At 45.8% G+C, this 72,089-nt stretch overlaps 2 protein-coding genes and 2 pseudogenes across 2 annotated transcripts; 3 read left to right on the top strand and 1 right to left on the bottom strand.

The window, feature by feature from the left end:
- Positions 1-5,494: 5,494 nt before the first annotated feature.
- Positions 5,495-13,574, top strand: LOC135886159 (olfactory receptor 6C4-like; annotated as a pseudogene).
- A 20,717-nt stretch (positions 13,575-34,291) lies between these two features.
- LOC135886158 (olfactory receptor 6B1-like) lies at positions 34,292-35,256 on the top strand (annotated as a pseudogene).
- A 16,821-nt stretch (positions 35,257-52,077) lies between these two features.
- LOC135886157 (olfactory receptor 6B1-like) lies at positions 52,078-53,055 on the top strand. The gene has a single exon (XM_065414018.1). The coding sequence runs from the start codon at positions 52,078-52,080 to the stop codon at positions 53,053-53,055; it is 978 nt and encodes a 325-aa protein (XP_065270090.1).
- A 16,624-nt stretch (positions 53,056-69,679) lies between these two features.
- LOC135886156 (olfactory receptor 5P55-like) lies at positions 69,680-70,261 on the bottom strand. Its single transcript, XM_065414017.1, has one exon. It carries the CDS (start codon positions 70,259-70,261, stop codon positions 69,680-69,682), a length of 582 nt encoding a protein of 193 aa, XP_065270089.1.
- Between the last annotated feature and the right edge of the window lie 1,828 nt (positions 70,262-72,089).

Raw genomic sequence — 72,089 nt, 5'->3', positions numbered from 1 at the left:
AGGTCCGGGGCAGAGCCGCAAACATGCCGCTTCTACGCGGAGCTGCATGCCATTCTAGGGGGTGCAGCCACCACTACCCCAACCGTGTGCTATGACTCCTTCACTGGAGAAACACACAGGGAAGCGGGTTCGGGGTACGAGGAAGATGAGGATGGAGAAAATGTAGATAGCTCACAGCCGCAAGGAAGCGGAGAAACTGGTTTCCCCAACAGCCAGGATATGTTTATCACCCTGGACCTGGAACCAGTAACCCCCGAACTCACCCAAGGCGTGCTCCCAGACCCTGAGGGCACACAGGGGACCTCTGGTGAGTGTACCTTTGTAAATATTACACATGGTTTAAAAGCAAGCGTGTTTAATGATTAATGATTAATTTGCCCTGGCAATCGCGGCCAGTACAGCTACTGGAAAAGTCTGTTAACGTGTATGGGGATGGATCGGAAATCCTCCAGGGACATCTCCAGAAAACTCTCCTGGATGTACTCCCAAAGCCTTTGCAAAAGGTTTCTGGGGAGGGCTGCCTTATCCCGTCCGCCATGGTAGGACACTTTACCACGCCAGGCCAGTAGCACGTAGTCTGGAATCATTGCATAACAAAGCATGGCAGCGTATGGTCCCGGTGTTTGCTGGCATGCAGACAACATCCATTCCTTATCGCTCTTTGTTATCCTCAGGAGAGTGATATCATTCACGGTCACCTGGTTGAAATGGGGCAATTTTATTAAGGGGACATTCAGAGGTGCCCATTCCTGCTCTGCTGAACAGAAATATTCCCCGCTGTTAGCCACGCGGTGGGGGGGAGGGGTGAAGTGATCATCCCAGAGAATTGGGTGTGTGGGGGAGGGGACTTAGTTGGGTTTGTGCTGCATGTTAACCCTGAAACCGCAGCCCCTCCTTTTACATTGCAAACCCATTTTAAATGGCCAACCCAACGGGTGCTTGGTATGGGAAATGAGAGCACTACTGTTTGAAACCATTCCCACATGTTAAGAAGGTTAAAAAAGCCAAAAGACTGTGTCTTACCATGGCTGCCTGCAAGCTGAAATCTGTGGCCTGGCACTGCGTGAGTGATCTCTCACACCAAACCGGCAGGCCATCAATATAAGAGGAAAAATGCGACCTTGTAACGAAACCACATGTGCTGTGTAATGTGAACAGCAAAATTTAACGTGAAAGAGTGTACCCATTGTTCTCTAAAATGTGTCTTTTTTAACCACCTCTCCCTTCTCCTCCACCAGCTGTAAATGTTTCTCCTTCACAGAGGCTAGTGAAGATTAGAAAGAGAAAACGTAGGACGCGTGAAGACATGTTTACAGAGCTCCAGATGTCCTCCCACACTGACAGAGCACAGCAGAATGCGTGGAGGCAGTCAATGACTGATTACAGAAAAGCACAATATGAACGAGAGGAGAGGTGGCGTGCTGAATCGCGGGCTGAAAATGATAGGTGGCGTCAGCTTGCAGACAGAAGGCAAGAGTCGATGCTCCGGCTGCTGGAGCATCAAACTGATATGTTCCAGCGTATGGTTGAGCTGCAGGAAAGGCAGCAGGAGCAGAGACCACCACTACAGCCCCTGTGTAACCAACAGCCCTCCTCCCCAAGTTCCATAGCCTCCTCACCCAGACGCCCAAGAACACAGTGGGGGGGCCTCCGGCCACCCAGTCACTCCACCCCAGATGATTGCCCTAGCATCAGAAGGCTGGCCTTCAATAAGAGTTAAAGTTTTAAACTGCAGTGTGTCCTTTTCCTTCCCTCCTCCCCCACCCATCCCGGGCTACCTTGGCAATTATCCCCCTAGTTGTGTGATGAATTAATAAAGAATGCATGAATGTGAAGTAACAATGACTTTATTGCCTCTGCAAGCGGTGCTCGAAGGGGGAAGGGGAGGGTGGGGTGGTTGGCTTACAGGGAAGTAGAGTGAACCGGGTGGTGGGGGGGGGCGGAGGGTTCATCAAGGAGAAACAAACAGAAGTTTCACACCGTAGCCTGGCCAGTCACAAAACTCGTTTTCAAAGCTTCTCTGATGCGCACCGCGCCATGCTGTGCTCCTCTAACCGCCCTGGTGTCTGGCTGCGCGTAATCAGCGGCCAGGCGATTTGCCTCAACCTCCCACCCTGCCATAAATGTCTCCGCCTTACTCTCACAGATATTGTGGAGCACACAGCAAGCAGCAATAACAATGGGGATATTCTTTTCGCTAAGGTCTGAGCGAGTCAGTAAGCTGCGCCAGCACGCTTTTAAATGGCCAAATGCACATTCCACCACCATTCGGCACTTGCTCAGCCTGTAGTTGAATAGGTCCTGACTCCTGTCCAGGCTGCCTGTGTACGGCTTCATGAGCCATGGCATTAAGGGGTAGGCTGGGTCCCCAAGGATCACGATAGGCATTTCAACATCCCCAATGGTTATTTTCTGGTCCAGGAAGAAAGTCCCTTCCTCCAGCTTTCGAAACAGACCAGAGTGCCTGAAGACGCGAGCATCATGTACCTTTCCCGGCCATCCCACGTTGATGTTGGTGAAACGTCCCTTGTGATCCACCAGGGCTTGCAGCAGCATTGAAAAGTACCCCTTGCGGTTTATGTACTCGGTGGCTTGGTGCTCCAGTGAAAAGATAGGGATATGGGTTCCGTCTATCGCCCCACCAGTTTGGGAATCCCATTGCAGCAAAGCCATCCACTATGGCCTGCACGTTTCCCAGAGTCACTACCCTTGATATCATCACGTCTTTCATTGCCCTGGCAACTTGGATCACAGCAGCCCCCACAGTAGATTTGCCCACTCCAAATTGATTCCCGACTGACCGGTAGCTGTCTGGCGTTGCAAGCTTCCACAGGGCTATCGCCACTCACTTCTCAACTGTGAGGGCTGCTCTCATCCTGGTATTCTGGCGCTTCAGGGCAGGGGAAAGCAAGTCACAAAGTTCCATGAAAGTGCCCTTACGCATGCGAAAGTTTCGCAGCCACTGGGAATCGTCCCACACCTGCAGCACGATGCGGTCCCACCAGTCTGTGCTTGTTTCCCGGGCCCAGAATCGGCATTCCACGGCATGAACCTGCCCTAGTAACACCATGATTTCCACATTGCTGGGGCCTGTGCCTTGTGAAAGGTCTATGTCCATGTCAATTTCCTCATCACTCTCGTCGCCGCGCTGCAATCGATTCCTCGGCTGGTCCTGGTTTTGCTTTGGCATGTTCTGGCTCTGCATATACTCCAGGACAATGCGCGTGCTGTTCATAGTGCTCATAATTGCCGCGGTGATCTGAGCGGGCTCCATGATCCCAGTGCTAGCTATGGCGTCTGGTCTGAAAAAAGGCGCGAAACTAGTATCTGACGGACCAGGGGAGGGAGGGAGGGAGGGGCGAGTGACGACATGGCGTACAGGTACAGGGAATTAAAATCAAGAAAGGTGGCTGTGCATCAGGGAGAAACACAAACAACTGTCACACAGAATGTCCTCCCCCAAAGATTGAACTCAAAACCCTGGGTTTAGCAGGCCGTTTATTTGACGGAGGGAGGGGGAAGCAAATGAATACAGAACAAATCTATTTTTTACATCTTAAGACGACGGTGCAGCATGACTGATAGCCCTCGGCATCTTCTGGGTGCTTGGCAGCAAATACTGGGCGCTTGGCAGTTAGTGTACTATGACTGATAGCCACATTTTTCCTGTATCATGACGATGGCCTTCAGGCCTATTGCACGATCTGCTCCTCAGGGAAGACTCTGCTAACGTGCGATGATCCAACTTGTAATAGGAAAAGACTACGGTTACCAGTCGAAATACACCATCTACTGCCAAAAGGCAAAAGGCTGGTGCAATGCAGCCCTACGGCTGCCAGCCCCACGGCTGCCAGCACCCAGATCACCGATGAAGGCTACCAGTCATGCTGCACCGTCTACCGCCAAAAGGCAGTTAGCTGCTGCTGCTGTGTAGCAATGCAGTCCCACGTCTGCCGGCACCCAGATGACATATGGTGACGGTGAGCTGAGCTGAGCGGGCTCCATGCTTGCCGTGGTATGTTGTCAGCACAGGTAACCCAGGTAAAAAGGCGCGAATCTATTGTCTGCCATTGCTCTGATGGAGGGGGAGGGGCCTGACGACATGTACCCAGAACCCCCCGTGACACTGTTTTGCATCATTCGGGCATTGGGATCTCAACCCAGAATTCCAATGGGCGGCGGAGACTGCGGGAACTGTGGGATAGCTACCCATAGTGCAATGCTCCGGAAGTCAACTCTAGCCTCGGTACTGTGGACGCGGTCCGCCGACTAGAGCACTTAGAGCATTTTATGTGGGGACACACACAATCGGCTGTATACAACCGATTTCTATAAAACCGGCTTCTATTAATTCGACCTAATTTCGTAGTGTAGACATACCCAAAGACATATTCCCCAAACTGTCACAGCAACCTTAGACAAGGAAGCATTAGCAGTGATCCTTAATCTCTGTCTCCAGACATTCTCTATAACATATTTAAAATGTCCAAAGGGCCAATCCACAAGTTTAGGTGCATGAATACTTTTCAAAATCTGGTCTGTAGGCAATTTTGAAAATGTTACCCGTTGATTTTAGGTGTTGCACGGCAGTTAAAAATAAGGGTGTGTATTCTTGCAGAGAAATGAACATACTATGTACTTTGCTTCAGAACAGACTTAAGAGAGAGCTCTCTGTGATATGATGGGAAAACAACAAATAGCTAAAATGATGTGTGTTGTTCAACAAATGATTGATGCCTTTTCTGCAGAAATGAGGCAGAAATACAAAGGGTTGATGTGAATGTGAGGCATGTATAATTTCTTTTCCTAGCGCATAGTTATGAATAGTCTCATAGCAGTATGATAACACTGAGCACCCATTAGTATAGATGTTAAAGAACTTTGTAAAGTGTCTAAGCATCATTATCTCCATTTTAGACAACAGAAAATGAGCATACATAGAGAGTTCTTATTTCATAAATTTCAAATCACATTAAGAAAAGGTAAGTAGTATTATCACCAACAATTTCATAGAGTAAAGGGTCACGGAGAGAGAAGATGACAAACCCAAGTGTGTGGATGAGATAGCATTAAAACCCAACTCACTGAATCAAATTCTTGTGTCTGCTCCACTGGAATCTGCTGCATTCTGCAATGTAAATATGGGTAAATGTGGTATGAGCCCAGCAATGGGATATGACTGATATTTTCATGTGAGCTCAAGAAAGTGGCATTTAATTCCCTTGGTGTTCACTGATAATTTCAGACTTTGTGGCCAAAATAATATACAAGAATATTCCCGAGGGTGAAGGTGAGATACCAGACAATAGGAATGTTTCCTATGTGATGGAACTTAGGCACTTTAGAAAATGTTACCCAAAATACCTCCAACATCCCGGAGTCTTGACTCATCTGTTGGGATGGCAAACAGCAGGGGGAAGCCAGAATTCAAGTGTTGACTGGTTTTAAATGGAAGTTAGATTATAAATTGCAAAATTTGTTTATTTCCCCCTAGATGAAACCCACAGCAAACAAACACCAGGGAAATCAAACGACCATCACAGAATTCATCCTCCTGGGATTCGGGGATCTCCCTCAACTTCAGACCCTTCTTTTCCTGCTGTTTCTAGTGATCTACATTGTGACTGTGGCTGGGAATATCCTCATCATTGGGTTAATTGTGGCTGATCAGAATCTTCACACCCCCATGTACTTTTTCCTGGGGAACTTGTCCTTCTTGGAGATGTGCTACACTTCTACTCTCCTCCCCAGGATGCTGTCCAGTCTCCTGATTGGGGACAGAACCATTTCATTCAGTGGCTACCTCACACAATTCTATATCTTTGGTTCCTTGGCAGCTACGGAATGTCTTCTTTTATCTGTGATGTCTTATGATCGGTACTTAGCAATATGCAAACCACTACCTTATGCAACCCTTATGAATGGCAGGTTCTGCCTCCAGATTGTTGGTGTCACTAGGCATAGCTACCAGGTAACTCGGGGGAGTGAAAGGCCATAAGTGCCGATGAAACTTCCTTGCTCTGGGTCTAAGTGAGCCACAGTGACTTCATTTTGTAAACTTTTACCTACTTCTATGCTAACTGAACTTACATGCTGAAGCAGGCTGAAGCAGAAATGTAAGGGTTAGCTTTTCTAGCAGACAGCTGTAGTTTCACTCACAAACACAGTAGAGATAAGGAAGGGGGAGGGAAAAGCCTCTACGTCTTAGCCTACAAAGGCCACAAATAAACAAATGAACAAAAACTTTTCTCACATACCAATGTAGTGACTATTGTAACTGTTGTCTGAGAGGGAGGGGTAGGAGGAAAAGTAACAGAACAAAAGCTTACAGAAACTGCTTGGAATATAAAAGGGAAAACTTGCTTACATGTGCTGTGCTTGATTTCAGACATGCCTGTCTCCCTGCACCACTTTGAAATCTCAAATAAACTTGGTTTGCTTCTCCACACCTGGTGTGTCTATTAGTGCGGCGCACACCGGGCAATGAACCCCGCTGCTGCCTCCTCGGGCCCTTTAGGCCGGCAACAGTTTTGGCATCCCTGTGTGGGCTCGAGGCTGAAATTTAGCCTTGCCCGGATCCCTCCTGGCGGCCGACGGATTACAGCGACGCCCGACGCCCAGCGCACACCAGTGACTTCATCAGGGGCCTCGGCAGAGACGTAGTTTGCTCGACCCCAGAGGGCACAACGGTGCAACGCACTCGAGTACTGGAGAAGCAGTTGTGGGCGACGGTGCAGAACCAGACCCTTGGATAAGGTAGGAACAGTCCAGTGGGGACTTTACCTGTTTTGACCTGTGGACGCCCAGTGTCTCCCTAGAGTATGGGGCAGGGACAGAGTACAGCCGGCAGGGTACAGTGTACACCCTTAAAATGCATTTTGGTGAACTGGAAAGTGTTTGGATCGGACCAGTTGATTAAAAGTAAATTGAAAAGGTTCTGTACAGTTGATTGGCCTCAATATCAGCTAGAGTGCCAAGAAAGGTGGCCACCGGAAGGATCGCTTAATTACAATATGATCCTTCAGTTACTTTTGTTTTGTCAGAGAACAGGTAAATGGAATGAACATTTCTATTCATATGCATTTATGGTGTTAAGAAATAGGACTGATATTTTGCACAAGTGCCATTTGACTCTGACAGACTCGGTAGTACTTGCTGCTAAACCCCAGAACCCTCCGACAGTTGTAATGGCAGAATCGGTATCCCCTTAGGCTCCTCTACCCCCACAGGCTCCAGAAAGTACCCCCTTAGTGGGATTGTATCCGTTGATTACTGAGAATGTGGTAGCCAGTCCAGGAACACAGGAGCGTGCAGCCCAGATTGTGCCAGTGTATTCTCATGTGCCTTTTAACCCAGTACACCTAGCTGCCTTTAAGGCAGAGGCAGGGGAATTCTCCACGAATCCAAGCAAGTTTATTTCAATCTTTGAAGGGTGTCTAGCAAGTCATAAGCCTGACTGGGATGATTGCAATATACTTATAAGAACCTTGTTGTCTGAGGTGGAGCGGAATCAGGTTATAGCTAAGGCTAGGAAGGAGGCACAGAGAAGGCATTTAAGGTTTTAAAAAGGAAAGCTATTGGACACCAGAGGTTGTACCGAGTAAAATTCTCAAAAGTGGATGTGCTCGTCCTGGTTTGTTGCTTCAAAGCTCTGTATAGAAGTTATGTTACTGGAAGGGTGTATAATGGCAATGTGTATGTGTTCATTGTTGGGAAAAGGTGAATGAGTGAAAAGTGGAAGTTTCCTTTGGAGGTTAAAAGAAGCCAAGAAAGGGAAAAGGGAAAAGGAACAGAACGAGTTAACTGGAAAATATAGCTAGCAAGCTCAGTCATGCTGGCCCAATCCAAGGACATTGTTCACAGCTAAGACTTGGCTGACAACCAAGAGAAAGGGGGGCCTGAATGTGCCCAAGCAACTGTAAAATCTGCAAAATACTGCCAGGCATAAGGAGGACAACAAAAGGGTTAAAAAGCAGCTTTGCTGAACAGTATTGGCCCAGGGATTTAAAAATTCCCCCACTTTGTTCGGCCAGGCTCTGGCCAAAGTCTTGAAGGAGTGGGACAATGAAAACAAAGCCCTCCTTCTGCAATATGTAGATAATTTGCTAATTGCTGCTGTGGGTCTAATCCCTTGTCTTAAAGCTACTGTAAGTCTCCTAAATACAGGGTAGCTCGAAGCAAAGCTCAAATTGCACTCTCTGAAGTACAGTATCTGGGATTTCACATCAGGCAGGAAAAAAGAAGACTCTCAAATGACAGAAAGGAGGCTATCTGCCAAGTTCCTATCCCTAGCAACCGTAAACGGCTTAGAGCATTTTTGGGCATGGCAGGCTTTTGTAGAATATGAATCCCAAAGTTTGGACTGTGGGCTAAACCTCTGTATGAATGTGTTAAGGAAGCGAATCATGACCCCTTTCACTGGTCCCCAGAAGCGGACAGGGCATTTAAAATCTTGAAAAGAAAGCTGATGGAAGCCCCAGCCCTGGGTCTGCCAGATCTCTCTAAGCCATTCCAACTGTATGTGCATGAAAGGAAAGGAATAGCCCTGGGAGTGCTTACTCAGTTATTAGGTGCCTGGAAACGTCCCGTAGCCTACTTTTCTAAACAACTGGATCAAGTTTCAAAGGGTTGGCCAGCATGCTTGAGGGTGGTCGCAGCCACTGCCCTAGTGCTTGGGGAAGCTGAAAAACTGACACTGGGAGGAACTGTGCAAGTGTATATTCCCCATATGGTCCAAGCCCTGCTGGATACTAAGGGTGGTCTCTGGCTCACACAGGCTCGGGTTGCTCGGGACCAGGCAAAACTGTTAGAAAATCCTGAAGTTACCCTGCAAACCTGTCCCTCCCTTAATCCAGCTACCCTGCTACCAGAAACAGAAAAGCAGGAACATGACTGTCTAAAAATCATAAATGCCCACTACTCTAGCCGCCCAGATTTAAAAGATCAACCACTCCCAAATGCTGACTTAAAATGGTATACTAATGGCAGTAGTACTGTTGTAGATGGGCAAAGGAGGGCTGGTTATGCTGTTGTGTCTCTTCATGATACCATGAAAGCTAAAAGTTTACCTGCTGGGACATCTGCCCAACTTGCTAAACTAGTGGCCCTAACTCGTGCACTCGAGCTAGCAAAAAACAAATGGGTTAATATCTTTACTAATTCAAAGTATGCTTTTGGGGTATTGCATGCTCATGCTGGTTTGTGAAAGCAAAGGGGAATGCTAACAGCCCAAGGCTCTCTGGTTAAGTATGGGTCTCAAATTCTCCAGCTGTTAGAAGCAGTACAACTCCCTGCAGCAGTAGCAGTGGTACATTGCAAAGCCCATCAAAGGGAAAATCAAGATGTAACCAAGGGCAATGCCAGAGCAGACAGGGAAGCCAAGCGCGCTGCTACCCTAAAATCACCAACAGAGAAAAATGCCCAAATGCATGCCCTTATCCCATCAGTAGGTGAGCTTGCAGCTCCTCAGTACTCCCATGAGGACAGAAACCTGGTTGACAGGCTTGGTCTCCAGGAAAAGGAGGGATGGCTTTATTCCACAGAGGAAAAAATCCTCTTGCCCAAGGGCCTAATCCGACCGGTGTTGCAAAAACTGCATCAAACCACACACGCAGGCAGAGAGGCTCTTACCCAGCTTATGAATAAATATTTTCTAACCTCTGAACTTAAACCCCTAGCATCACAGGTAGAGGCTAAATGTTTAATCTGCCAAAAGAACAACCCTCGACCAGGAGTAGCAGTGTTGCCAGCCACTCTGGAACCTACCCCAGGCCCAGGATTGGTGTGGCAAATAGACTTTACTAAGTTTCCCAGGACCCAAGGATACAGGTACCTCCTCGTCTTGGTAAATCAATTCAGTGTTTGGCCTGAGGCCTTCCCATGTTGTAACAACACTGCCAAAACAGTGGCTCTTAAGTTTGTCAAGAAAATCATTCCTCGCTTCGGCCTCCCCCAGTGGATAAAATCTAATAACAAAACACACTTCACATCTCAAGTTGTTCAAAAAATATAAAGTGCTCTGCAAATCCCCTGGAAGCTCCACACACCATGGTGACCACAAGCCAGTGGAGTAGTGGAACGCACAAATCAAACACTCAAGCAACACCTCTCAAAGGTCTGTCAGAAGGCCTCTCTTAGGTGGCCTAATGCTTTGCCCCTTGTGTTACTCCGCATTCGTGCTCTCCCCAAGGGCAGGTTAGGGCTTAGTCCCTTCGAAATTATGTTTGAAAGGGCATGGCCTCTGAATGGTACACCGGTTCTGGCAGGGGAGTGGGAGATGGGGTGTGGTTTCTTGTCTTAGTACATGTGCTCTCTGTCTGCTGTTCTTTCTTCTCTTCACAAATACACCAAAGATTCACAGCCTCTTCTGCTGGATACCCCGGTCCACTCCTTGCAGCCTGGTAACTCCGTTCTCGTTCGGACCTGGAAGGACGAACCTCTCCAAGAGAAGTGGAAGGGACCCCACACCATCCTGCTTGTTTCCCACACAGCGGCAAAGGTCAAAGAACACAAGAACTGGATTCATCACTCTCGACTGAAAGCAGTACCCATTCCTGAACAGTGAACTGTCCAGCCTGCAAAAAAAACTGCCAGTGATGATCTGGGACTTAAGCTGTTATTCAAAAGACAGTAAGGGTCATTGGAAATGCTTTGTGATATCTCTGAACAGCCACAGCACACTCCCCGCAAAAACCCTGAGCATTGGTTTTATCTATTCACAGAAGGCCGACCTAACCTATGGTCCTGGTCCTTTTATTTTTTTAATTTGTTTGGTATCAATAATTCTTATCTTCTGGGCATTTGGGTTGTTGTAATCACAATATGGGTTCAGGTTTAGGGTCTCTCACAACATTCCTTTTTGTCACAAGCAACAGAGGGTCCTGTGGCACCTTTAAGACTAACAGTAGTATTGGGAGCATAAGCTTTCGTGGGTAAGAACCTCACTTCTTCAGATCCCAGGCCATTACTTGCATCTGAAGAAGTGAGGTTCTTACCCACGAAAGCTTATGCTCCCAATACTTCTGTTAGTCTTAAAGGTGCCACAGGACCCTCTGCTGCTTTTTACAGATTCAGACTAACACGGCTACCCCTCTGATACTTTTTGTCACAGAAGCACTCCTTCTGTTACCTACTGTTTCATCCACATCGCATGCAGAATGAAAAGCCATCCTTTCAGACATGGCTACCAATACCTATGAGGCCCTAAAAATTGCCTTTGCCCGTAAGTTTAATCTCTCCCACTGTTGAATATGTGCCCAGACTCCCCACCATTTGGCTGGATTGCCCTGGAAAGTAGTTCCCCAAAATTGGTCAGACTATTATCAAAGGTGGATGGTTACCAGCAGCAGCACCTCTGACAATTTAAGTTTGCAATCTAACTGTACTGTGAAAGCTCCTTATGGCCTACACAATGGCTCTTGAAATTCCCACTATAGTAGCACTCTTAAGCCCCAGCCTATTCGTTTATGCTCTCCTCCCACTGGTCTCATATGTTATCAGCAAGCCAGTACAAGTAATCATACCTGGTTTGCAGGCATTAGTAGGTGTAAATTTTATATTGGTCCTGGTATAAGTCTCACTGTTCCTCTACTAAATGCCACCAGTTGACAAACCGGCGCTGCATTCTTTGCCCTTTCCCCACAAGCCACGCTATGGAATCTACAAGGTAACAATAAAAAGGCTAGTTATGGTAAAGCATTCTGGGTTTGTGGTAATAGTGCCTACAAATGGCTCCCTCATGGTTGGCATGGTAGCTGTTACAAAGGCTATCTCGCTCCTCCCCTCCGTGTTCTCGCCCAGGCTCCCTCAGGTCACCCTAGGTACTATCGGTCCTTGAAAGCTACCATTAAACCCATCAAAAAAGAAAACAGGTTTGGAATAATATTCCTCCCTACCTATGGGGTGGGACGGTGTTTAAATTTCTCACTCAGTTTGCCAATAATACCCTGGCCATAAAAAAAAGCATAAGTTCTAAGCTGTACCAGCTTCGACTGCTGGCTTTGCAAAACCGCCAGGCCCTAAATTATGTATTAGCCTCACGGGGTGGGGTCTGTGCCCTTATTGGAGAAGAATGTTGTACCTATGTCCCAGAGTTTTCACAGGATATTAACAAGCATATCTTGTCAGCTGAACAAGCCTTAAACCAGTGGAAGGCCCAAAAAGGGGAACCCACTATTTTTGATTCCCTTTGGGGTTGGTTACCTGGTCTAAGGGGACTAGGGGGAGGCATTGTTCGCATCTTGCTCACAGGTGTTGTAATATGTTTTGTCCTTTTCCTTTTGCTCGCTTGCTGTAAAGTGCTCATATGTAAAATTTGTACCTCCCATTCCCCAGAGGTTCCTTTATACTCTCTCATTAATAATCCCAATTGCATGAAGCTTAATCGCATTTTGTCTTTAAAGTATAAGAAAACTCTGCCAAAGGTTTGTTGAGTGTTCTCAAAGGAGGGATTGTTGGTGTCACTAGGCATAGCTACCAGGTAACTCAGGGGTGTGGAAGGCCATAAGTGCCGATGAAACTCCCTTGCTCTGGGTCTAAGTGAGCCACAGTGACTCCATCTTGTAAACTTTCACCTACTTCTATGCTAACTGCTTACATGCTGAAGCAGGCTGAAGCAGAAATGTAAGGGTCAGCTTTTCTAGCAGACAGCTGTAGTTTCACTCACAAACACAGTAGAGATAAGGAAGAGGGAGGGAAAAGCCTCTACGTCTTAGCCTGCAAAGGCCACAAATAAACAAATGAACAAAAACTTTTCTCACATACCAATGTAGTGCCTATTGTAACTGTTGTCTGAGAGGGAGGGGTAGGGGAAAAAGTAACAGAACAAAAGCTTACAGAAACTGCTTGGAATATAAAAGGGAAAACTTGCTTACATGTGCTGTGCTTGATTTGAGATGTGCCTGTCTCCCTGCACCACTTTGAAATCTCAAATAAACTTGGTTTGCTTCTCCACACCTGGTGTGTCTATTAGTGTGGCGCACACCGGGCAACAAACCCCGCTGCTGCCTCCTTGGGCCCTCTAGGCCGGCAACAAGATGACTGCTTGCTCTTGGGTAAGTGGATTTCTGGCTTCTTTGCCAACAATAGTCTTGATATCACAATAAGCATTCTGTAGCCCCAGTGAAGTTAGCCATTTATTTTGTGATTTAAGCCCAATAATAAAACTGGCCTGCAGTGACACCCTCATGCTGGAAATTTCTACTTTCATACTCTGCTCCATTTTCACACTGCCTCCCTTTCTATTGACACTGGCATCTTATGTTTCCATCATCACCACCATCCTGAGCATCCCTTCCTCCACTGGGAGGCAAAAGGCATTTTCCACCTGCTCGTCTCACCTCATTGTGGTGACAATTTTCTATGGGACTCTAGTCACTGTCTACCTGTTACCAGATTCTGATGCCCTGAGGGACCTGAACAAAATGTTCTCTGTTTTCTATGGAGTCCTAACCCCACTGCTCAACCCCCTTATATACAGTCTGAGAAACCAGGAGGTAAAGCAAGCCTTGCGAAAAGCCGTCCTTAGATTTTTCAAGATAATACACACACAACATGGGCCAATCTTAGGGACCTGATCTTGCAAAGTGTGAATCATGTGAGTAGCCCCTACTCATCTTTGTGTGTCTTTCGAACTCCTAACTAACAGGTTTAAGATGTCCTTAATCCAAGGGTAGAGTCTTGCTGTTACCTACCTCTGGCCATGTGATAAAATGTGTGCGGGGCAGGGCCGGCTCTAGCTTTTTTGCCGCCCCAAGCAAAAAAATTTTTGGCTGCCCCCCAGCCCTGGGCTCTCTCTTCCCCCCACACCCACACCCCCTGCCACCCCAGCCCTGGGCTCTCTCTTCCCCCCCCACCCGCACCCCCTGCCGCCCCAGCCCTGGGCTCCCCCCCACCACTGCTGACTCTGCCCACTCCCCCCTCACCTCCAGTCGGTCCGGTGCTGGCAGGGTCGGGGTAAGCAGCGGGGCTCCCGGGCTGCGCCTCAGCCCAGGATCCCTCCATCCAGGGCTCCCGCCTCCAGGACCGGCCGGGACCCGGGAGGGCAGAGCTGGGGGACCGCCCCGGCAGGTGGCTGAGGAGCCAGGGCAGAATAGCCCCAGAGGCAGCGGAGCCCCGGGGAGCGGGACGCAGGCTCCGCACGGCAGGCCCCACCCTCTATGGCCCCACTGCTGCTGCTGCTTCTGGCCACCCTGCCACAGTCCCTGGGCGGCTTGGGCCGCTTTGCCCAGCCCCGGCTGCAGCGCTGGGGGGTGGCCGCCCTGCGGCACCTGCAGGCGGCTCCGTGTGCCCCGTGGGGTATCCCCCAGCCTGAGTGTCCCCCGCTTGAAGCCTGCCCGGCCCAGCCACAAAGTGTGGGTGCTGCTCCCCCGCGGTGTGAACCGCAGCGGCTACAGGGCGCCCCCCACGCACGACGCGCTGCTGCTGCCAGGGCCGGCTCTAGGCTTTTGCCACCGGAAGCACCAAAAAAAATGGCCAGAATGCTGCCCTTGAAAATGTGTTGCCCCAAGCACGTGCTTGGTTTGCTGGTCCCTAGCGCCGGCCCTGGTGGGGGGGAATTAGGACACCAAGCCAAATCCTGAGAAATAAACTGCAACCTGCCACTCTAATGTCCAAAGAATTCTGAGTATCCTCTCTGAACTTTTATTACTTATTCTTTGAGTGTGGTGACTTTGCGAGTAATCATCTTCATGAGTTCATGAGAATAAAATAATTCAGACAAATAAAAATGTGCTCTTCCATAAATTTAGCATTTGTCATTTCTCCTTGCTTTGACCCTATTGATCTCAAAACTGGAATAAAACATATTCTTCACACTTTCCATAATGTTAAAACACATTTTATAATATGGGTGTAGGCTACATTTGTAGCCATTGGGATTTAATGATGCTAAATTATTAACAGAAGTTGTGTCTAATCATTAGATTAGGAATAAATTATAAACTTGGCCAAATCAGTAGCTCAGATGACTCTTAAGTGGGGTCATGGTGACATGAGACATAATTCACCTAATCCTTATAATTCCTCTCCTGCTAATGTGCATGCTGTAGTTCCATTATCTGAAGCGACTCTATGAGGGAAGGGAAATGTACAGGTGGGCCAAGAGTTCTCATTGATGATTTGTTTCCCATCAGTGTTATTAAAGTTTCTGATCCTGTGCTTCATCAGAGGAGTGGTAGGTCTCTGACACAAAACCCCAGAAGCAGCCCAGGGAAGGGTTTCTTACTCAGGAAGACATAGTTCCCTCCTCTCTACTCCCCCTTGATCCCTGGCCAGGGCCGGCTCCAGGCACCAGCCCACCAGGCTTGTGCTTAGGGCGGCACCTGGAGGGGGGCGGCGCGGCGCTCCGGCTCCGGCCGCCGGGGAGAGCGGAGCCCCGGCCTGGCAATCCGCCCTCCTCCCGGGGCTCCGGCCGCCCTCCCCCCCGGCGCCCTCCCCCTGGCCGCTGGGGAGAGCGGGAAGGGTAACCAGCCAGACTAAGAGGACTTCGGTCTCACCCCACTGGCTAACCGCAAGTCTCACAAGCAATTTCCTTAGACACTCCAGTTTCCCAGTATCACCATCAGTACCACTCGTTATGGGGACAAATGGTTATGAAAACCAATACCCAAGTAAAAGAAAAAAAGGTTCTCCTGATCCCAAAGGACCAAGCCCCAGACCCAGGTCAATATACAAATCAGATCTTACTCTCAAATCACGCTGTTGCCAATCCTTTAGAATCTAAAATCTAAAGGTTTATTGATAAAAGAAAAAAAGATAGAGATGAGAGTTAGAATTGGTTAAATGGAATCAATTACATACAGTAATGGCAAAGTTCTTGGTTCAGGCTTGCAGCAGTGATAGAATAAACTGCAGGTTCAAATTAAGTCTCTGGAATACATCCCCCGCTGGGGTGGGTCATTCAGTCCTTTGTTCAACATTTCAGCTTGTAGCAAAGTCCTTCCAGAGGTAACAAGCAGGATTGAAGACAAAATGGAGATGAGGCATCAGTCTTATATAGTCTTTTCCAGGTGTAAGAACACCTCTTTGTTCTTACTGTGGAAAATTACAGCAAAATGGAGCCTGGAGTCACATGGGCCAGTCCCTGCATACTTTGCTGAGTCTGAAGGCATATTGGCCTTCTCTCAATGGGTCCATTGTATAGCTGATGGTCCTTAATGGGCCATCAAGCAGGCTAGGCAGAGCTAATCCCAGCTTGTCTGGGATGTCACCCAGAAGCATAGCATAAGTTTGCCATACAGACAGTATAGAGCCAATATTCATAACTTCAACTACAAAACTGATACACACATATAGACAGCATAATCATAACCAGTAAACCATAACCTTGTCTTAGACACCCCATTTGACCCCCTTTATACAAGATTTGGGTGCCATTACAGGACCTTGGTTGCAACAATGATCTATATGGTCCCAGTTTATGTCAATAATGTCACACCCCCAACACAAAATTGATGCAGGAAGGGATGACACAAACATCACTGACTGCATCCCAAGAGCTCCACATCCTTGGGTCTGTCTCACTACAGCTAGTATTGGGTTAGAAGCCATACCAGTGTATAACAGAAATGGTTTATCAAAGTCATGTTCAACAACATGATTGAACCTCTTTACAAACTCAAGGTAAAACTTAGTTAGAACAATAGTGGATTGGATCTGCTCTTGCAGCATGGTTCCCGTATGTCTCATCTGATCTTGCCAAGAGCTAAAGCAAACAGCTACTTTATCCATACAAGCTCAGGCAAATGTTTGGAACCCAATTAACATCAAATAAATGCAGATATTAATGTTCTTCATAGTACAGGAATCATAGAATCATAGAATCATAGAATATCAGGGTTGGAAGGGACCTCAAGAGGTCATCTAGTCCAACCCCCTGCTCAAAGCAGGACCAATTCCCAACTAAATCATCCCAGCCAGGGCTTTGTCAAGCCGGGCCTTAAAAACCTCCAAGGAAGGAGACTCCACCACCTCCCTAGGTAACGCATTCCAGTGCTTCACCACCCTCCTAGTGAAATAGTGTTTCCTAATATCCAACCTGGACCTCCCCCACTGCAACTTGAGACCATTGCTCCTTGTTCTGTCATCTGCCACCACTGAGAACAGCCGAGCTCCATCCTCTTTGGAACCTCCCTTCAGGTAGTTGAAGGCTGCTATCAAATCCCCCCTCATTCTTCTCTTCTGGAGACTAAACAATCCCAGTTCCCTCAGCCTCTCCTCATAAGTCATGTGCTCCAGACCCCTAATCATTTTTGTTGCCCTCCGCTGGACTCTTTCCAATTTTTCCACATCCTTCTTGTAGTGTGGGGCCCAAAATTGGACACAGTATTCCAGATGAGGCCTCACCAATGTCGAATAAAGGGGAACGATCACGTTCCTCGATCTGCTGGCAATGCCCCTACTTATACAGCCCAAAATGCCGTTAGCCTTCTTGGCAACAAGAGCACACTGTTGACTCATATCCAGCTTCTCATCCACTGTGACCCCTAGGTCCTTTTCTGCAGAACTGCTACCTAGCCATTCGGTCCCTAGTCTGTAGCAGTGCATGGGATTCTTCCGTCCTAAGTGCAGGACTCTGCACTTATCCTTGTTGAACCTCATCAGGTTTTTTTTGGCCCAATCCTCTAATTTGTCTAGGTCCCTCTGTATCCGATCCCTACCCTCTAGTGTATCTACCACGCCTCCTAGTTTAGTGTCATCTGCAAACTTGCTGAGAGTGCAGTCCACACCATCCTCCAGATCATTAATAAAGATATTAAACAAAACCGGCCCCAGGACCGACCCTTGGGGCACTCCGCTTGAAACCGGCTGCCAACTAGACATGGAGCCATTGATCACTACCCGTTGAGCCCGACGATCTAGCCAGCTTTCTATCCACCTTACAGTCCATTCATCCAGCCCATATTTCTTTAACTTGGCGGCAAGAATACTGTGGGAGACTGTATCAAAAGCTTTGCTAAAGTCAAGGAATAACACATCCACTGCTTTCCCCTCATCCACAGAGCAAGTTATCTCATCATAGAAGGCAATTAGGTTAGTCAGGCACGACTTCCCTTTGGTGAATCCATGCTGACTGTTCCTGATCACTTTCCTCTCCTCTAAGTGTTTCATAATTGATTCCTTGAGGACCTGTTCCATGATTTTTCCAGGGACTGAGGTGAGGCTGACTGGCCTGTAGTTCCCCGGATCCTCCTTCTTCCCTTTTTTAAAGATGGGCACTACATTAGCCTTTTTCCAGTCATCCGGGACCTCCCCCGATCGCCATGAGTTTTCAAAAATAATGGCTAATGGCTCTGCAATCTCATCCGCCAACTCCTTTAGCACCCTCGGATGCAGCGCATCCGGCCCCATGGACTTGTGCACATCCAGTTTTTCTAAATAGTCCCGAACCACTTCTTTCTCCACATAGGGCTGGTCACCTTCTCCCCATATTGTGCTGCCCAGTGCAGCAGTCTGGGAGCTGACCTTGTTTGTGAAGACAGAGGCAAAAAAATCATTGAGTACATTAGCTTTTTCCACATCCTCGGTCACTAGGTTGCCTCCCACATTCAGTAAGGGGCCCACACTTTCCTTGACTTTCTTCTTGTTGCTAACATACCTGAAGAAACCTTTCTTGTTACTCTTAACATCTCTTGCTAGCTGCAACTCCAAGTGTGATTTGGCCTTCCTGATTTCATTCCTGCATGCCTGAGCAATAGTTTTATACTCCTCCCTGGTCATTTGTCCAATCTTCCACTTCTTGTAAGCTTCTTTTTTGCGTTTAAGTTCAGCAAGGATTTCACTGTTTAGCCAAGCTGGTCGCCTGCCATATTTACTATTCTTTCTACACATCGGGATGTTTTTTTCCTGCAACCGCAATAAGGATTCTTTAAAATACAGCCAGCTCTCCTGGACCCCTTTGCCCTTCATGTTATTCTCCCAGGGGATCCTGCCCATCTGTTCCCTGAGGGAGTCAAAGTCTGCTTTTCTGAAGTCCAGGGTCCGTATTCTGCTGCTCTCCTTTCTTCCTTGTGTCAGGATCCTGAACTCGACCATCTCATGGTCACTGCCTCCCAGGTTCCCATCCACTTTTGCTTCCCCTACTAATTCTTCCCTGTTTGTGAGCAGCAGGTCAAGAAAAGCTCTGCCCCTAGTTGGTTCCTCCAGCACTTGCACCAGGAAATTGTCCCCTACACTTTCCAAAAACTTCCTGGATTGTCTGTGCACCGCTGTATTGCTCTCCCAGCAGATATCAGGGTGATTAAAGTCTCCCATGAGAACCAGGGCCTGCGATCTAGCAACTTCTGCTAGTTGCCAGAAGAAAGCCTCATCCACCTCATCCCCCTGGTCTGGTGGTCTATAGCAGACTCCAACCACGACATCACCCTTGTTGCTCACACTTCTCAACTTTATCCAGAGACTCTCAGGTTTTTCTGCAGTTTCATATCGGAGCTCTGAGCAGTCATACTCCTCTCTTACATACAACGCAACTCCCCCACCTTTTCTGCCCTGCCTGTCCTTCCTGAACAGTTTATATCCATCCATGACAGTACTCCAGTCATGTGAGTTATCCCACCAAGTCTCTGTTATTCCAATCGCATCATAGTTCCCTGATTGTGCCAGGACTTCCAGTTCTCCCTGCTTGGTTCCCAGGCTTCTTGCATTTGTGTATAGGCACTTAAGATAACTCATCGATCGTCCCTCTTTCTCAGCATGAGACAGGAGTCCTCCCCTCTTGCGGTCTCCTGCTTGTGCTTCCTCCCAGGATCCCATTTCCCCACTTACCTCAGGGCTTTGGTCTCCTTCCCCCGGTGAACCTAGTTTAAAGCCCTCCTCACTAGGTTAGCCAGCCTGCTGGCGAAGATGCTCTTCCTTCTCTTCGTTAGGTGGAGCCCGTCTCTGCCCAGCACTCCTCCTTCTTGGAACACCATCCCATGGTCGAAGAATCCAAAGCCTTCTCTCCGACACCACCTGCGTAGCCATTCATTGACTTCCACGATTCGACGGTCTCTACCCAGGCCTTTTCCTTGCACAGGGAGGATGGACGAGAACACCACTTGCGCCTCAAACTCCTTTATCCTTCTTCCCAGAGCCACGTAGTCTGCAGTGATCCGCTCAAGGTCATTCTTGGCAGTATCATTGGTGCCCACATGGAGAAGCAGGAAGGGGTAGCGATCCGAGGGCTTGATGAGTCTCGGCAGTCTCTCTGTCACATCGTGTATCCTAGCTCCTGGCAAGCAGCAGACCTCTCGGTTTTCCCGGTCGGGGCGGCAGATAGATGACTCAGTCCCCCTGAGGAGGGAGTCCCCGACCACCACCACCCTCCTCCTCCTCTTGGGAGTGGTGGTCGTGGAACCCCCATCCCTAGGACAGTGCATCTTTTGCCTTCCAATCGGTGGAGTCTCCTTCTGCTCCCTTCCCTCAGATGGGTCATCTAGTCCACTCTCCGCATTAGTACCTGTGGAGAGAACATGGAAACGATTGCTCACCTGTATCTCCATTGCTGGTGCATGGACGCTCCTCTTTCTCCTTCTGGAAGTCACATGCTGCCAAACCTCTTCACAATCCTTCTGTCCCTGCTGTGCCTGCTCTGAATCTTCAGAACATTGTGGCCGTAGAAGCATCTCCTGACGTCTGTCCAGGAAATCTTCATTTTCCCTTATGCAACGCAGTGTTGATACTCGTTTCTCCAGCCCTCGAACCTTCTCTTCCAATATGGAGACCAGCTTGCACTTTGTACAGACAAAGTCGCTTCTGTCCTGTGGAAGAAAGACAAACATGGCACAACCTGTGCAGGTTACAACAGCTGATCGCTCACCTTCCATATCCCTGTCCTCTTAAGAGCTTCCTCAGCTGTTGCAGGAACTACTCAGAGAAACCTGCAGATGAAAGCCTCAGTGAGCTCTCTCCAGGCAAACTCCCTCTGTTAGCCTCTGCTGTTCGCCGCTCAGCTGGTTCGCTGCTGACTGCCCTTATATACCAGTCAGGCCCACTCAAGGCCCACCTGGAACAAAGCACTCCCAATTCACACTTTTCAAACAAACAAGCAAGCAATCAAGCACACGGTCAAACTGACCAACTGTCCCAGCAGCAGACACTCAGATACTCACCAACACAGCCCCCCTAATGCAGCACTTAGCGTACCTCCTCTTGGACAGCTCCCAGGCAAACTCCCTCTGTTAGCCTCTGCTGTTCGCCGCTCAGCTGGTTCGCTGCTGACTGCCCTTATATACCAGTCAGGCCCACTCAAGGCCCACCTGGAACAAAGCACTCCCAATTCACACTTTTCAAACAAACAAGCAAGCAATCAAGCACACGGTCAAACTGACCAACTGTCCCAGCAGCAGACACTCAGATACTCACCAACACAGCCCCCCTAATGCAGCACTTAGCGTACCTCCTCTTGGACAGCTCCCAGGCAAACTCCCTCTGTTAGCCTCTGCTGTTCGCTGCTCAGCTGGTTCGCTGCTGACTGCCCTTATATACCAGTCAGGCCCACTCAAGGCCCACCTGGAACAAAGCACTCCCAATTCACACTTTTCAAACAAACAAGCAAGCAATCAAGCACACGGTCAAACTGACCAACTGTCCCAGCAGCAGACACTCAGATACTCACCAACACAGCCCCCCTAATGCAGCACTTAGCGTACCTCCTCTCGGACAGCTCCCAGGCAAACTCCCTCTGTTAGCCTCTGCTGTTCGCCGCTCAGCTGGTTCGCTGCTGACTGCCCTTATATACCAGTCAGGCCCACTCAAGGCCCACCTGGAACAAAGCACTCCCAATTCACACTTTTCAAACAAACAAGCAAGCAATCAAGCACACGGTCAAACTGACCAACTGTCCCAGCAGCAGACACTCAGATACTCACCAACACAGCCCCCCTAATGCAGCACTTAGCGTACCTCCTCTCGGACAGCTCCCAGGCAAACTCCCTCTGTTAGCCTCTGCTGTTCGCCGCTCAGCTGGTTCGCTGCTGACTGCCCTTATATACCAGTCAGGCCCACTCAAGGCCCACCAACACAGCCCCCCTAATGCAGCACTTAGCGTACCTCCTCTCGGACAGCTCCCAGGCAAACTCCCTCTGTTAGCCTCTGCTGTTCGCCGCGAAACACGCTTGATTGCTTGCTTGTTTGTTTGAAAAGTGTGAATTGGGAATCTTGGCATTTAGCCATGAAAGCAATATGGTAGTGTGCCTCGGATGCATCCGAAGAAGTGGGTTGTAGCCCACGAAAGCTTATGCTCTAATAAATTTGTTAGTCTCTAAGGTGCCACAAGTACTCCTGTTATTTTTGCGGATACAGACTAACACGGCTGCTACTCTGAAACCAGCTATTAGCAAGTCCTTCCTCTCCCAGCCAGGCAAGTAATTTGCACTACCCCAGACCAGAGCCAGTCCACCAGTTTTCATATTCGTAACTGCTATCATTTCTATATGCATCCGAAGAAGTGGGCTGTAGCCCACGAAAGCTTATGCTCTAATAAATTTGTTAGTCTCTAAGGTGCCACAAGTACTCCTGTTCTTTTTGCGGATACAGACTAACACGGCTGCTACTCTGAAACCTGTCTTAAAGAGATACCACACAAATCTAAAGAGTCTGAGGGTGAGAGTTTGCTGGCTCTCCCCCGCATCCTCAAGCATTCAGCCATAAAACTGCTCTGACACATCAGTAACCAAATCTGTCCTCAAACCCTGAAGCACAAACTGCTCATTTAAAGAATCAGAAAGGAGACATTCCTGTTTCAACACCATTGTCTCCCCAACAAGTTGGCCCACACAGCCACTTGGTCATAGGGCTGCCTCAATTCCTTAACAACTTTTACTTCCTCTGAGACCTTCTCAAAGCTACCCACACTGCATCTTTTACAAGGAAAGTCAGTGGATCCATTCACAAAAGACAATTTTTGGCTGCTAGGAACTGAAACTTCCTTGATTAAATCACTCTCAAACCCTTCAGTTGCAGGGAACTGCTTGCACAGATTACCATGAGGATTCCTTTCCCCAGGAGCTTTTCTAAGCAGCAATTCACCCCTCATAGAAATTCTGCCCTTACCCTCTTCACCTAGGGCTTGCTCTAAAGTAACACTTTCCTGAGCAACAACAGACTCTGTCTGGGTCTGTCTTACATTCAGGATCACCTTTGGCCCATCAGGCAGATTTCTACACAATCCCCTTTCAAGCAAACCCATAGACTCACTAGATGAAAGGTCAGAAGCATTCTCCTTTCCTTTGCCACACACAAGCTTAGGAATTTTTTCCTTTTTGCTTCAAGTTGTTAAACTGTCCGTAGGTACCACAACCAAATTACCTTTCTGCTCTCCTTGTGCCCTGGCTAGGGTATCACCCTGATTAGACAGAGTTGTTACACCCTTCTCCAACCACACATGAGCAATAGGCAAAATACAAGCACCCGAATTGTCTGGTCTCTGGGATTTTGCTAAGACACTAACTGGATGCAACCTAGTTACAGTGCCATTCTCCCCAGCAGACACAAACTTAGGACCATTCCCTTCCTGGGCTTTAGTTGAATCCAGAACCAACTCTGAGACAACTGCACTATTCTCAACCATCACAGGCTGAAAGGCACCTTCTGTCTGCTCCACAGACAAAAAAGAGTTGGAGACACATTTTCCTTTACTAGACATACAGTTTGGGATTTCATTTCCCTTGTCCCAGCACACCGGGCTGTTCACAGACAACTGCTTGGAGACTGGGGTAGCTTCCTCCATAGACAAGTCAATACCCCTGACAGACACAGGCACATTTCCTTCACTGTCACTATTCTTCACACAGGAAACAGGTAAGGTATAGGGACACTCATCTTCCACTCTCCTTGCCTTCCCAAACTGCTGACTAGATAAAGCCATCAGCTCACAAGACTGCCTAGGCTCATACAAAATCTCCTTGTTCTCCTCTCCCTTCGCTTGATCTAATTCCAGATTTACTTCTGAGACATTAGATAGACATTCAGAAACTTCATTCACAGCCAAACAGCTACTTTCCAAAGACAAACTTTTGGAGAAACCCTCCATAGGCACAACCTCAGGATCAATCCTCTCCTGTGCCTGGTTTGTGTTAACTTGACTGACCATAGCTTTAATATCATTTCCAATCATAACATCCTTAGGGATTGTGTCTTTTACTCCCACAACCATGGTGCCCTCAAATCCCTTCCATTTCAGGTGGATTTTAGCCAAAGACACCCTGACAAAATACTCAGATAAGGCTACAACAGTCACATCTTCACCTGGCAAATAATCTTCCTTCCTGACAAGACTTGATTTAACCAAAGTGATATCTGCTGCGGTGTCCCTCCATGCCATACACCATACTCCATTCACTTCTGCACTGCTAATAAACTCTGCATTATTTCCCCCATATTTAGCTTTAATGTGAGTTTTAAGGTCAAATTCTTCAGAGACCACAGAAACAGCATTTGCACACAGGGCACCAATGCTGGGCTCTGTGTGGCTTGCCTGTGAGTTTATAACAACAGGGTTAGCATTTGCCGTGGCATTTGAGGTTGCTAGTTTTGGGCTGCCCTTCAGTGTCGGGCAGTCTGGTCTCATGTGGCCCATCATACCACAGTGATAGCATGTAACCTGTTCCATCCTGGGATGTGAGTTCCTACCCTCCGGGCCCCCTTAAACTCCTTTAGAAGAGTCAGGCTTACTTTTAAATCCTTCCCTCCTCTTGAACTGGGGAGAATGGTGATTAGTTTTCCCCGGGGTTTTACACCCTTCTCGAGCCCTGTTTTGGGTATGGGCATCCGCAATCTCTGCTGCCCGTAGGACTGACTCAGGGTCCCTATCACACACAGCTGCTCTCACATTGTCAGTCACAATGTCTAAGAACTGTTCCAAAGTTATTAAATCCAGCAGTTTTTCAAAACTCCCATGAGCCTTGGCTCCCATAACCCACTTTTTAACAAAACCCATCAGCTTATGAGCACATTCTACAAAAGTACAATCATTAGACATCTTAAACTTTCTAAACTTAACTCTGTAAGATTCAGGAGTAACCTTGAACCGCCTTAACACAGAATCTTTAAACCGCCCATAATCCAAGGCTTCTTGTTCCCCCAATTCATTAAATACCTCCCTGGCTTTTCCAGTCAGTCTGGTCAGCAGGACAGGCATTCGCTGACCCTCGGGCATCTGGTACAGATTGCAGAGGCATTCAAAGGTAGACAAAAACTCCTCTATATCCTCAGTATCATTGTAAATGGGACACATCCTTTCCCAGTTTTTCTCATGGCGGGGGGGAAGTGGAGCACCAGGTGGGGACGACTTTCTCCGCTCTTCCATTACTTGGAGCTGAAGTCTGGCCGTCTCCTGTTCAGCAGCGAGCAGCTCTAGACGCCCCTTACGAGCTCTGTCTTCTCTCTCATCAGCCTCCTTCTTTCTTTCATCAGCTTCTTTCTCTCTCTCTCTCTCTCATCAGCCTCTTTCTCTAATTCCGCTATTTTTTGCTTCTCCAGCAATTGAAGATCTGCTAGCTTCTGTTCATGCTCAAATTGCAGTTTACTTGTTGCCTTTTGCACTCTAATTTTTTCTGCATCTTCTGTAGCCTCAGGTAAGGGCTGTGCTCTTGCCCCCTGATCACTGGCTATTAACAGATTTCTCAGTTCTTCCTTTGTAGCTTTCTTTCTAAAGCTTATCCTCTTTTCTGAACACAAATTTTCCAGGGCTTTTTTGCCAAGTCCCTCATATGCTCTTTGCTCAGCCATTGCAGCAGCTCTTTAACCAAAAAAACTCTCAATCACAAAATTCAAATGTGGATAGCGTGGGGTTCTGACCCAGAGCTTAATTGACCTGGTTCTGTGGATCCAAGCACGACTACGCCACTGTGACGATGCGGTTCTGGCGGGACCCAACTGAGAGTGCCAACTCAGAACAAATTGCTAAAACAGGGGAGTTACAGCCCAAGGCTGGGGTTTTTCCACCTCTAAGGCAAATCAAACCAGCCAGACTAAGAGGACTTCGGTCTCACCCCACTGGCTAACCGCAAGTCTCACAAGCAATTTCCTTAGACACTCCAGTTTCCCAGTATCACCATCAGTACCACTCGTTATGGGGACAAATGGTTATGAAAACCAATACCCAAGTAAAAGAAAAAAAGGTTCTCCTGATCCCAAAGGGCCAAGCCCCAGACCCAGGTCAATATACAAATCAGATCTTTCCCACAAATCACGCTGTTGCCAATCCTTTAGAATCTAAAATCTAAAGGTTTATTGATAAAAGAAAAAAGATAGAGATGAGAGTTAGAATTGGTTAAGTGGAATCAATTACATACAGTAATGGCAAAGTTCTTGGTTCAGGCTTGCAGCAGTGATAGAATAAACTGCAGGTTCAAATTAAGTCTCTGGAATACATCCCCCGCTGGGATGGGTCAGTCAGTCCTTTGTTCAACATTTCAGCTTGTAGCAAAGTCCTTCCAGAGGTAACAAGCAGGATTGAAGACAAAATGGAGATGAGGCATCAGTCTTATATAGTCTTTTCCAGGTGTAAGAACACCTCTTTGTTCTTACTGTGGAAAATTACAGCAAAATGGAGCCTGGAGTCACATGGGCCAGTCCCTGCATACTTTGCTGAGTCTGAAGGCATATTGGCCTTCTCTCAATGGGTCCATTGTATAGCTGATGGTCCTTAATGGGCCATCAAGCAGGCTAGGCAGAGCTAATCCCAGCTTGTCTGGGATGTCACCCAGAAGCATAGCATAAGTTTGCCATACAGACAGTATAGAGCCAATATTCATAACTTCAACTACAAAACTGATACACACATATAGACAGCATAATCATAACCAGTAAACCATAACCTTGTCTTAGACACCCCATTTGACCCCCTTTATACAAGATTTGGGTGCCACTACAGGACCTTGGTTGCAACAATGATCTATATGGTCCCAGTTTATGTCAATAACGTCACACGCTTGGATTTGACTTTTATAAGGATTTGGGTCCTTCTATCATGGGGAATTTTCCTGGCTTCTATGTGACCCTGGTGGAATCAGATGGTGAAAGTATCTGAGTCCCTGCCCTGACTCCCTTTACTGCTTGACATCGAGAACAACCCTTCCTCTCTTCCATACAGTGGAGTCCTCCTAACCCTGATAAAGCTGGGCTCAGGATCCCTGCACGGCTGAACCACCAGTCTCATTGTGGGTCACTCAGGAGAGGAGCTAGGGTGTCCCCACTCTGGGGTGCTCTCTCCTTACTGGCCACTTTCCTGACCCACTGATTACTGCATTCAATTTGAACCACATACAGTTTCTGAAACAGAAACTGTAACAAAGTTGGGGGAAATTGAGAGTATTAAAGGATCAAGGAACCTCACATGATGGGCCTGGGGAACACCATAAACAATAGTCTCTGGAATACATTCTAGTATTAACAGTCTATTTCTGACACATTCCAGGCCTCCTGCCCAGGCCCTGAATGCATTGTGATGATACTGTGGATGAACCTTAGCCACTTTTATTAGCACAGTCAGTAAAGACAAGGAAGCTCCAAACCACATAAACCAATGTACCATTAGGGATATCCTTAGTATCATTCCTGGGATATGCTCATGTACTTATACACTCCACCCTTCCTTGGGGAGCTGTTGGTAAGAGACAAAGGACCGCTGTGCCCAGGATGCCAAATGAGTCCAATGGTCTGGCCCCAATGCCCAAAGTTCAGTGATAGATGATGACAACAAAGGTTCTAATGATGAAAGCTTGCTCGCTGCTATGAATATTCATTCAAAGGCCCAGCTTCCCATGTCCATATCTAACTTCCTCACCCTAACAATATTGGGGTCCCTTTAGCCTATTGTCTAACACACTAACACCTTTTAGCTCATTACCATATATGTCAACTACTGCTAAAACAAGTTTGTGGCTAATCATCTGCCAACTATTTTATCCTAAAATATCTAAGCCTAGCATCAGTTCAGTATTGCTGTGGTTCCCTGGTATCGTTATGTACCAACTCCCCTCTTAAGAAAGATATCCCCAGTTCCCTGAAATCTAGCTTAACCGTTGGGCCAGTTTCTCTATGCTGAGGGTCATAGACCCATGCTGCACTTATGCTAACCTGTGTAAGCCAATCGTTCACAGAATATACACCTGTCAGCCCGAGAAAGCTGTCTCTTCTTCGGCCCTTCCCCTTTCTGCTGGTATTGGGAAAGACCCAACCAAACAGAAACACTGAGTTTCAGGACAGGACTAACAGCCCCCTTATACATAGATGGTGTCATGGAGAGCATGTGTCAGAGACGCTCCTTCCAGGCTATCGCAGAACTGAGGAGGAGCAATGGCTGGCTACTAAGATGACTATGACTATTGATGACTGTGGTACATGACAAAGGACAGAGTGTGGTGAGGAAACTGAACTACTACACCTAGGGGCCTTCTTCTTTCTTCCTGCCTCAGTGTACAACACGATTTGAATTATCCATGCATTGTGGTGAGAGGATTACCCCCCAAGAAGGGCTGGGATATGAAGAGGGAATAAAGATACTCAGCATTCTGGAGGAGGAAGAGAGAAAGGAAACATCTCCCTTCCTTTCTGCCTGTGCAAAGACAGAGGGAGATCCTGAAATGTTGAAGAAGAGAAGTAAGTGGTACAAGGTGATGATGGTCAAACACCAACAGAGATATCAGAGATAAAGCAGGAATGGATCTGCTCCCCAGTGTGAAATGAGGATGATGGAGGATCACCTAGAACCACAGTGCACCAAGCTGGCTGCTCTTTGACAACGTCTCCATCCTGATGCTGCATCAGCATGTGAACATGACATTACAGCAGCATAACTCTTTTCTCAAGGGGGAGGGATAGCTCAGTGGTTTGAGCATTGGCCTGTTAAACCCAGGGTTGTGAGTTCAATCTTTGAGCAGGCCACTTAGGGATCTGAGGCAAAAAAATTGGTCCTACTAGTGAAGGCACGGGACTGACCTTGATGACCTTTCAAGGTCCCTTCCAGCTCTATGAGATAGGTATATCTCCATATATTATTATTCAGCACAATCAATGCAAAGAAATGGCTTGGGATCCCTGATCATATTGTGCTTAGACTGACGACCAAGCGACTCCCCCTCAGCTTTTGCAGCCCCTGTGGATTGAAGCCCTTCTTTCTACATCCCATCCCTGCAGTGAATGTAGCAGAAAACCCTGATAGTTCTGAAAGGCTGGCCACTTTGCCCATTGTTTCTAATGGTGGCTCAGGTTACCTGGCAACGTGACAGCAGAGTCCCTTTGGGGAGAATTCTCATATGGTCACCCAAGCATATAAAGGTGATTGCAATGCTAGACATGGGGAATCGTGATGTTAAAGAGACACTTTTGTTTATGCAGGTGTATGAGGCAGGAATCTGTATAAGGATATTAAAAAATTGAAGAGGAAGAAGACATCTCTATTCTGGTGTCATTCTCTTCTCACTTACCCCAGTTTTATAAAAGTGCAGCTCGATTGACTTCAGTGCAGTTATTTCTGATCTATGCTGGGGTAAGTGAGACTCTTTAAAAGCCGTAAATCTTCATTTAATTTCAAATGTTCACTCACTTACTGTAATTCAATCTTCAGTGTACCTCTTTCTTTCTTTCTTTCTTGTTATTGAATTTTTTCTGAAAAACAGATAAAAAATCAGAAGAACAGAAAGGTAAAGAACTGGTCGGGGGGAGGGAAGAGAAAGGAGGGACATGGCAGGAATGGGGAAGAAGAACAATATCTCATTTTCCATCCACAAGGAATTAATAAAATGTTATTAAAAATGTAGAATTAATCTTTTCAAATTTGTCTGAGGTCCCTCTTTGAAACCTTTAGCTGCTCAGTCAACCAAGTTGTTGCCATCTTCTATCCCCAGCGGCAATCTGATTACCTGTTCACTAGTAGCTGAACCTCCGTGCTGTTGCACAGGTGTAATTTGTAAAGTCATGTGTGTCAAAAAGCCCAAAATGGCTGAGAACTTAAACTTGAATGATAACAGAACATGAATCCCAGTAATAATTGAACTTGTTCACAATCTAAACTGAAAGAGCTCAGGTACATTCTTGTAACTGTTTCCATCACTTTGCACAAACTCAACAATCAAAGGTTCTGAGTGACTTTTGGGGTTATTGCGTGTGCTGGTGGTTGTGTTGATTTGTATGTGGGTTGTGTTGTGCTGGGAGATTTGTGCTGATTTTTGTGCATGAATACTTTTCAAAATCTGGCCTTTAGGTATTTCTGAAAATGTTACCCATAAATTCTAAGTGTTGTATGGCTGTCAGAAAGAATGGGGCATATCCTTGCAGAGAAATGAAAGTACTATGAGATCCTCTTTAGAACAGAGTTGAGAAATAGGTTGATAATATTAAACCTACAATTGTGTTATTGATTCCATATCCACAAAAATGATGGTGCACACATAAAAAGTGGCCATGAGGCGTATTTAATTTCTGTTCCTAGTATGCATTAAAGTCAGGCATGGTTTCATAACAGAATGATAACACTTAGTTGTTATATAGCACACATTATCACAGATATTAAAGAATTTTGTGAAGTATCTTATGTATCATTATCTACATTTTACACATGAGCAGATATAGAGAGCTCATAAATTACAAATCAAATTAAGAAAATGTAAGTGGCATCCTCACCAATGATTTCATAGAGTAGGGAACAGGGACACAAAGAGAGAAAGTGACAAGCCCAAGATGAAGGACTGGATGAGATATCATAAAACCCCAAAAAACACAGGAGTACTTGTGGCACCTTAGAGACTAACAAATTTATTTGAGCATAAGCTTTCGTGGGCTACAGCCCACTTCATCAGATGCATAGAATGGAACATATAGTAAGGAGATATATATACACATACAGAGAACATTAAAAGGTGGGAGTAGCCTTATAGATTCATAGATTCTAGGACTGGAAGGGACCTCGAGAGGTCATCGAGTCCAGTCCCCTGCCCGCATGGCAGGACCAAATACTGTCTAGACCATCCCTGATAGACATTTATCTAACCTACTCTTAAATATCTCCAGAGATGGAGATTCCACAACCTCCCTAGGCAATTTATTCCAGTGTTTAACCACCCTGACAGTTAGGAACTTTTTCCTAATGTCCAACCTAGACCTCCCTTGCTGCAGTTTAAGCCCATTGCTTCTTGTTCTATCCTTAGAGGCTAAGGTGAACAAGTTTTCTCCCTCCTCCTTATGACACCCTTTCAGATACCTGAAAACTGCTATCATGTCCCCTCTCACTCTTCTCTTTTCCAAACTAAACAAACCCAATTCTTTCAGCCTTCCTTCATAGGTCATGTTCTCAAGACCTTTAATCATTCTTGTTGCTCTTCTCTGGACCCTTTCCAATTTCTCCACATCTTTCTTGAAATGCGGTGCCCAGAACTGGACACAATACTCCAGCTGAGGCCTAACCAGAGCAGAGTAGAGCGGAAGAATGACTTCTCGTGTCTTGCTCACAACACACCTGTTAATACATCCCAGAATCGCGTTTGCTTTTTTTGCAACAGCATCACACTGTTGACTCATATTTAGCTTGTGGTCCACTATAACCCCTAGAGCCCTTTCTGCGGTTCTCCTTCCTAGACAGTCTCTCCCCATTCTGTATGTGTGAAAATGATTTTTTCTTCCTAAGTGGAGCACTTTGCATTTGTCTTTGTTAAACTTCATCCTGTTTAACTCAGACCATTTCTCCAATTTGTCCAGATCATTTTGAATTATGACCCTGTCCTCCAAAGCAGTTGCAATCCCTCCCAGTTTGGTATCATCCGCAAACTTAATAAGCGTATACTTTCTATGCCAATATCTAAGTCGTTAATGAAGATATTGAACAGAGCCGGTCCCAAAACAGACCCCTGCGGAACCCCACTCGTTATGCCTTTCCAGCAGGATTGGGAACCATTAATAACAACTCTCTGAGTACGGTTATCCAGCCAGTTATGCACCCACCTTATAGTAGCCCCATCTAAATTGTATTTGCCTAGTTTATCGATAAGAATATCATGCGAGACCCTATCAAATGCCTTACTAAAGTCTAGGTATACCACATCCACAGCTTCACCCTTATCCACAAGGCTCGTTATCCTATCAAAGAAAGCTATCAGATTGGTTTGACATGATTTGTTCTTTACAAATCCATGCTGGCTGTTCCCTATCACCTTACCACCTTCCAAGTGTTTGCAGATGATTTCCTTAATTACTTGCTCCATTATCTTCCCTGGCACAGAAGTTAAACTAACTGGTCTGTAGTTTCCTGGGTTGTTTTTATTTCTCTTTTTATAGATGGGCACTATATTTGCCCTTTTACAGTCTTCTGGAATCTCTCCCGTCTCCCATGATTTTCCAAAGATAATAGCTAGAGGCTCAGATACCTCCTCTATTAGCTCCTTGAGTATTCTAGGATGCATTTCATCAGGCCCTGGTGACTTGCAGGCATCTAACTTTTCTAAGTGATTTTTAACTTGTTCTTTTTTTATTTTATCTGATAAACCTACCCCCTTCCCATTGGCATTCACTATGTTAGGCATTCCTTCAGACTTCTCGGTGAAGACCGAAACAAAGAAGTCATTAAGCATCTCTGCCATTTCCAAGTTTCCTGTTACTGTTTCTCCCTCTTCACTAAGCAGTGGGCCTACCCTGTCTTTGGTCTTCCTCTTGCTTCTAATGTATTGATAAAAAGTCTTCTTGTTTCCCTTTATTCCCGTAGCTAGTTTGAGCTCATTTTGTGCCTTTGCCTTTCTAATCTTGCCCCTGCATTCCTGTGTTGTTTGCCTATATTCATCCTTTGTAATCTGTCCTAGTTTCCATTTTTTATATGACTCCTTTTTATTTTTTAGATCATGCAAGATCTCGTGGTTAAGCCAAGGTGGTCTTTTGCCACATTTTCTATCTTTCCTAACCAGCGGAATAGCTTGCTTTTGGGCCCTTAATAGTGTCCCTTTGAAAAACTGCCAACTCTCCTCACTTGTTTTTCCCCTCAGTCTTGATTCCCATGGGACTTACCTATCAGCGCTCTGAGCTTACCAAAATCTGCCTTCCTGAAATCCATTTTCTCTATTTTGCTGTTCTCCCTTCTACCCTTCCTTAGAATTGCAAACTCTATGATTTCATGATCACTTTCACCCAAGCTGCCTTCTACTTTCAAATTCTCAACGAGTTCCTCCCTATTTGTTAAAATCAAGTCTAGAACAGCTTCCCCCCAGTAGCTTTTTCAACCTTCTGAAATAAAAAGTTGTCTGCAATGCAGTCCAAGAATTTGTTGGATAGTCTGTGCCCCGCTGTGTTATTTTCCCAACATATATCCGGACAGTTGAAGTCCCCCATCATCACCAAATCTTGGGCTTTGGATGATTTTGTTAGTTGTTTAAAAAAAGCCTCATCCACCTCTTCCACCTGGTTAGATGGCCTGTAGTAGACTCCTAGCATGACATCGCCCTTGTTTTTTACCCCTTTTAGCCTAACCCAGAGACTCTCAACACTTCTATCTCCTATGTCCATCTCTACCTCAGTCCAAGTGTGTACATTTTTAATATATAAGGCAACACCTCCTCCCTTTTCCCCCTGTCTATCCTTCCTGAGCAAGCTGTATCCATCCACACCAACATTCCAATCATGTGTATTATCCCACAAAGTTTCAGTGATGCCAACAATGTCATAGTTGTATTTATTTATTAGCACTTCCAGTTCTTCCTGCTTATTACCCATACTTCTTGCATTTGTATATAGGCATCTAAGATACTGGTTTGATCTTTCCTCCCAGTTTTGTCCTGACCCTCCTTTCTCTCTGCCAATATAGCCCACACTCCCTCTCGTTTCTGACCCATCTCCCAGGTCTCCATGTTCCTCACTTACCTGCGGGCTTTGCTCACCTGTCCCCGTCGAACCTAGTTTAAAGCCCTCCTTACCAACTCTAAGAGGCTAATTAATTAAGATGAGCAATTAAGATGAGAGTTGGTAGGGCAACTCCCACCTTTTCATGTTCTCTGTATGTGTATATAACCCAAGTCTCTGGAATCAAAAAGAGTGGCATTTAATTCCCTAAGTCTCCACTCATAATCTCAGACATTTTCGCTAAAGTAATATACAAGAATGTTCAGGAGGCTTAGGCGAGATGTGTTCAACCATACAGATACCAGACAATAGGAACATTTCCAATGTGATTGAACTTAGGCACTTTTGAAAATTTTACCCAGAATACCTCCATCATCTGGAGTCTTGACTCAACCATTGGGATGGCGACCAGCAAGGGGAAGCCAAAATTAAAATGTAGACTGTTTTGAAATGGAAGTTAGATTATAAATTGCAAAATTTGTTTTATTTCCCCAAGATGAAACCCGCAGCAAACAAATGCCAAGGGAATCAAACAACCATAACAGAATTCATCCTCCTAGGATTTGGGAATCTCCCTCAACTGCAAACCCTTCTCTTCCTGCTCTTTCTAGTGATCTACATTGTGACCGTGGCCAGGAACATCCTCATCATAGCGGTAGTTGTGGCTGATCAGCACCTTCACACCCCCATGTACTTCTTCCTGGGGAACTTGTCCTGCCTGGAGACCTGCTACACCTCCACCATCCTGCCCAAAGTGCTAGCCAGTCTCCAGACTGGAGACAGAACCATCTCATTTAGTGGTTGCATCGCACAATTTGATATCTTTGGTTCTCTGACATCTACAGAATGCCTTCTCTTATCTGTGATGTCTTACGATCGGTATTTAGCCATATGCAAGCCATTACATTATGCAGCCCTTATGAATGGCAGATTCTGCCTCCAGTTGACAGCTTGCTCTTGGGCAAGTGGATTTCTGGCTCCTTTGCCAACGATGTTACTAATATCACAATTAACATTCTGTAGCCCCAGTGAAGTTGACCATTTCTTCTGTGATTTAAGCCCAATAATAAAACTGGCCTGCAGTGACAGCTTCATGCTGGAAATTTATGCTTTCGTACTCTGCTCCATACTTACAATGCCTCCATTTCTATTGACATTGGTATCTTATGTTTCCATCATCACCACCATCCCACCACCGGGAGACAGAAGGCCTTTTCCACCTGCTCCTCTCACCTTATTGTGGTGACAATTTTCTATGGGACTCTAGTCATTGTGTATCTGCTATCAGACTCTGATGCACTGAGGGACCTGAACAAAATGTTTTCTGTTTTCTATGGAGTCCTGACCCCGTTGGTCAACCCCCTCATATACAGCCTGAGAAACAAGAAGGTGAAGGAAGCCTTGAGGAAAAAAGCCTTGGATTTTTTTGTCTTTTGCAAGAAATCAGATATTTCTAGCTAATATAAAAAATGGGCCAATCATGGGGATATCATTTTGGAAACTCAAATCATATGCATAGCCCATATTCCGCTCTATGATCCTTTTGAACTTATGACTCTCTGGATCAGGACTTCCTTGATGCCATGGTGGAGTATGGGTGTTGCCTACCTCTGGCCATCTGACAGAATTTGGAGAAAAATTAGGAGAAGAAGCCAAATCTTGAGTCATGCACTACACCCCCACTCCCATGCTATTGTCTGAAGCATAAGGTGTATCATCCCTGAACTTTGATTAGTTATTCTCTGACTGTGGACGACTTTTCAAGTAAACATCTTGAACAGCTCATGAGAATAAAAGAATTAAAAATGTACTCTTTAATTAATTTAGCATTGGTCATCTCTCCTTTCTTTGTCCCTAATAATCTTAAAACTGGAATAAAACATACTCTTGACACTTTACATAATCTTAAAACTTAATACACGTGTAGGCTAGATTTGTAGCCATTAGGTTTTAATGATGCCAAATTGTTAAGAAAAGTTGTGTCTAATTATTAAGAATGAATTTTGCAAATGGCCAAGTCAAAAGCTCAAGTCACTCTGAAATGGGGCCATGGTGACATCCGAGATAACCTACCCTCACTCTTCCTCTCCTGCTAATATGCATACTACACTTTTGTTTTCTGAAGTGACTCCACGAGACAAGGTTTTCTTTTCTTATACATCTGGATTAGTCTCTGATTTCCACATCAGTTGTTCACTGTCATCTGTACAGCTTTTGTATTTGCTCAAACCGGTCTTTCTTAGCTTTATAATTGGCTTTATCTTTTTTCTCACAAATATGATTACTCTGCAACTTCTTACATGTGTTCAGTTGTCCTACATATGCCCACACTGTTGAAGGTTATCAGAACAGACTCTTAAAAATCACAGCAGGCTTCTTATCAGGCCTAAATATGGCTTCACTCTCAACATTCACCAGTGAAGCCATAGAATATTTCCTAAGGCTTTATAGAGGCCTGTATTTCATATACATCCCTTCTGTTTCCCAACTGCCTAAGTAAGTGTATAGCCTTTCAAATCAAAGTAATTAACACCACCACTAATATGGGTTGCACAATTACCAAGTTCATTGATATCATGAGTATCCACGGCTTTTCCCTACCATTTCCCAGTGTATCTAGATTGCTTCTTATATTCTGAACGTTTGTCTGTTAGGGGGCTTATTCCTTCACGCTCTCACTTCCCTGGTCTTTCTCGCATGAACAGAGAGCAACAATACCCAAAGTCTGAAGATGCAAACAATTTGATGTTTATTGGGGTGAACTTCCAGCAAGCATGATTCCAGTTTCTGTCCTCAGTGTCCCCCTTCCCAGCTCTGACACCAAAGAGCCTTGCTTGTGTCCCTGTTCCCATTCCCTGTTCCCATTCCGCCCCTTAGCAAAACATGATTCCAATTCCCCCAACCCCATTCCCTGTTCCCATTCCACCCCCCTTACTTCCTGATTGACTGCAGACTATATAGTAAAACTTGAGTTCTGCTTAGTGTGACAAAGTTCTTCCTCTATCTTGGTTGGTCCTGCGCTTATTGGCGGATTTTCTTGCCTCAGAGATTCACCATGTGGGTTGGGGAACAGCCCAGAGACCTTCCCCTCTGGAAGAACCCACAGTCCAGGTCAATTGGGAGGTTTGGGGAGAACCCGGGCCCACCCTCTACTCTGGGTTCCAGCCCAGGGCCCTGTGGACTGCAGCCCTTCTATAGTGCCTCCTATAACAGCTGTATGACAGCTACAACTCCCTGGCCTACTTCCCCATGGCCTCCTCCAAACACCTTCCTCACCACAGGACCTTCCTCCTGGTGTCTGATAACGCCTGTGCTCCTCAGTCCTCCAGCAGCACACCCTCTCACTCTCAGCTCCTTGCGCCTCTTGCTCCCAGCTCCTCACACTCGCACCACAAACTGAAGTGAGTTCCTTTTTAAAGCCCAGGTGCCCTGATTAGACTGCCTTAATTGATTCCAGCAGCTTCTTCTTAATTGGCTCCAGGTGTCCTAATTAGCCTGCCTGCCTTAACTGGTTCTAGCAGGTTCCTGATTACTCTAGTGGAGCCCCTGCTCTGGTCACTCAGGGAACAGAAAACTACTCATCCAGTGACCAGTATATTTGCCCTCTACCAGACTCCTGTACCCCACTGGTCTGGGTCTGTCACATGCCAAGGGGTTGGGCAGCTTGGGACACCAGACAGTGCACACGTGACAAGCCATCGGCATTGCCATGACGGCTCCCTGCTCTGTGTTTCACTCGGAACTGGAAAGGTTGGAGGGATAAGAACCATCTGGTCACCCTTGTTTTCTTCTCCTTGTTCCGCTGTATCCATTGAAGAGGGGCATGGTCGGTCACGAAGACAAATCTGCGCCCGAGCAGGTAGTAGTGCAATGTTTCCATGGCCCATTTTACAGCAAGGCATTCTCTCTCCACCACTGCATATTTTTGTTCCCTTGGAAGGAGTTTCCGACTGAGGTATAGAATTGGGTGTTCCTCCTCCCCGACCATCTGTGATAGAACGGCCCCCAACCCTACTTCCGATGCATCCGTCTGCAGGATAAACTCCTTGGTGAAATCAGGGGCTATCAGTACGGGGTTATTGCAGAGGGCAGTCCGTAGGTCTGTGAATGCTTCCTCTGCTACGTCAGACCATCTCACCAGATCAGGTCCACGGGCTTTCACTAGGTCTGTCAGGGGGTTTGCCCTTGTGGCAAAGTGGGGGATAAATCGTCGGTAATACCCCACCACACCTAGGAACGCCCGGACTTGTTTCTTGCGACTTGGTCGGGGCCAATTTTGGATGGCCTCTAACTTGTTCACTTGGGGTTTTACCAGACCTTTTCCCACAATGTAGCCAAGATATTTGGCCTCTGTAAACCCTACAGCGCACTTGGCAGGGTTTGCTGTAAGGCCAGCTCGCCTGAAGGTATCGAGGACTGCCTCTACCTTCTCCAGGTGGGTTTCCCAGTCTGGGGTATGAATGACCACATCGTCCAAGTAGGCAGCACGATTGGGCTGGACCACTGACTGTGGGATGCTTCGATGATCCCCAACTCCAGCATTTTTTTTACTTCTGCTTTTATTTCCTCCCTTTTTGCCGCTGGCACCCGATAGGGCCTCATTGTTACTCTGGCCCCAGGGTTCGTGACGATGTGGTGATATGTCTCGGTTGTTCGACCCGGTTTTGTCGAGAACACATCTTGGTTCCGGAAGATCATCTCAGACACCTCATTCTTCTGGTCTTGTGTTAAATTGGGAGACACTCTCACCTGTTTGGAAGGCTTGTTCTCCTGGATTAGGGCTTTTTGGACCGTTGTGCATGCCTCTTGTGCATGCCAGGGTTTCAGAAGGTTAACGTGATAAATCTGTTCTTGTTTTCAGCGTCCTGGCTGCCGCACCTTGTAGGTTACTTCCCCCACGGGTTCAACCACCTCATAGGGCCCCTGCCATTGGGCCAGAAGCTTGCTTTCTGCCGTGGATACCAACACCATAACCCGATCCCCTGGTTGGAACTGTCACACTTTTGCCTGGCGATTGTAATGGGTTCGCTGGGCCTCCTGTGCCTTCTCCAAATGTTCCTGTACAATAGGGGTAACCCAGTCTATCCGGTCTCGCATCAGCATTACATGATCTATTATATTTCTCCCCTCATTGGGTTCCTCTTCCCAGATCTCTTTGGTGATATCTAGTATGCCATGGGGGTGACGCCCGTATAATAACTCGAAGGGGGAAAACCCAGTTGAGGCCTGTGGTACCTCCCGGATAGTGAACATAGGTAGGGTAGTAGGGTGTCCCAATCCTTCCCGTCCCGACTTACCACCTTCCTTATCATAGCCTTGAGGGTTTGGTTAAACCTTTCTACCAACCCATCAGTCTGCGGATGGTAGACCGAAGTTCTCAGGGTATGTATATGGAGCAGAGTACAGAGGTCCTTCATTAGCTTCGACATAAATGGGGTTCCTTCGTCGGTTAATATCTCGTTCGGTAGCCCCATTCGGGCAAAGATCCCCACCAGCTCTTTGGCTATAGTTTTAGAAGCCGTGTTCCGCAGGGGGATGGCTTCTGGGTAGCGAGTAGCATAGTCCAAAACAACAAGTATATATTGGTGGCCCCGAGCCGTCTTCTCCAGGGGTCCCACTAGGCCATGGCTATTCGCTCGAAGGGGACCTCTATGATGGGAAGGGGTACTAAAGGTGCCCTCAAGTGGGGATGGGGACTGTGCAGCTGACACTCCGGGCAGGAGGCACAGTACCTCCGCACTTCTTCATGTACTCCGGGCCAGAAGAACCGTCGTAGGACTCATGCCAGGGTCTTCTCTATCCCCAAATGCCCCCCAAAAAGATGACTATGAGCAAGACTTAATACAGCATTCTGGTGTTTTTGAGGTACTAGGATCTGCTGTATCTTCTGCCTCTGTACTGGTGCAACCCGGTATAAGAGATCCTTCTTCATTATGAAGTAGGGTTCTGGTCCCTGGGTTTTCCCTTCCACGGGCACCTAATGTTGTCATACCTTGGGTCTTCTGCCTGGTCCCGTCCAAAATTTCCTCTCCCGGGGCTAATCTGCCCAAGATCTAGGGGCCCAGTCTCTGTTGCCTCTACTGGTTCAGAAGCATTAGGGTGGGGGTCAGACTCAGGTGCTTCTCCCTCCTGCGTGGCCTCCTTTTCAGCTGCGTGGGTCCACCTACCTACAAGAGTGACCCTCTGGCTTTGGGTCAGTATTCGGGTTCCCAAGGCCTTAGCTGCCCTTCTTTCCCTTTTTGTCTTTCTACCCTGTCTGGGAGTGGAGACCAAATCTGGGGATATTTCAGAGAAGATTGGGGGTTGACAGTCTGCTGTGGATGCCTCATCAATTTTAGGGTCCCCATCTTTCTCCAATCCCCATACTGGGAGTAAGTTTCCAAACCCTGGGAAGTCCCTCCCTATGAGCACCGGGTATGGGAGTTTAGGGACTACACCTGCTGCTACCTCAGTAGTGTTCCCTTGGATCTCAACTTTTACTGGGATGGTGGGGTAGTAACTAACTGTCCCATGGACACATGTTATCCCTGTACATTTAGCCTGCAGCAGCTGACTTCGCTTCACGAGCTTCCCTGAGATAAGCGTGATAGCACTTCCCGAATCAACTAGTGCCGTTGTCCCTACCCCATTTAGTTTCACTGGTCTGGTATACATATGTGGGGTTAGTGAGACCCCCACAAGGTGGATTAGGGAGCATGGATCTTCCCAGTTCCCCAGGTTACACTGCATAGGCTCCTCAGCATTGGGACACTGTGCAGCTATGTGTCCCCACTCCCTGCAGGCATAACATCTGTATGGAGCCCTAGGCGTTCCCCGGTCTCTTGGTTTGGGCAGTCCAACATCACGATCCTCTTCTCCCTAAGTGCTCCGACTCTTTGTGGCCTCTGATGGGCCTTCAGCCTCTCTCTTTTTCCATCTGGGTCCTCCTGGTGGCCCAGTCACCCGAACTTTAGGGCTTGGTGCTGCTAGTTTAACCCGGGGTGCCTCTTCCTTAACTGGTTGGGTCAGCTCCCTCGCTGTCCTTCACCTCTCTACCAGGGCGACAACCTCATCATAGGTGGAGGGTTCATTCTGGCTTACCCAGGCATGAAGGTCTGGTGGTAGTCCCCTCATGTATCGGTCGATGACCAGAACCGCTAGTATCTCTTCCGGACTCTGGGACTCTGTTTGGAACCACTTTCGTGCGAGATGGATGAGGTCATACAATTGGGACCGAGGGGTTTTGTCTTCCTGGTACCTCCAACAGTGATACTGCTGGGCCCGCACTGCTGTCATTACCCCAGATCTGGCCAGGATCTCTGCTTTCAGCTGGGGGGAGTCTGCACAGCCTCTTCAGGCAGATCATGGTAGGCCTTCTGGAATGGGGCAAGGATGCCAGACCACTGATCTCGAGGCCAGGCCTCCCGTAGGGCTGTCCTCTCAAAGGCCAGAAGATATGCCTCTACATCATCCTCCCGTGTCATTTTCTGCAGCCAATGGCTGGCCCGTATGAGCCACATCCCATCATGGCCGCGATTCAGCTCTGTAAGGGACTTTATCTGGTTTACCAGTTCCCGCAACATAGCTCGGTCTTGAGCAGCCTGGTCCATCAGCAGGTGATTAGTCTCTTGCTGCAGCCGCACTGCCTCCTGTTGGGCGGCTGCCTGGGCACGGGTAGCCTCCTGCTGGGCCGCCGTAGCTTGTATCAGTGCCCACACTACGTCATCCATTGTGGTGAAAAAAAATAAACCCTCTCTTATTTTTTTTTAAATCACCCTCCTTCTTCCGCCACGCTGTGCACCCCAAGATCCCACCCCTGACACCAGTGTGACAAAGTTCCTCCTCTATCTTGGTGGGTCCTGCACTTATTGGCAGATTTTCTTGCCTCAGCGATTCACCATGTGGGTTGGGGAATAGCCCAGAGACCTTCCCCTCTGGAAGAACCCACAGTCCAGGTCAATTGGGAGGTTTGGGGAGAACCCGGGCCCGCCCTCTACTCCGGGTTCCAGCCCAGGGCCCTGTGGACTGCAGCTGTCTATAGTGCCTCCTATAACAGCTGTATGATAGCTACAACTCCCTGGCCTACTTCCCCATGGCCTCCTCCAAACACCTTCCTTAGTCTCACCTTCCTCCTGGTGTCTGATAACGCTTCTGCTCCTCAGTCCTCCAGCAGCACACCCTCTCACTCTCCGCTCCTTGTGCCTCTTGCTCCCAGCTCCTCACACTCGCACCACAAACTGAAGTGAGTTCCTTTTTAAAGCCCAGGTGCCCTGATTAGCCTGCCTTAATTGATTCTAGCAGCTTCTTCTTAATTGGCTCCAGGTGTCCTAATTAGCCTGCCTGCCTTAACTGGTTCTAGCAGGTTCCTGATTACTCTAGTGCAGCCCCTGCTCTGGTCACTCAGGGAACAGAAAACTACTCATCCAGTGACCAGTATATTTGCCCTCTACCAGACTCCTGTACCCCACTGGTCTGGGTCTGTCACATTAGCTATACCTTAACCCAATCATTTTACTGAAATTTAACTAACCAATCCTAACATATTACAATACAATACAACATGATTATTTAACCAATTATATCCCACCACCTTAATTGGTTTACACTCAACAAAATTAATTATGCAGCGGACAGAAACCATCACAGAACCAGACAGAGATTATACAGACAAACAATAGGGAAGTGGAGACTACAGTGATAGAACAATACAGAAATGAGGATTTCACATCCCAGCTATTGGTAAATGAGTTCTTGCCAGACAGGATGATATCAAACTAAGTTTCCTTTTACATCTTCCAGGCTCTTCCCTTTCTCTGGAGGTGATAGGAATATCAGGACAGGATTGTATTCCTAACAGCCCAATAGCACCTTATTTCAATGTGACTAGTTTGGAATGTGAGGATGTGACCATACACTTCCCAGTTTATGGCTGGCCTCTGCTGCTTAGCCAAAGACCTTAGCCTAAGAACCAGGCCTCAGACTGTCACAGTAAGAGAAGGCCCTTACACAGACAGACAGTGATTTTGATTCTTTCTTTTATACCTCTATAACTAGCTTAGTGATAAGAATACACCTAAATTCTTAAATTATGCGCCTTTGCAGACAGGCCTGAATATCTATATCCTAACACTGTCTCTAGATTTTTGTTTAAAAAAACCAGCAATGGAGATTACTGTGTCGAACCCAAATAAAACTCGAATTTCCCCTTAACTCATGAGCTGCCATTGTCTCTGACCACTATAGCCCTGAGGAATATGGAGCTAAACACCAGAGCCAACTCCCTTCTGCAAAATTCTCTCCCAGTCCTCACTAGTTAGATCACAAATTTAACCTGCTCCACAGTTTTCGTAAGACATCTTATCCCTTCCTCTTTGCCCGTGCTCCTGGGAAAAGGGCCTATTTCTTTCATTATGGATGATACCTCCTCGGGTGAAAGATTTTAACCTTCACCTCTATACATGTACCACCCTGATTGTTTGGAACAGTTCTGGCTCACCATGGGTGTGGCCCATCTCAGCAGCTCCAGCTCCCTAGCTCAGGGCTGCTATAGTGTGATTCTTTAATGATTACTCATTTTTCTTGGTCACCAATTATTACCAGTGGAATAAGCTGGGGATAGCAGGGTTCTAGTCCCAGAATCAGATACAACTGAATTTAAACTGACAAGTTCAGTAACATGTTTACAGCAGAGACACTCACACTGAGAGCAAAGTAATGCCTTTGTCACTTTTATTAGCACAATCAGTAAAGACCAGAAAGCTCCAAACCACATAAACAAATAGAAGTAATATAATATTTCATAGAATACCAGGGACCTCAGAAGGTCATCTAGTCCAACCCCCTGCTCAAAGCAGGACCAACCCACAGACAGATTTTTGCCCCAGATCCTTAACTGGCCCCCTCAAGGATTCAACTTACAATCCTGGGTTTAGCAGGCCAATGCTCAAACCACTGAGCTATCCCTCCCCCTGCATCAGTCCCTGAATATCCTCATATACTCAGACCCTTCATTGGGGATCTGGTGGTAAGAGACACAGGACCAGCCCTGTCCCCAGCATGGCAAATGAGTCCGATGATACAGACCCCAATGCTCAAAATTCGGTGATAGATGATGTCAGTGTCGAATGATGAAAGCTCACTGGCTCCTGTGTGGTGGCCTGGCTTATTATAGGCCCTGGAGAACTGTCATGAATATTCATTCAAACACTTAGCCTCCCATGTCCATATCTATTCTTCCTCACCCTAACAATATTGGGGTGCCTTTAGCCTATTGGCTAACACACTAATGCCTTTTAGCTCATTCCCATATATGTCAACCATTGCTAAAGTAAGTTTGTAGTTAAACATCTGCCAATCATTTGATCCTGAAATATCCAGGCTAGTATCAGTTCAGTATTCCTGCAGTGGCCTGGTGTTGCTATGTATCAACTCCCCTTTTAAGCAAGCTATTCCCAGTTCCCAACTATAAGGTAACTGTCAAGCCATTTTAGCTATGCCAAGGGTCATAGGCCCATGCTTCACTTATGCTAACCTACTGAAGCCAGACTTTTACAGGAGATAAGACTGTAGGTTCCAGGCATGACTGCTAAGTAAAATAGAATCATAGAATATCAGGGTTGGAAGGGACCACAGAAGGTTATCTAGTACAACCCCCTGCTCAAAGAAGGATCAATCCCCAAACAAATCATCCCAGCCAGGACTTTGTCAAGCCTGACCTTAAAAACCTCTAAGGAAGGAGATTCCACCATCTCCCTAGGTAACCCATTCCAGTGCTTCACCACCCTCCTAGTGAAAAAGTTTTTCCTAATATCCAACCTAAACCTCCCCCACTGCAACTTGAGACCATTATTCCTTGTTCTGTCATCTGCTACCACTGAGAACAGTCTAGATCCATCCTCTTTGGGTGTTCCAGCCCCCTAATCATTTTTGTTGCCCTCTGCTGGACTCTTTCCAATTTTTCCACATCCTTTTTGCAGTGTGGGGCCTAAAACTGGACACAGTACTCCAGATGAGGCCTCACCAATGTCGAATAGAGGGGAATGATCATGTCCCTCAATCTGCTGGCAATGCCCCTACTTATACAGCCCAAAATGCCATTAGCCTTCTTGGTAACAAGGGCACACTGTTGACTCATATCCAGCTTCTCATCCACTGTAACCCCTAGGTCCTTTTCTGCAGGGACCATTTGGTCCCTAGTCTGTAGCAGTGCATGGGATTCTTCCATCCTAAGTGCAGGACTCCGCACTTGTCCTTGATGAACCTCATCAGGTTTCTTTTGGCACAATCCACTAATTTGTCTAGGTCCCTCTGTATCCTATCCCTACCCTCCAGCATATCTACCACTCCTCCCAGTTTAGTGCCATCCCATCATTCAAATCAATAATGAAGGTGTCAAACAAAACCAGCCCCAGGACTGACCCCTGGGGCACTCTGCTTGATACCGGCTGCCAACTAGACATGGAGCCATTGATCACTACCCGTTAAGCCCGATGATCTAGCCAGCTTTCTATCCACCTTATAGTCCATTCATTCAGCCCATATTTCTTTAACTTGCCGGCAAGAATACTGTGGGAGACCATACCAAAAGCTTTGCTAAAGTCAAGGAATAACATATCCACTGCTTTCCCCTCATCCACAGACCCAGTTATCTCCTCATAGAAGGCAATTAGGTTAGTCAGGCATTACTTGCCCTTGGTGAATCCATGCTGACTGTTCCTGATCACTTTTGTCTCCTCTAAGTGCTTCAGAATTGATTCCTCGAGGACCAGCTCCATGATTTTTCCAGGGACTGAGGTGAGGCTGACTGGCCTGTAGTTCCCCGGCTCCTCTTTCTTCCCTTTTCTATAGATGGGCACTACATTAGCCTTTTTCCAGTCATCCAGGACCTCCCCCGATCACCATGAGTTTTCAAAGATAATGGCCAATGGCTCTGCAATCACATCCACCACTCCTTTAGCACCCTCAGATGCAGTGCATCTCACCCGATGGATATGTGCTCATCCAGCTTTTCTAAATAGTCCCGAACCACTTCTTTCTCCACAGAGGGCTGGTGACCTCCTCCCCATGCTGTGCTGCCCAGTGCAGCAGTCTGGGAGCTGACCTTGTTCGTGAAGACAGAGACAAAAAAAGCATTGAGTACATTAGCTTTTTCCACATCCTCTGTCACTAGGTTGCCTCCCTCATTCAGTAAGGGGCCCACACTTTCCTTGACTTTCTTCTTGTTGCTGAAGAAACCCTTCTTGTTACTCTTAATATCTCTTGCTAGCTGCAACTCCAAATGTGATTTGGCCTTCCTGATTTCACTCCTCCCTGGTCATTTGTCCAATCTGCAACTTCTTGTAAGCTTCTTTTTTGTGTTTAAGATCAGCAAGGATTTCACTGTTAAGCCAAGCTGGTCGCCTGCCATATTTACTGTTCTTTCTACACGTCGGGATGGTTTGTCCCTGCAAACTCAATAAGGATTCTTTAAAATACAGCCAGCTCTCCTTTGCCCCTCATGTTATCCTCCCAGGGGATCCTACCCATCAGTTCCCTGAGGGAGTCAAAGTGTGCTTTTCTGAAGTTCAGGGTCTGTATTCTGCTGCTTTCCTTTCTTCTTTGTGTGAAGATCCTGAACTTTGACCATCTCATGGTCACTGCCTCCTAGGTTCCCATCCACTTTTGTTTCCCCGCTAAGGTTAAGATAACTCTATTTACTACACAGCTTGTGTATTCTCCCTCTCCTGCCTGACCCAGCTCAGGGGGAAGATGAACCCTGGACTCCATCATCTACCTGCCCATACAGCTGACTTAGCCTGCTGGTCGGACTCTCTCACTCTCTCTCTCTCTCTCCAGATCCCCTGGGTACCTGTCAGTTGCAGCATCCTCATACTTTTCTGGTGTGTAAGGACCGGGGAGAAGTGGTGGCTAGAACCTGGGTCTGTAGAGCTTGGGTTGGTCAATATTACCACAGTGCCACTGAAGGCCCTATAGAGGCCTACTCATGGAGTGCTGTGAAGAATAGGCACCGAAGGAAGTACCACCCACCAGACCCATAGTCACAGTACCCAGTGGCCCTCTGATTGGCCAAATGCCCCTACTTAACCCAGAGGTTGCCCCAAGAAGTTGTCTGGGCAACCACACAGGCTTTGGCTTGCTATTATGCTGGACTTTTCTTTGTCTCCTGGTCTCTGACTCTGACCATGACTGTTGGTTACAGGCCTGACCTTGTGATTCCTCTAACTCAGTGGCTCTCAAACTGTGGGTTGGGACCCCAAAGTGGGTTGTAACCACATTTTAATGGGGTTGCCAGGGCCAGCATTAGACTTTCTGGGACCCAGGGCTGAAGCTGAATCCTGAGCTTCACTCCCATCCGGGGCAGCGGGACTTGGGCTGTGGCCACCCCCACCCCCCGGGGTCATGTAGCAACTCTGTTGTCAGAAGGGGGCAGCTGTGCAATGAAGTTTGAGAACCCCTGCTCTAACTCCAGCCCGGAGTCTCCCGCACCTGTTGGGCAGACCTCAGCCCAGCTGTGACCACTAGGCAAGACTGCATACATCCCAGTCCATTACAGGCCCTTCCCCTTTCTGCTGCTATTGGGAGAGTCCCAAACAAACAAAAATGATGAGTTTCAGAAAGAGGCCAACAGCCCCCTTACAAATATAGGCTTGTCACAGACACCATGTGTCAAAGAGGCTCCTTCCAGGCTATCACAAAACTGAGGAAGAGCAATGGCTGGCTAGTAAGAGGCATAAACCCCACTGTTAAATGTGGTACATGAGAAAGGATGGGGTTGGTGAGGAAACAGAACTACTACTCCTAGGGGCCTTGTTATTCCTTCCTGCCACAGTGTACAACATGGTTTGAATTATCCATGTGTTGTGATGGGAGGCTTGCACCCCAGGAAGGGCTGAGACATGCAGCAGGAAAGAAGATACTCAGCATTCTGGAAGAGGAAGAGAGAAAGGAAACATCTCCCTTTCTTCCTGCTTGTGGAAAGACTGAGGGAGATCCTGAAATGTTGAAGAAGAGAAGTAAGTGGTACAAGGTGATGATGGTCAAACACCTACAAAGATATTGGAGATAGAGCAGGAATGGATCTGCTCCCCAGTGTGAAATGAGGATGATGGAGGGTCACCTAGAACCACAGTGCACCAGGCTGGCTGCTCTTTGACAACGTCTCCATCCTGATACTGCATCGGCATGTCAACATCACATTCCAGCAGCATAACCCCATTCTACAGCACAGTCTCTGCAAAGCTGTCATAACTATAAAGGGAAGGGTAACAGCTCTCCTGTGTACAGTACTATAAAATCCCTCCTGGCCAGAGACTCCAAAATCCTTTTACCTGTAAAGGGTTAAGAAGCTCAGGTAACCTGGCTGACACCTGACCCAAAGGACCAATAAGGGGACAAGATACTTTCAAATCTTGGGGGGGGGGGGAAGGCTTTTGTTTGTGCTCTTTGTTTGGGGGTTGTTCGCTCTTGGGACTGAGAGGTACCAGACATCAATCCAGGTTCTCCACATCTTTCTAAACCAGTCTCTCATATTTCAAACTTGTAAGTAAACAGCTGGGCAAGGCGTGTTAGTTTTACTTTGTTTTCTCAACTTGTAAATGTACCTTTTACTAGAGTGTTTATCTCTGTTTGCTGTACTTTGAACCTGAGACTAGAGGGGGGTCCTCTGAGCTCTTTAAGTTTGATTACCCTGTAAAGTTATTTTCCATCCTGATTTTACAGAGATGATTTTTACCTTTTTCTTTAATTAAAAGCCTTCTTTTTAAGAACCTGATTGATTTTTCCTTGTTTTAAGATCCAAGGGGTTTGGATCTGTATTCACCAGGGAATTGGTGAAGGTCTCTCAAGGCTACCCAGGGAAGGGAATTAGCTTTGGGATGGTGGCAGCGGACCAGATCTAAGCTGGTAGTTAAGCTTAGAAGTTTTCATGCAGGCCCCCACATTTGTACCCTAAAGTTCAAAGTGGGGAAGCAGCCTTGACAAAAGCAATGGCTCAGGATCCCCAATCAGACACTGCTTAGTCTGTCGACCAAGTGATCGGTCCTCTACTATTCCAGCACCCGCAGATTGAAGCCCTTCTTTACAAATCCCATCCCTGTAGTGGATGTAGCAGAAAATGTTGCATCATTCTGGAAGGCTGACATCTTCACCAGTTGTTACTAAGACTGGCTCAGATTGCCTGGCAACATGACAACAGAGTCTCTTTGGGGAGAATTCCCATGAGATCACCAAATCATATAGAGGTTGGTTGAAACGCAGCACATGGGGCATCATGCTGCAAAAGTGACAATTTGTGTCTGTGCAGGTGTGTTAGGCAGGATTCCATATTGGGACATTAAAAAATTGAAGAGGAAGAAGACACTTCTTTTCTGGTGTCATTTTCTTCTCAGTTATCCCAGTTTTATTACAGTCCATCTCAACTGATTTCAGTGCAGTCATTTCTGATTTATGCTGGGGTAAGTCAGAGGGGAATTGTTTCCTAATTCACTCTCTGAAAGTTTTAAATATTCATTTCATTTGTACTCAATTATTGTAATGCACTCAAGTTTTCTTTCTTTCTTTCTTTCTTTCTTTCTTTCTTTCTTTCTTTCTTTCTTTCTTTCTTTCTTTCTTTCTTTCTTATTGATTTTTGGCTGGAGAACAGATAAAAAGTTAAAAGAAAAGTAATGTAATAGGACGGGAGGGAAGATAAGGGAGGGATGGGCCAGGAAGGGGAAAGGAGAGTGAAATCTTGGTTTCCATCCAATAGCGATTAATCAAAGGTTATTAAAACTTAGAACTAATCTTTTCAAATTTATATGAGATTCCTCTTCTTCTAAATTTTACCTGACTGGTCAGCCAAGTTGTTGGTGCAATCTTCTATCCTGAAGGCAATCTGCTTACCTCTTCACTAGTAGCTGAAAGCCCGTGCTGTTGCATAGGTTTAATGTGTATTTAAAAAGTCATGTGTATTAAAAAGCCCCAAAATGTCTGAGAACTTAAAAAATGAATGACAGATGATGTATCTCAGTAATAGTTGAACATGCTCATAATCTAAAGAAAAGGAGCTCTGGACCATTCTTGTAGCTGTTTCCATCACTTTGCACAAACTCAGCAGACAACAGAGGCTTCAGAATTATATTTGGGGTTATTGTGTGTGCTGGGGTTTGTGTTGATATGTGTGTGAGTTGGGTTGTGCTGGGAGATTATTGCTGATTTGTGTGGGTATGTATTGCAGTGAGGGTCTGTGTGTGTTTAAGGTTGTTTTGTGTGCTGGTTGTGGTGTTGTGTGGGTTGTTGTGTTGATTTCTCAGCCTTCTTCATGTACTGTGTTCTTAGATCTCCTTCCCTGCTGACTACGGGACCTACACTTTCCTCCATCTCTTTCAAGTTTCTAATATATTGATTATTCCTCTTCTTCTTCCCTTTTATGTTCCTTTGTAGGTGTAACTCATTTATGTTGTAACCTTTCTGATTTTCTCCCTGCGTGTGCGCCCTAGTCTTTTGTCCTGATCCTTAGCAATTTGTCCATGTTTTCACAGTTTGTAGGAGACCGTTTTGATTTTCAGGCTTAATAGGCTTCAGAGTGACACACAGAGTGACAATCCTGGAATATTATGGCAGAGATTTTCATTTCAACCTAATCAGTCATAGCCAATTTTGGGAATTTGATACAAGTCCCACAAGTATTGTATGTGTAGAGTATAACAACTTTCAACCTAACTGCAATTTTTTGCTATTGAAAATCTCCTTCTATGGCAATTAGGATAATAATTCCCCTTGAAACACCTTTAGCCATTTCAAAAATCTCAGCCCCTCCATTCTGCTTTAAGTAAAAATTGCAAACTGAGATGCTTTCCTTCTGGATGGCTCCATACCCCTGAATTACATGTTCCCATTGTGTGTGAGTTATGCCCCTGCATGGAAAATTGCAGGGTCTCCTGACTATGGTATACACACCTGAATGTGTGTGTGTGTGTGTGTAAGAATTTCATGTTCCTTATTTGCATACTGAAATGTTGGGTTCTACTTCTGTATTTGATTGTGTGGAGGATAGGATCATGAAAAGTGTTTGAGCAGTAATTATTTCCCAGATCACCTCTGTAGTTATGTACAATATGTCAACAGCATCTTTCCATATTTCCACATAGGTTAGGTCACTAGATCCTGTTACAAAATTTCAAGTCTAAGTGATTTTTGGCAGCACTAATGGGGATCCAAAATAAGTTGAGGCTCAAAATAACTCAAACCATGAAAACAGTGATTATAGCAGCAAATTACTAATGATGAACAGAAGCCTTATAAGAGACGTTAGAAACCAGCAATCTCTGTAAGGGGTCTGTTGATTTTTTTTATTATTATTACTGAATTTACCTGTGGGTTTCTTTATTGTGGTGGTTTCAAGTTTCAATCAGTTGGAAAAGCTAAATGCAAGTATAACAAAACTACCAAAAACTCCTTCTCTCTTAATGAATGTTGGCCTTTTGTGATTGGATCCAGCCACTGAGACCCATGTGCTGCTGCGCCCCCTGGAACTGGGTGGTGACAGGTCACTGTTCCTAGATGTGGCTCTCTCAACACTCCCATTGTATCACCCAGGGTGAGCCATTCAGTGTTGATGGCTCTTGATGGCATTGCCAGTATTCTCCAGGCCCAGCTTCCTCAGGACCTATTACATGTTTCCTGCTATAAAAGAGATGATCTCATCCAGAACAACAGTTGCAATTAGAAATAGCATTCAAAAAACCAAATGGTATTAACAACTGGACAAAGGCATATTCCCCCAAACTGTCACAGCAACCTTAGACAAGGAGGCATTATCAGATCTCCATAATCTAGCTATGAATCCTATCTTGTTTAAGATATTCAAAGAGCCTATCCACAAGTTTAGGTGCAGGAATACTTTTCAAAATTTGGCCCTGAGGCATTTTTGAAAATGTTACCCATAAATTCTAGATGGTGTATGGCTATGAAAAAGAACAGGGGGTATCCTTGTAGAGAAATGAACATACTATGTGATTCCCTTTAGAAGAGATTTGAGAAATATATAGGTAATATTAGGAGGGGGAGGAAATCTATAAAAATAATGTGTGTTAAACACACAATTGTGTTATTGATGCCATGTCCTCAGAAACTGAGGTGTAAATATAAAAGGTTGAAGTGATTTAACAGTCACTTTAGAAAATTTTAACCAGAATACCTCCACCATCTGGAGTCTTGACTCTATTGTTGGGACGGCAACCAGCATGGGGAAGCCGGAAGTAAAATGAAGACTGTTTTTAAATGGCAGTTAGACTATAAATTGCAGAATTTGTTTATTTCCCCTAGATGAAACCAATGGCAAACAAACACCAGGGCAATCAAACGATCATCACAGAATTTGTCCTCCTGGGATTTGGGAATCTCCCTCAACTACAAACTCTTCTCTTCCTGCTCTTTCTAGTGATCTACATTGCGACCATGGCCGGGAACATCATCATCATAGCACTAGTTGTGGCTAATCAGAACCTTCACACCCCCATGTACTTCTTCCTGGGGAACTTGTCCTGCTTGGAGACCTGCTACACCTCCACCATCCTGCCCAGGATGCTGGCCAGTCTCCAGACTGGAGACAGAACCATTTCATTTGGTGGTTGCATCACACAATTCTATATTTTTGGTTCTCTGTTAGCTACAGAATGCCTTCTCTTATCTGTGATGTCTTATGATCGGTATTTAGCAATATGCAAACCACTACATTATGCCGCTCTTATGAATGGACAGTTCTGTTTCCAGTTGACTGCTTGCTCTTGGGTAAGTGGATTTCTGGCTCCTTTGCCAACAATGTTACTAATGTCACAATTCACTTTCTGTGGCCCCAATGAACTTGACCATTTCTTTTGTGATTTAAGCCCAGTAATAAAACTGGCCTGCAGTGACACCCACATGCTGGATGTTACTGCTTTCATACTCTGCTCCATATTCACACTGCCTCCATTTCTATTGACCCTGGCATCCTATGTTTGTATTATCTCCACCATCGTGAGAATCCCTTCCACCACTGGGAGGCAGAATGCCTTTTCTACCTGCTCCTCTCACCTCATTGTGGTGACAATTTTCTATGGGACTCTAGTCATTGTGTACCTGCTATCAGACTCTGATGCACTGAGGGACTTGAACAAAGTCTTCTCTGTTTTCTATGGAGTCCTGACCCCATTGGTCAACCCCCTCATATACAGCCTGAGAAACAAGGAAGTGAAGGAAGCCTTGAGGAAAACTGTCATTAGATTTTTTGTCTTTTGCAAGAAATCAGATATTTCTAGCTAATACATAAAATGGGCCAATCATGGGGATATGATCTTGCAAACTTGAATCATGTGTGTAGCCCGTACTGCTCTCTATGGTCCTGTTGAACTGATGACTCTCAGGATCAGGACTCCCTTAATCCAAAGGTGGAGTATGGGTGTTGCCTACATCTGGCCATCTGCCAGAATTTGGGGAAATTTTGGACAAGAAGCCAAATCCTGAGACATGCACTTCACCACCCTCCCATGCTACTGTTTGGAGAATAACACGTCTCCTCCCTGAACTTTGATTTTTTATTCTCTCAGTGTGGATAACTCTTCAAGTAAATATCTTAATTAGTTCTTGAGTATAAAAGAATTAAAGACGTGCGCTTTAATGAATTTAGCATATGTCATCTCTCCTTGGTTTGTCCCAAGTGATCTTAAAACTGGAATAAAACTTTCTCTTCACACTTTCCGTAACATTAAATCTCTTTTGAAATATGTGTGTAGGCTACAGTTGAAGACAGTAGGTTTTAATGAAGCTATATTGTTAAGAAAATTGTGTCTAATCATTAAATTAGGAATAAATTGTACACATGTCCAAGTCAGCAGCTCAGGTCACACTTAAATGGGGCCATGGTGACATCAGAGGTAACAAGCAATCTGCACTCTTCATTTCCTGATCATTTGCATACTGCAGTTCTAATACCTGAAATAACTCTGAGAGGGATGATAACTGTACAGGTGTGCCCAGTGTTCTCATTGATGGCTTACCCCTACCCAAATCAGATCCCAAAGGACCAGCAACATACCCAGGTCAATATATAACTCAGATCTTACCCAGTAATCACACTGCTGCCAATCCTTAAGAAGGTGAGAGTTAAAACTGGTTAAAGGAATCAAATGCATACAATAATTGCAAGGTTCTTGGATCAGGCTTGTAGCAATGATTAAATAAACTGCTGGCTTGTTAAGTCTCTGGTTGCTCCCAAATGATTTGGAAGGTCCTCAGTCCTTTGGTTAGAATGCTCCCATTAGTATAAATTCATAGTTCAGAGGTTTGAGCAGGAAAGATGCAAAATGGAGATGTTTCCAGGGCCTTTTATAGCTTCTGCCATGTGGATGGGATTGGAAACCCATTGTTTCAAACCAAGCCCATAACACAGTTAGTGGAAAATTACAGGTAACAAGATGGGGTTTGGAGTCTCATGTGCAAGTCACATGTCTCTGCCTGCTCCGCTTAGTCATAGCAGAGGAAATTACCCATACTCTAGTTAGAACATTCACAGCAAAGTCCATTAAGTGTTGATAGGTGTCTTCCATGGTTAATTTTGAGTTAAGTGTTCTTTGATGGGCCATTTAACTTGAATATTTCCTTCATAATGTGCTGGCTAAATACCTTGTTGGTGTTACCACAGGAGCCAACATTTGAAATACAGGTACACAGTTAATATTCATAAATTCAGATACAAAAATGATACATGCATACAAATAGCATAATCATATTCAGCAAATCATAACTTTTCCATAGACATCTTACATGACACATTTTTTACAAGATTTGTTGCAAATATATAACAGTGGTAGCAACAATGATCTACATGGTCATATTTTAATCATATAACATCACATCTTCCATACGACACACCAGTTAATACACCCCACAATGACATTAGCCTTTTTCACAACTGCATCACATTGTTGGCTCATACTCAATTTGGGATCCATTATAACTTCCAGTTGCTGCAGGACTGCTTCCATGACAATTAGTCCCATTTTAGTGGTGGTGTTCATTTGATTTTTACTTTCAAAGTGTAGTATTTCACACTTATCTTTACTGAATTTCATCTTGTTGATTGCACACCAATTCTCCAGTTTTGTCAAGTTTGTTTCGAATTCTAAACCTATCTTTCCAAGTGCTTGAAACCCCTTTCAATTTGATGCCATTTGCAAATTTTATAACCATAAGCATATAAGATAGATGTGTATGGGGGGGAGGGGCTAGATAGCTAGCTAAAGCTCTACAAAATATTACATCCAGAATCACCTGTAAAAAAACTTAGGCCTCTTCTGCTTGACCTAAAGCAATAACATCTTTGCATGTGAATTATTGACGGGATGCTATAGTTGCTTGTGCACATAAATGGTGCATATTTACATTAGGCTACTACATTCACCAAACTGCTGAGGTCTTACTGATCCTCCAAAGAGAAGAGATGGGAGCCAGTATGGTTGCCACAAGCATGGCATTTCCTATTGCCCTCACCTATAAGACAAATTTCTAGAGCTCAGTGATGTCAAACCAATGCTATAAAACTATTTTCAATAGATGTGGGGGTATCGATTAGTATCCATCTGCTATTCCAAAAACCTGAGCCCCTTCATTCTAGATTAAGTCGAAATTCCAAGATGGGTTAATTTCCTTCTGGGTGGCTCCAAACACTGCATTCCATGGTCCCAATGTCTCTGAGTTATGCTCCTACACCCAATGAAAAATTACAAGGTTACTTTGCCCTATGGCATATATACCCGAATAAGTGTAAATGTGTGTGTTTGTGTTTGGATTATTAAATATTCCTATGAGTTTCTTTACTGGGGCCATTTCAAGTTTCATTTAAAGGGAAAACTTAGATAAAAGCATAGAATCCTGGTTCGGTTCCTCTCTCTGAATGGACAGTAGACTGTTATGATTGGAGCCAACCATGTGCTGCTGAGCCCCCTGGAGCTAAATGATGACTGGTCAGTGTTCCTAGATGTGGGTCTCTCTACATTCACCTTGTTTCACCAGCAGTGATCCATTCGGTGTTGATGGCCCTTGATGGCATTGTCACAGCACTCCAGGCAGGGCTGGTCTTACCATGAGGCGAACTGAGGCGGTCGCCTCAGGTGCCAGACTGGGGGGGGGGCTCCACTAGGACCCAGAGTGTAGAAAATTGTGTCTGCTACTGGTGCATATGTATTCTCTCTGATCTAGATGAACAGAGATGGAGGAGTGCTGTGCTGGAGGAAGAAGGGCACAAGAGGCAAGCAGGAGAAAAGGTGAGAGGGAATAACAGAAAGCAGCAGGAGCTGCAGGTAGAGAGAGGAGCAGGAGGAGCCTCTTATGTACCTCTCAAGCACCCCCAGAAGCCTAGACTGATTAACACCAGCTTCCCAGGGAGCTTCCTGTTTCCTGCTGCTTCCCTGAACCCACTTGAGAACAGGCAGTCAACTGAAATAGTAGGAGACAGTTAGGCCCTTAAGACGCTGATATCTTCCCTCACTCAGGCCCTGCTACCAGCCTGCTTATTTGTCCCCTTCAATTGAGTGTTGAGAGCCACTATAGCTGGCACAGAACAGCAGTCATGAGTGAAAGAAGAAAACGCCACTCTGGGGCAGCATTCGGAAAAAGAAAGAAAGCAAAGGAAGCTTTTCTATCTAAGCAGGAAGGAGCTCTCCTGAGATACATAGACACAAATGTTCACGGTGAGCCTTCCAGCCCCAGTGAGGATGTGAGTGGTGAGGAGATGCCTGATCTTCCAGTTAGTCAGAGTGCAGATGACCTGGCAGCTACTGCAGCATCCATATCTCCATCTCAAATGGATGTAACCATGCACATTCCTGAAGAAAATTGTAGATCAGAGAAGAGTGTGGTGGAGGCACAAGAAACAGCTGCTGCTGAGTTTAGTTCCTTAAGTCTAGATGATCCAGGACTGTGGACCCACTTGAGCAGTAGCCTAAGGGACTTCCTTGTACTGCATGGGCCACAGCAAGTGAAAAACTTCATGTTCCCCAAAGACTATGGAAGTTTCCATCCAACACATTACTGGCGTGAAATCCCCAGTGGTGACAAAGTGGCGAGGCCATGGCTTATGTACTCAAAAACCCAGAATGCTGCATACTGTTTTTGTTGCAAACTCATCCAGTCTAGTATCAGAGGGGTAGCCGTGTTAGTCTGAATCTCTAAAAAGCAACAGAGGGTCCTGTGGCACCTTTAAGACTAACAGAAGTATTGGGAGCATAAGCTTTCGTGGGTAAGAACCTCACTTCTTGTCTTGCATCTGAAGAAGTGAGGTTCTTACCCACGAAAGCTTATGCTCCCAATACTACTGTTAGTCTTAAAGGTGCCACAGGACCCTCTGTTGCTTCATCCAGTCTAATGTTCCAGCCACATTGGGTTCTACAGGAACAAAGGACTGGAAAAATCTGGCTAGAAATCTGGCATGCCATGAGAAGGCAGCAAATCACCAGAGAGCATTCCATAGGTGGAAAGAGCTTGAGATGAGACTAAGGTTAAAGGCCACCATAGATGATCAGCATAAAGAGAAGATTGCATCACAGTCTCTTTACTGGCAAAATGTTCTGAAAAGGCTCATTGCCATTGTGAGAATTCTTGCTACCCAAAACCTAGCACTGCATGGCACTTCAGATCAGCTGTATGTGCCAAACAATGGAAACTTCCTTAAAATTGTGGAGCTGATGGCTGAGTTTGATGCTGTACTCCAGGAGCATCTAAGAAAAGTCACCACCCACGAAATGTACACACACCACTACCTTGGAAAAACAATTCAAAATGAGATCATACAGTTACTGGCAACAAAAGTCAAACAGAAGATTGTGGCAGATCTGAAGTCAGGAAGATAACTCTGTTATTCTGGCCTGCACACCTGACATCAGCCATATGGAACAAATGACTTTAATGGTGCGTTTTGTAACAACAGAACCTAGTGAAAATGTCCCTGCAATGGTGACTGTCAGAAAGCATTTTCTAGAATTTATTGACATTGATGATACTACAGGAGCTGGTATGACAAATGTGCTTCTTAAAAAGCTGGAAGATACGGGAATTGCGATAGCTGACATGAGAGGTCAGGGCTATGATAACAGTGCCAACATGAGAGGAAACAACAGAGGTGTGCAGACATGGATCCGAGAGTTAAACCCTCAAGCTTTTTTTGTCCCTTGCAGTTCTCATTCATTGAACTTGGTGGTCAGTGATGCAGCATCAGCTTCTAGTGAATCTGCTGATTTTTTAAATGTAATTCAAAGCATCTATGTATTTTTCTCTGCATCAACTCGTCGATGGCAAATTTTGAAGCAACATCTGGGAACATCCTCTCTGACACTGAAACCACTGAGTGCCATACGATGGGAAAGTCGAGTGGAGGCGATAAAGCCTATCAAACACCAAATTCGGAAGATAGATGATGCCATAGTTGCCATTATGGAGGATAATGCTATGACAGGAACTGTTCATGGGAGAACAGTGGCAGAAGGAAATGGAATCACCAGAAACATACATAACTTCAAATTTCCGTGTGGCTTAGTGTTGTGGCATGACATACTGTTTGAAATAAATGTTGTAAGCAAGAGACTCCAAGGTGTTGACCTTGATATATCTGGACAAAGCAAAGTCATACCTACAGTCTTACCAGTCAGATGAGGGATTTTGAAACATTCTGAAGAGTGCACAGAAGTTGACAGAGGCACTTCACACTGAAGCTATTTTCCCACCCATTCAAGAATGCAATAGTCACCGAAGAAGAAGACATTTTGATTACGAGGCATGGGATAATCCCATAAGAGACCCCCAAATAACAATTCAAAGTTGAATTCTTTAACCAGGTGCTAGATTGTGCAATACAGTCAGTTGAAGAACGTTTCATGCAGCTAAAGGGACACAGCTATATATTTTGGATTAGCACTATACCTGAAGAAGACCTACACCAGCAATGCAGGGCACTAGAGACAGTGTTGACACATGATGATATGCGCGATATTGATGCGAGTGATTTAGGTGATGAACTGAAAGCCCTTTCAAGATACATTTCAGCAGGATCCACTCCAAAGGCTGTTCTGGAATACATGTGCACTAATAAGATGACCACCCTCTTTCCAAAGGCTTTTGTTGCTCTGCGCATACTTCTAACACTTCCTGTAACCATTGCCAGTGGAGAACGCAGCTTCTCCAAGCTGAAGTTAATAAAAACATATCTATGCTCCACAATGACACAGGCGAGGCTGGTCGGCCTTGCAACCATCTCAATACAGCATGAGCTGGCCCAGACTGTGGACCTTCAGGAAACAGTTCAAATCTTTGCAACTAAGAAGGCACGGAAAGCACCACTTTGATTATTCAAACAGATAAAAATGGCAGTGTTTACTACGCAGACAAGAAAAGTTACTTTTGCTGTTCAGGCATTTGAAAGTTAAGTGTTACTTAACATTTTTGAGCAAGGCATTTTAAGTTGTTAGTTCTCCTTTATTGGGGTAGGTAGCAGAGCACTACCATGAGAGGAGTAGAACAGGAAGAAGGCAGAATTGAGACCTTTCAAAGTTTTGGCCCAAGCGAGGGGGCATGGGGGCATCATTTGAGCTCCCTGCCTCAGGTGCCAAAATGTGGGCCGACCCTGACTCCAGGCATAGCTTCCCCATAATCTGTTACATGTTTCCTGCTACAGAAGAGATGAGCTCATCCAGAAAGATGACTGTAATTAGAAAATAGCATTCATAAAAAACTAATGGAATTAGCAACTGGACAAAGACATATTCCCCAAACTGTAACAACAACCTTAGCCAAGAAAACATTGGGAGACCTCCTAAAACTAGCTATCCATCCTATCTTCTTTAGCATGTTATCTTGGGACCAGATGCTCAAAGGTGCTGAGGGTCCTATCTGCAGCTTTAGGTACATGGATAGTTTCCAAAATCTGGCCTTGAGCACTTTTGAAAATTTTACCCGTTTATTTTAGGTGTGGTACAGCTGTCAAAAAGAAGGGTGCATATCATTGAGGAGAAATGAACGTACGATGTAATTTCCATTAGGACAGACTTAAGAGTAATATGAAGGGGAGAAAATGAAGTGCTTTGTTAAACAAACCATTGAGGCTATTTCTGGGGAAACTGAGGCAGAAATATAAATGATTGATGTGACTGAGGAATGTTAGGTGTCTCTTCCTGGAGTGTGTTCAAAGTTGTGCATGGTTGCATAGCAGAATAAGTTATATAGCACTCATTATCATAGATATTAAAGAACTTTTTAAAGTGTTTAAGTGTTATTATTTCCATTTTGCACAAGAGAAAATGAGCATACTTAGAGAGGTCTTGTTTCATACATTTCAAATCACATTAACAAAATGGTAAGTGGCATCATCATCAACTATTTCATAGACGAGAGAACAGAGCACAGAGTGAGGAAGTCAGGGAGATAATGAGGCAGGAATAAAACCCAGGTCCCTGTAATAAAATTCCTCTCCTCTGGAACCTGCTGGAGTCTGCAATGTCAATATTGATACATGAGTTATGAGCCCAGCAATTGGGGTGTGTCCGGCATTTTCATATAAAGCCAAGGGAGAGGCATTTAATTACCTTAGTCTCCATTGATAATCTCAGACATTGTGGCTAAAGTAATATATCAGGCTGTTCAGATGTCTGAAGGTGAGATACGTTCAATCGTACAGATACCAGACAACAGCAACATTTCCAAAATGATTTAACTTAGGCAGTTTAGAAAATGTTACACAGAATGCCTCTGGAGTTTTGACTCAACCATTGGGATGGCAACCAGCAGGAATTTAAAATGTTGATGGCTTTGAAAGTTAGACTATAAATTGCAGAATTTGTTTTATTTTCCCTAGATGAAACAAAGGGCAAACACTGTGACCAAAAGAGCTAATGCAATCTTGGAGTGCACAAACAGGGAACTCCTGAGTAGCAATAGCAAGATTATTTTATCTCCAGATTTGGTGTTAGTGCAACCGCTGCTGGAAGACTGTGTCCAGTTCTGGTGCCCACAACTGAAGAAGGATGTTGAGAAATTGGAGAGGTTTCAGAGAAGAGCCATGACAATGATTAAAGGATTAGAAAACATGCCTTATAGGTCCAAAGATCTTAATCTGTTTATTTTAACAAAGAGAAAGTTATGGTGTGACTTGATTACAGTCTATAAGTACCTAGACGGGGAGCAAATATTTAATAATGGGCTTTTTAATCTAGCAGAGAAAGATGTAACACAATCCCATGGCTGGAAGCTGAAGCTAGACATATTCAGATGGGAAATAAGGAGTACATTTTCAAAGGTGAGAGTAATTAACCATTGGAACAAGTTACCAAGGGTCGTAGTGGATTCTCTATCACTAACGATTTTAAAATCAAAATTGGATATTTTTTCTAAAAGATCTGCTCTAGCAATTATTTTGGGGAAGTTCTATGGCCCATATATTATACAGACGATTAACATCCTACATCCTACGTCCACATCATCTGAACCATCCTAAAGACGTCATCAGCTGAGGGGAGATGCAAGACCTTCTCCTTCTGCTCCTCAGAGCTGATGGTGGTGACATTATACTATGGGAATGGCAGCCTAATCTACTTGAGACCCAAGTCGAGCCATGATACTAAGAAACCGCTAGCTCTGCCTTACACAACTATCACCCTGAGGTAAAAGGGGATCTGAGCAAAATAATGGGTGACACGATGAAGAGATAAATCTCTTGTCTTATCAGTGCATATGTGGTTTCCTTGTAATTTCTCATGTTGCTTGGCTGACGACCCTGGAAATGGGATATGGAGACTTCCACTTATGTGGTTGATCCCATTCCCACCCTCCCATGCCCACACATGCACAGTTTAGTGTGAAGCAAACACACCATTCTGTTATGATGGATGGTCAGTTGTCTATAGCCTGTATATAAACTATAGTTTTGCATCCAGTTTTGGTCCCCCCCCCACTACAGAAGGGATGTGGACAAATTGGAGAGAGTCCAGCGGAGGGCAATGAAAATGATTAGGGGGCTGGGGCACATGACTTGTGAGGTGAGGCTGAGGGAACTGGGGTTATTCAGTCTGCAGAAGAGAAGAGTGAGGGGGGATTTGACAGCAGCCTTCAACTACCTGAAGGGGGGTTCCAAAGAGGATGGAGCTAGGCTGTTCTCGGTGGTTTCAGATGACAGAACAAGAAACAATGGTCTCAAGTTGCAGTGGGGGAGGTCTAGTTTGGATATTAGGAAACACTATTTCACTAGGAGGGAGGTGAAGCATTGGAATGGGTTACCTGTGGAGGTGGTGGAATCTCCATCCTTAGAGATTTTTAAGGCCCGGCTTGACAAAGCCCTGGCTGGGATGATTTAGTTGGTGTTGGTCCTGCTTTGAGCAGGGGGTTGGACTAGATGACCTCCTGAGGTCTCTTCCAACCCTAATATTCTATGATTCTATAGTCAACTGATATGGAGTTTCTCAGTCATTTCCTAGTGTTACAGATGTGCACATTACAGAACACATTCTCACAAAGGGCATTGGAGACACAAAGGCCAGATTCTCAGTTGCTGTAAATTGGTGTAACTCCATGGAAATCAATGGAGTTGTGCAGATTTATACCAACCAAAGACATGGTTCCAAGAAGTCCCACACTGGTCTAGCGTTTTCACCACCTAGGGTGGGATTTTCAAAGAAGCTTAGTGGAGTTAGTGGTTTAACTTCCATTTGCTACTTTATGTTGTGTGTGTGAGCATGAAGAGATAGAGCTAAGGCAAAGCAACATTCAGCCTTTAGTCCTTCCTCTGCATGTCCTGTTCTATCTCATCCAGCAGCGTTCACCAAATTCCTAGTCACATTCTCAGTATAGTATCTCCTATTGGGAAGCTAATTATCATAACAATTTACATTTGTGCAAAGTGGGTGTAAAATACTGCAGGATACTGATGACAATCAGGAGTAACTCCATTCAAGTCAATGGGTCTGAGTTTCCTTTCACTCAGCCTGGTGTAAATCTGGAGTAACTCCATCAGAGTCAGTGGGGCTGATTCTCCTCTACTGTGGTGTAAATCAGAAGTAACTTCACTGAAGTAAATGGGCCTGATTCTCTTTTCAGTCCCACCAGTGTAAATAAGGAATTATTTGGTCACAAATAGGTGTTACAAAGTGGGGAATGAGAGCCACTAGCTCAGTGCAGAATTAAACATGTTACCATTAACTGATGGCAAAATTACCCAGCATGGTTCACAGATTGTAGGAGCCCAGATCCTCTGCTGGTGTGAACTGGGGTAGTTCCATTAAAGAGCTATCCCATAATCCAGAGATCAGACCCTGAGACTTCCATCAGTGCGGGGTGGATGATCAAGCAGTGCCGGCCTGGTCAATAAAGCTTATTGATTTCACTATCCTATCTCATTATTTTGAGATTTAGCCAACAATGGTGCTGCCTAAAGCTTTCCAGGTGATGCCTTTACTTTTTGTGTTGGAAAAATGTAAAGTAATATGAATAGGTCCATTATCTCTCTCTCTCTGGCCCAATGACTATTCCATTGTGGATAAATACTTAACTAGTCCTTGGGCCAGAGAGAGAGAGAGAGACTGAGAGTCAGAATGACTCTGTATTCTAGTGGCTAGGGCACCTCCTGGGAAGTGGAAGACCTGGGGTCCAGTCCTCCTGTTCCAATGACACTTTCATTATTTATCCACAATGGAACAACTTCAACAGAACTGGAGGGAGGCCAACGGCAGGATATCCCATAGCCCGGTGCTTAGAGCACTCTCCTAAGAGGCAGGAGGCCTCAGTCGAAATCCTTTCTCCACTTCTGGCAGAGAGGAGGTGTAAAGGTGTGGGACCCAACCCTGCGGTGCCTCCTGCTGGTCATCTCATGGAATTAGCTCTTTTCCAGCCTGGGTACCCTCTGCAGGCCGGTGTCCCACTTGTAGCTGGCCCCGTGTCCCTCCCAGACCCCACTGCCCCTTTACCCTGGGGCTGCCCCCTGACAATACCCCCACCAGTCTCTATGGGTCTCTCCTCTCTGGGAAACCCCCAACCCTCTAATCCCCACCTTGCCTCAATCTGGGCTACTGCCAGTCATCACCAAGCCCCCGCTTCCTGGGGCAGACTACAGTGTATAAGCCATTCATCACAGGAAAGGGGATTCAGACCTGCTGCCTTCCTCTGCCTCCCAGTACCTCTATGGGCCTTGGACCAGGCCCTGCAGCCTGGGGAGTTGCCAGCCTGGAGCTCCCCTGCTCCTCTGGCCTTTCCCCAGCCCTGCTTCACTCCCAGTACCCTTTCTGCAGGCAGCCAGGCCCTGCTCTCTCCCAGCCTGGAGAGAGACTCTTGGGCCTCTGGCTCACAGCCTTTTATACAGGCCAGCTGTGGCCTGATTGGGGCATGGCCCAGCTGTGGCAGCTTCCCCAAATCAGCCCAGCTTAGCAGCTCTCAGCCACAACCTTCTCCCAGGGCTGACTTTAACCCCTTTTCCGCTGGATTGGGGGAGCCACCCCACTACAGGAGGGAATTGAAGTTGGATCTCCCCTAGTCCAGCTGAGTGCTCCAACCACTGGGCTAAAAGTTATAAGGTGGGCATCTCCTCTTCCCTTCCCATCAGTTATGTGTGGAGTAGGGCAGGTGCCAAACTCATTCCCACAAGAAGCAGCTTAGAAGTCTAAACCACCTGACTGCAGGTGGCAGGTTCCTGTTCAGGGATCACAAGCACCTAGATCCAAGAGAGGGGCAGGGCTTAGCACACACCCCTCTCATCGGCTTCTCCCCTTGGCTACTTTATGCAGCTCCCTGCCTAAGGTGCTGGCTCTCGTGGATCTCATTCTCATTCTGCACCTCTCTCTCTCTCCTTTCATTCTACAGGGAGCCCAGGTTCCTAACTCAGCTTTGTGAATCGCAGTGCTGCTGCTGTGATTTTCTCAGCACTGCAACACTCAGTGCTGCAACACCTGAATCGCTTTGGGGATCCCACCATGGGTGCCCAGGTTCCCACTCCCGGAGAGTGCCCTGATGTCTCAGGCAGGTGTTAGGACACCTATCTCATGCCTAACTCCAGTGGGATCTGCAAACCTGGTGAAGAGAGGCATTCCGCTGCCTATCTCGCCTGCAGGGCATGATCAGGTAAGAGGCTTCAGTGCGGGGCTAATTCCACAGCAGGGGAGAAAGGAGGTCGCCTTTATAATGTTTAGCCCAGTGGTAAGAGTATTAAACCAGGCCATGGGAGACCTGATCTCAACTCTCCCTGCCCACCTGATTTGGAGAATGGATTTGAACAGGGGTTTCCAACCTCTTAGATGCATGGCCAAACCACAGGGCCCTAGGATAGTCTCTGAGGCATATCTCTCTGAGTCTCTCCTCTTGATGCTGCTCCACTGTGTATATAAATTCAGGAGGCACTGGGCCAGAAAGAGAGGATCAGAATGACTCTAAAAGCCAGGGTTTAGGAATGTTAAATACTGGATAATGAGAGGGTCATGTTAATACCTTTGACTCTTTGGGCCCAAATATTCCAATCCAATTAATACAACAGTTCCTCATTAAGCCATTAAACTGATTTTGTCAGGATCCTGAACTCAACCATCTCATGGTCACTGCTGCCTAGGTTGCCATTCACTTATCCTTCCCCTACCAATTCTTCCCTGTTTGTAAGCAGCAGGTCAAGAGGAGCAGGTCAAGGTAAGCTCCTAGTTGGTTCCTCCAGCACTTGTACCAGGAAGTTGTCCCCAACACTCTCCAAAAACTTCCTGGATTGTCTGTACACTGCTGTATTGCTCTCCCAGCAGATGTCAGGGTGATTGAAGTTCCCCCATTAGAATCAGGGCCTGTGATCTGGAAACTTCAGTTGGTTATCTGAAGAAAACCTCATCTACCTCATCCTTCTGATCCGGTGGTCTATAGCACACCCCCACCACAACATCATCCTTGTTAAACTGCTTTGAAAATACCAGCCAGTGGTCCTGACTCCTGAATCTCCTCTGCACTCATCCAGTTTTACACCGCGGTAACAGCATGTAAACTGAGCAACACAGCCATGAATGATGCCTACAGCATATAGGCCATGCTTACAGGAGGTTGAGCTGGACCCAGGAAAGCCATGATTCTGAAATGGTTTTATGGGTCTTGGTGAATAACCAGATGAACCTGAGCTGTCAGTGTGAGGCTGTGACTAAAAGGGTTAACAAAATCTTTGCATGTATAAATGAGGGAATATGGTGCATGGATACTGATATCTCTCTATTTACCTTTTCCTTTGTGGGTTGAGAAGGATGAATAATCTCACTATGTTGAAAAAAATGTGATAGGAATAAGATGAGGAAAAGGAAGTTGTCCAGAGATGCAGGTTCAATTCCCTCTCCAATGGGTACTAGGGGCAGCAGAGGGTGGGGGTGAGGAAGGGGTGGCTATACTGTATAATGGGCACTAGGGGCAGCAGAGAGAGAGGGGTGGGCAGGGGGCGGCTCTACTGTATAATGGGCACTGGGGAAGCAGAGGGTGAGGGGTGGGAATCATATAATACCGTATAATGGGCACCTAGGTACTTTTGGTAATCCCACAAGGTGCCTAAATACCTTTAAAATCTGGTCCTAAGGGCCATATTCACAAAGTGACTTAGGTGTCTAATTTATATCTTAGGCACCTAAATCCAATGTTTAAATGCCACTGCCACATTCAGCTGCTGCCTAATATTATTGGTGCCGAAACTCATCCAGCACCTACATTTTCACTGTAAATGCTTTTTAGGCAGCTAACTTTTTGCCTCTGGGCTTGTACACAGATACCTCAGGCAGGTGCTTGGATGCCTATCTCACAGTGAAGTCCAGTGGGAACCACAAACCAGGAGATAGACACACTTTGAGCACATCTGCCAGATTGGGGCCTCTTCAAGAGCCTACTAGAGAAGGTGATGCCTACCTTCCAACTTTTAGCCCAGTGGCCTAGCCCAGAATGTGGAAGATCCCACTTCAAGTCCCCTCTCTAGATAGACATAGAGACATACTGAAGTTCCATTGGGTTGATAATCTATGATAATCTACTCCAGTGGTTCTCAACCAAGGGTATGTGTACCCCTGGGGGTACTCAGAGGTCTTCCAGGGGGTACTCAACTCATCTACATCAGTATTTCTCAACCTGGGCCTTGCAGCCCCAAAGATGATCATAGGATGGATTTAGGGGAGTCACGAATGCAGGGCTGGCATTAGGAGGTGGCAAGTAGGGCAATTGCCTGGGGCCCCACGCCATAGCTAAGTTACATGCTCCATCTCCGGGTGGGAGGGCTTGGGATTCAGACAAGGCTCACAAGTGAAAAACAGGCTCAAGTATCACACTGAAATATAAGTACAATATTTCTATTCCAATTGATTTATTTTAAAATTACATGGTATACATGAGAAAGTAAGCAATTTTTCAGTAACAGTGTACTGTGACACTTTTGTATTTTTATGTCTGATTTTGTAAGCAAGTAGATTTTAAGTGAGGTAAAACTGGGGGTACTCAAGACAAATCAGACTCCTGAAAGGGGTACAGTCATTTGGAAAGGTTGAGAACTCCTGATCTCATCTAACCTCCTGTAAACACAATCCATATATTTGTCTCCTCAGAAGATAGATTGAAATATGCCTTTTAGAAGGATGTCTCATCTTGTTTTAAAACCTCCATACAATGGCAAGTCCACCACCTCCAATCAGCAGTACATAGACTGTTAAATAGACAGATCGAGAGAAACAGTCTGAAAATGTTGTGTGAAAGAGAGAGGCCAAATTCTGTGAGATGCTGAGCATGTTCAAATCCCAATTACTTCAGAGTGAGAGACTGAGTCTAATTTCAGTGGAAGGTGGGTATGACCTGTCCCAATCACACATGCTGTCCATGGATTTAATCAGAATGGCTCCGTGAGAAAGGACTAATATGGGAGAGGATTTCAAGGACCTTCCCTCATGATTACGTGAGGCGTGCTCCATTTCATTTTGCCCTGCACACCATCATCTTGCAATCTCTGAATTCTTGTGGGAAAGGAGCAACTGCACCTACATTCCCCCTCTAAGGTCCAGCAAGGTCTCCCAGTTCCCCATCCATTGCCCCTTTTGGGTGGACACCCATCTCTCCCTCTCCCTCCTGACCAGGGTATTTCCTGCTGTGATGGGATACCGGGGTGCAACCTGGAACTGGGGTACCAGTGAGCCTTCTGTCTCACCAGCCTGGACTCCCTCTTACATTGTGCTGCTGTGACAAGATGCAGATCACCCCTGGTTTTGCACTCACACAAACCTTACACAGCTGCAGTTACATGAAGACTTCTCCCCAGCTCCCCAGGCTAGGAACCCAGAGCTGTACCATCTTGCCAGGTCAAAAGCCTGACCAGTATAAGTTTATTACCCAGTCCACCCCTCCCTCAAAGTGGAGAGGACAATGCACCCGTTTTTGTTCCTGAGCAGATTCCCCGAGCACTTCTAGAAAAATGCACTGTTTTAGGTAAAAAATATACACCAAACGTATTAATTATATAAAGATAGATTTTAAGTGATTATAAGTAACGAGCACAGAGATCAAAGCAGATTACTTAAGAAATAAAGAAGAATGCAATCTAAGCCTTATAAACTAGACAGGATTTGAATCAAGAGAGTCTCACCCTGTGAGATATCAAAAATAGTCCACCAAGCTTTCTTCTTTCCCACCTGGGATCTCCTTCTCAAGTTCAGTGTTTGTTCCTTAGGTATTTCCAGGTGTTGCATTTTAGGGGGAGTGAGGCCCTGTGATTATGTCACTTCCCCCTTTTATAGCTTCTTCCATGTGGTGGGGAACTTCATTATCCCAAACAAAGCCCCCAGCACAGTTTCTGCAAAAGTACAGGCACCAAAATGGAGTCCAATATTGCATGATTTAGTCACATGCCCTCGCATGCTTCAATGAGTCATGGCAGCCATTACCCATATTTTGGCTGAAGCGTCCATAGGAAAGCTTATCAGGTGAGGCTAAGATTTTCCCATGGCCCATTGTTTTTGTTGATGGGCCATTCAACTTGAATAGGCCATTCACAATGTGCTACCTAGACTGGATGTAAAGTACCTTGTGGGTGTTACCACAGGAGCAAGAACATTTGAAATACAGTACATAGTCAATATTCATAACTTCAGATACAAAGATGATACACGCCTACAAATAGGATAATCATATTCAGCAACCCATAACCTTTCCACTGACACCTCACATGACATATTTTTTACAAGATTCATCATAATTATTTCATAATCATATCACTATGGTGAATATGGGGTGCAGAGTGTCACACCTAGCTGCCTGCCTACACTGTGATATCCCCAGCACAAGACAGTCTGCCTATGCAGGCCTGTTTTGCTTTCTCTTCTGAGATGGGGCACAGTGGAATTACCACAGTTAACTTACCACACAGATCTTTAGAAGCAAGCTCATTTGTTTTTAAGGTGAAAGCATTGCAGAAAAAACATATTAAACCAATAAAAGGACCTACACACATGCTAACCAGCTTATCAGAGTCCACCTTACCTACATCAAGGGTTCTGGGAGGTGATTAGTCATTCCAAATCCAATCAGGTTTTCCTTTGGTTTCAGGTTCATAACACCTTTTGCTCAGAACAAGAACCCCCATGAATCTGTGAATCCTTTATCCAGTCCTTTGAAGAGACTGTGAATAGGTAATCAGCCAGACAACAGGTCTCCTTACCAGGCAAATCTTCAAGCAACTTCCTTTTGCATAGGGAAAAAGGCTTAATTTTTAAAGTTCACACTGTTTGAAGTTCCTAACGTTTCCCAAGATTTACATGAGCCAAGTCTCCTAAAGAAGTCACATACAATCCCACAACAACACGTAAACAATTGCATTTTATACAATGGAGTTACTCTTAATTCAATAAAGTTTATCCAGGAGACCGCAGGTGGTTGCCCTCTGTCATACAAGCATTCTCCTGATAGCTCTTCTCAGGGACCCCTTGACCTCTTTGCTTCTCAGGCTATATATGAAGGGATTGGCCATAGGAGTTAGGACAGTGTAGAAGACAGAGAACAATTTGTTCAGGGCTCTTATGGTATTGGTTCTTGGTAACAGGTACACAATGATCAGGGTCCCATAGAAAATTGTAACCACCATGAGGTGAGAGGAGCAGGTGGAAAAAGCTTTTTGTCTCCCAGTGCTGGAAGGGATTCTCAGAATGGTGATGATGATACAAGTATAGGATGCCAGGGTAAATACAAATGGGGGCAGAGTAAATAAGGATGAGAATATGAACATCACAAGTTCCATCAAGTGGCTGTCACTACAGGAGAGTTTCATCACCGGGGTGAAGTCACACAAAAAATGGTCAATTTCACTGGGGCCGCAGAATTTTAATTGTGACATTAAGGATACGATTATAGCAATTGCTACAAAGCCATTAATCCAAGACCCTGCCATTAGGTAGAAGCAGAACCTTCCACTCATATGGCCTGCATAATGCAACGGTTTGCATATCGCTAAATATCGATCATAAGACATCATCGACAAGAGACAATACTCTGAACCCACCAGAGAAGCAAAGAAATAAAACTGTACAATACAACCATGGAGAGAAATGGTTCTGTACCCAGTCAGGAGACAGAAAATCCCAAAATACTGAAATGTTTTGTTCTCACATTTCTGAAAGAAAAACAGATTTTTTCTATTCAGAAAGACTTTTTGTTTTAAATTGCATTTCAATTTTATTCTTAAAAGGTAAAAAATACCCCCAAAACTTGAAAATAAAACACAAGGTATCATGGCGGGATAAGTGAAACATTTTGTGTGACCCAAAAAATTTTTTGTGTTGACTTTTCTGGTTGGCCAGCAAACCAAAAAATCAGTTGTTCACACACTCTATACAGATCTTATCCACATTTAGGGTTGTGTGACATCCCAATGACAGAGCACCATTGTGGGGGTCAGGAGAGTTGAAGTTAATTCTTGACTCTGTGTGGCCCTGAGCGATCAATCCCGCTCTCAGTCCCTCAATTATCTCCTGTGTAAAATGAAGATAATTGTACTGACCCCCTTTATGAAGTGTTCTGAGGAGATTGGGACCGTGTCATGCTGTGCATTTAACATCACATAGAGCCAAAGCATTTAAGGCCAGAAGGGGGCACCAGAGTCTCAGCTCCTGTGTAGCACAGGCCATCAACACCACCCAGCACCCGCACAACTAAACCCCAAAACCGAAATGGGACCAAAGTATCACTGCCCACAGGAGACAGTGCCTGAGGCTCCCACAATGGCAGGGAAATATTAAGTGAGATACACCCACATAGTCCTGACAAGTGACCCGCACCCACATGCTGCAGAGGAAGGTGAAATACCTGGAGGAAAAATTCCATCCAGACCCGGAGCATGTGAGCAAGAACCAAGCAGCCACCTCCAAGGCCCAGCCCTCCCCATCCAGTGTCCCATCTCCAGCCATGGCCATCCCAGTGCTTCAGAGGAAGGAGATTAAAAAATAAAATCAGAACACATTCGACAGGATAGAGGGGAGGAATACCCTTCCTGAGCCCTGCAGCTGCCCAGGTGAAACCCTGAAGCATGAACTTTTAGTAACATAAGACATAAGCCAGAAGTGAGCTCCAAGACTGCTGAGACCTGTGCCTCACCATCCCAAGCAGCCCTATCACACCATTGCCCTCACAAAGCAAGACTGGTCGCAGTGGCACTGGTCATGGAGCTATTTAACATGAGAAGGGTATCTCGATTCTGCCTACAGAAACTAGAAAGAAGACACATAAGGAGAAACAACTTGTGCAAGGTCACAGAGCAGGTCAGTAGAGACTCAAGATTAGAAACCACATTTTTTGCATCCTGAACCACAGGCCCACCAGCTCTCTTATTACGCTACTGTTAGACCATGCACAGCTTTCTGCATGCACTCAGAAATGAATCTAAACCCACTTTCCATGTCACAACTGGTTACTACCATTATAGATTTCTATCAGCTTCCATGGGATTTGACCCAGGCTCTAACACTCAGGGTTATTTCCTATTACTGACGGTATATCATGGTTCCAAATTCAAGCCCAGGTATGGATTTGAATGGTAATGATGGGATAGACACCCCTCTACCTCAGCAAGAATTCCTGCCACCTCCAATGTAGCTGGCACCGATTCAAAGAAACCCAGAGTGTCCTACATACATCTGCCACTCCCTGCTAAGGGTAGGGTCTTAAGCAGCAAGCACATAACATTGCTGTACCTCTGTCATCAGACTAGGCACCAGCCTGAGGGAAAAATAACCATGCATCGGGCATAGGGGATAACATGTCTTGTGATGCCTTCTGATGTCTCTAAATCTGATATAAAATAT

This window comes from Emys orbicularis, chromosome 12 (genome assembly GCF_028017835.1).
Source record: "Emys orbicularis isolate rEmyOrb1 chromosome 12, rEmyOrb1.hap1, whole genome shotgun sequence".
Classification (NCBI taxonomy): Eukaryota; Metazoa; Chordata; order Testudines; family Emydidae; genus Emys; species Emys orbicularis.
This window is presented reverse-complemented; position numbering and strand designations above follow the sequence as displayed.

Bases quoted from the DNA above. Each gene is read 5' to 3' on its own strand.
- LOC135886157 (XM_065414018.1), top strand. From the start codon at position 52,078: ATGAAACCAATGGCAAACAAACACCAGGGCAATCAAACGATCATCACA.
- LOC135886156 (XM_065414017.1), bottom strand. From the start codon at position 70,261: ATGTCTTATGATCGATATTTAGCGATATGCAAACCGTTGCATTATGCA.